The 72089-nt window shown below is 26.9% G+C and overlaps 4 protein-coding genes across 6 annotated transcripts in view; 2 read left to right on the forward strand and 2 right to left on the reverse strand.

Moving 5' to 3' along the window:
- Positions 1-7053: 7053 nt before the first annotated feature.
- LOC135928017 (uncharacterized) lies at positions 7054-17750 on the forward strand. The gene is made up of 14 exons (XM_065464337.1): positions 7054-7141; positions 7185-7267; positions 7310-7452; positions 7927-7988; positions 8734-8817; positions 9057-9302; positions 9716-9943; positions 10076-10161; positions 10447-10577; positions 10810-11147; positions 15118-15200; positions 15410-15637; positions 16566-16707; positions 17212-17750. The coding sequence occupies exons 1-14, from the start codon at positions 7057-7059 to the stop codon at positions 17370-17372; spliced, it is 2100 nt and encodes a 699-aa protein (XP_065320409.1). The 5' UTR covers positions 7054-7056; the 3' UTR covers positions 17373-17750.
- A 170-nt stretch (positions 17751-17920) lies between these two features.
- Positions 17921-29787, reverse strand: LOC135928019 (phosphopentomutase-like). Its single transcript, XM_065464338.1, has 15 exons — positions 29652-29787; positions 29509-29608; positions 29293-29458; positions 29166-29250; positions 28989-29096; positions 26951-27123; positions 24887-25010; positions 24227-24387; positions 22648-22918; positions 21314-21407; positions 20726-20858; positions 20539-20644; positions 18705-18791; positions 18386-18522; positions 17921-18210 (listed from the first exon to the last, which is right to left on the reverse strand). The coding sequence occupies exons 1-15, from the start codon at positions 29703-29705 to the stop codon at positions 18099-18101; spliced, it is 1911 nt and encodes a 636-aa protein (XP_065320410.1). The 5' UTR covers positions 29706-29787; the 3' UTR covers positions 17921-18098.
- An 11326-nt stretch (positions 29788-41113) lies between these two features.
- On the reverse strand, positions 41114-43242 carry LOC135927824 (calreticulin-like). The gene is made up of 8 exons (XM_065464022.1): positions 43084-43242; positions 42930-43037; positions 42687-42890; positions 42536-42645; positions 42166-42489; positions 41876-42019; positions 41716-41805; positions 41114-41661 (listed from the first exon to the last, which is right to left on the reverse strand). Exons 1-8 carry the CDS (start codon positions 43163-43165, stop codon positions 41485-41487), a joined length of 1239 nt encoding a protein of 412 aa, XP_065320094.1. The 5' UTR covers positions 43166-43242; the 3' UTR covers positions 41114-41484.
- A 17784-nt stretch (positions 43243-61026) lies between these two features.
- LOC135928045 (pleckstrin homology domain-containing family G member 7-like) overlaps positions 61027-72089 on the forward strand; it is a 23528-nt gene continuing 12465 nt past the window's right edge. Inside the window, exons 1-5 of one of the 3 annotated variants that reach the window (XM_065464368.1) lie at positions 61027-61794; positions 67713-67777; positions 69523-69617; positions 70847-70899; positions 70952-71062. In XM_065464368.1, coding sequence (XP_065320440.1) covers positions 61420-61794; positions 67713-67777; positions 69523-69617; positions 70847-70899; positions 70952-71062 — 699 coding nt within the window. In that variant the 5' untranslated portion in view covers positions 61027-61419. The remainder of the gene's footprint in view (positions 61795-67712; positions 67778-69522; positions 69618-70846; positions 70900-70951; positions 71063-72089) is intronic. The other 2 variants (XM_065464367.1, XM_065464369.1) reach the window with 2 other exon arrangements.

Consider the following 72089-nt stretch of genomic DNA (forward strand, 5'->3'; position numbering starts at 1 on the left):
AAAGAAATTGCAAACTTGTCCTACGAGATAGAGTCTCCGTCATCAAGCAGTAACAGGTTTTATGGAGTTAGAAGAGCCGATTATTTGCTATTACTGACATATCACAATGGCCTGAAAGAAATTTTTCTTTAGAAGCAAGAAAATTATTGTATTCAATGCTTATTCCAAATTTTTTTTCTCATTAGAATGTACAACTATTTTATGTATTACTTTTCAAAAACATGATGACTTGATTAAGAAGATGAGAATAGCGGAGAGCATTTTATTAGAATTCAAGGAAATAAGGGCTAATGTTTATGAAGAATTTCATGTTTTTATGTTATTGTTAAGTCAATAGCAGAGCTATACTTTAATATTTGTCTCACTCGACTTGCAGCAAGGCAAACTCATAGAAAACATTAATATAGGATCAGTAGAAGAGTATATCTTAGATACAAATACATTTATAAACCAAATAAATGAATGGTTTTTAATTCATTATGCAGCACTTACCAATCTGCAAATATTATTTCCATAAAAGCATTTCCAACCTTTTTCAGATGGTGATAGAAAAAAAATATTTGTTGGATTTTTATCAAGAAGATGTTAAAGTATCTTATGATGCCTTATTACCTGAATAACTATGGTTGATACAGTCCCAAAAAATGCTATGGATGCTCTGCATTATTTCAAACACATTTTAGATTATATTCCCAATGTATTAAAAGGGTATATATATTAGCAACTCTTCCCACTAGTAAACTAATGAGAGAACATTCTCTTTTTTAAGAAGAATAACAGAGCCCTGCAGAGGTACCATTTGCAGGGCACGACCCGGATTTTTTTAAAGATTTTTACGGCTAAACTCAATTTTCAGGCCCGGCCCGTTTAAAACAAAATTTTCAGGCCCGACCCGGATTTTTTTAAAATAAATTATATTTATTTTTGATTTTTATAGCTAATAATAACGATTTCAAATATAGGCTGTTTTAAAATATACTATCCGGCCCTGATATTTTTTTAAAAAAAATTTTCAGGCCCGGCCTAGATGTTTTTTTTTAAAAATTCAGGCTCAGCCCGGGTGTTTTTTTTAAAAATTTTGGGCCAGGCCATACGGTCCGGCCCGGGGGCTGGGCCTGCAGGTCTCTGAGAAACATACCAAGAAGTACAACTTTTGAAAGTAGATTGAAAGGTTTGGATCTTTTGAATATTCATAGGCATTTGACAACAAGCAAATCCCAACGAAGATTGGATTTTACATTGTAAATATATAACATACAAAATACAATTATTCCCTAAGCTTTTTGTGTATTAATTTATATTTCAAACATTTAAATTTTTTATACTTTATATATGAATTTTAAAGCTCAAAAAATTCAAATTTCTATTTTGGGTCATTTAAGTGATTCTTTACATATAATTTTTTTATAATTCACATTAATTTAAAATTGTGTATTAGAAATAGTTATTAGTCCTAATAAATTTATGCTTGATATTTTGAAAAAACAATAATATTTCTTAAAAAATTTAATTATCCCCCCCCCCCCAGACCAAATTCCTGCGTACGCGTATGATTGAAGCTAATGGTTCCTTGTAGGGCATATAACTTAAACAATGGTGAATCAATCTATACCAAACAGGTTTTAACAACTGGAAAAAATTTCCTGAAAAAAGGGGCCTTGAAAAATATGATAATTACAAAATACATAAAAGAAGAGGATTCTAAAGACAAGAGATTTTTCAATTTTTTCCCATAAACTAATTATCAATTTGAATAATTTTTCAAAGAGGGATTAATAAATGAAATTGAGATTTTTAAAAATTATTTTTTAAAGGTTTATAGATTTATTTGTTTAATTAAATGGTTTAAAAAATCAAAAATCATAGAGATTATGTTACATAGATTGTTAAATTTCTATACCCATACAAAAATACATTTACAAAAAATATTCTGTATTAGTTTAGATCATCCATATCGAGTTGTTAGCCAAATTTTTTATCATAAGAAAATTATTTAATCAGATAAAATTTCGAGTTTAATGGCTAAATTTCAGCTAATTCGGCTCAATCTACAAGCGCGTATAGTAAAAAATCTGTTAATATCCAGGCGTTTTAATTGATATCAGTTTCTTTCAAATTTGAGCTGCTATATTATTAAGGATAATTCCAAGGCAAAATTGACAGTTTTCGGTTAAAAACTCTGTTTTGCCACTTTTTTAGCTGGCTAAAAATTGACTTAAATAAATGGCTAAAAGCCAAGTAATTACCCAACTATAATAGTTATATAAGAAAGTTAGGACATGAAAAACTGAAACGATTAACTTTTGAATTGTTTTTAAGGCATTTAAAATTACATCTCAACCAAAATTATATTGTTAATGCTTTATTTTTATTGGTTTGCACTGCTCAATCATTGATCATGTAATATAGTTATACATATTTCTCTAATCACATATATTTTATAATTGAATCCCTAACAAGTATTTACAAGTAAAATTAAACTATATCAACCTTATTAAATAATATTTGTAAAATCATTAAATCAACTTATTTTTTTCAGTATTGGTTATAAGTCAATTCCCATCTTCTATTTATTTTTATAAACAAATTTGATCATAGTTATATTTTTGTATATTTTTATATGTGCATTTTTCAAATAAAATAATTTCATATTTCAATTATGTGTTCAAATAACTCAATCTATAGTGCTAAAAAAATGCGTTTATGAACAATAAAATTCCCAATGGTGGGGAGGGGCTGGGGAGATTTTATACTTTTCCACCCATCGCGCCTAGATTGATAGGTTAGCAAGATATGACAAATCATTAAACTTTATTTAAAAAAATACTAATAATTATGCTGAATAATTTGATTCGTATAAAACTAATTATTCAAATAATAACCTAATAAATAAGTTAAAATAATTTGTCGAAAAAAACGAATAAGTTACTATTTATATTCTTTTATATTCCATTTAATTCGAATATAAATGAATGAGCATATTCTAAATACATGCTTCCTTAAACTAAAGAAATGATAGTAATTTTGGTGAGACTTTATATTTAACAAAAAGTATTATAGATAATAGATATATATATTTTCTAAATGTTTTTAAAAGTAACTAGAAAGATTAGTTACCTTTGTAGTTACATTCCAAAAAATAACTAGTTACATCTTTTATTATAACGAGTTACATTATTTATTTGCAAAAATGTAATTAGTTACTTTCATCACTGTAAAATTATATACAATAAAAAACTCTACCAGTACAACGCAATTTATTAACTCACACAATTTTCAAACACAACTCTAAAACTAAAAGTAATAAATTTTCAACTCCAAATTTTATTCATCAACTAAATATATAATTACAAAAAAAAGTCATAATAATTATAAAATTTAGTCTAATTTTTAAAAATAAATAATTTTATATTTTTTATTTTTACAATTATTTAGAATATGACACACCCTCCATAAATGCTCACATTCGACCCAGGTATTGTTGGCTCCGTTGTAACTTTAGAATATGCATACTTTTAAATCTAATTCATCATGGGTTCTTTCAATCGTGTCAAATATTCAGTTTTATATTGAGTCTATTACTAATTATTATTAATTCCAAATTATTTTATTTAAACCATCAAATATGATTCAAAATTTTCTAGAATATATATTTTTTCTTTAACTTACCCCATTCGATTCCTTATTCTGAATAATATAGAATTCCATAATATTTCACAAGAACCAACATGAATTTATCTTCCTTCCCATATCTTTGATAGTATAATGGTTTTATTTTCAAAATCCATATAGTTTCGCTGAAGTAGGCATTGGCTTCATCGTTTATGATCGAATATTAGTTATTTTGAACCAACTTTAATGTAGAACGAATATTGTTACCTGGACCCAACGTTAAATTTGTCTCCGTAGCATCGAGCGAGTTTGAACGAATATTAGTTATCTTAACCTAACGTTAATGATTTCCCTTCGTAATCTTCATCGAGTTTAAACGAATATTGTTATCTGGACCCAAAGTTAACGATATGTCTCCGTAGTATCGAGTTTGAACGAATATTAGTTATCATGGACCCAACGTTAATGACTTCTCTCTATAGTATTCATCGAGTTTCCATTTCCATAATATCTTTTATCACAAGTTGATAATCTATATCCATTAGCACAATCAATTCTTGATTATTATTTTTAAAAAATACCTCTTCTTTTCTTTTTCTTGGTAATACAAAATAATTCATTGCATTTGACCGTCGATCTTCTCCCATCACTCTATTTGGTTTAATCAACTTGTTCTCTTTCTTTTTTACTTCACCGCGTTACTGTCTAATAATTCGCCGATATATTAAAACATTTTCAAGTACTTTACACATATTTTAAGGTCAAAATTTCCTATATTAATACTATTAACATTTTTAACCAAATTTTAAAAACCACTTTTGTACCCTTCCTCTTTTAAAATTCATCCCAATATATTGAACTTTTAGGCAAATTTCGAAAATCTCTTTTGTATCTCTCCTTTTAAAATTCATCTCAATATATTAAACTATTATGGAAATTTCAAACACCTCTTTTCCATCTCTCCTTTTAAAATTCAACCCACATATACATATTTCAGTCCCAAGTCCTCTCGAATACTCCCCAATGAGTCTTCCCGAATACTCCTCAATAATTCCCCAGAAAACTCCCCAATGAGTATCCCCGAATACTCCCCAATAGGTCCCCCCCCCCGAATACTCCCCTAAAATTTTCTCTATTTTTCTATTCCTAAAATTCCCACCGCTCACATTTGTTAATTCATTTAAATCGAAAAAATAAATAATTCCTCTTCTTTTAATAGTCTCATAAATCAATTTCTAGATTTATTTTTCTTTCATTTCAAAAATCTACATATTCGTCAACTCATTTAAATAAAATTCTCATCATTATAAATTAAAACATCAACTTTTTATTTTTTATTTCCTCAATTTTTATACCAAGAAAAATATGTAACCTTGAATTCATTATATATTTAAAAAAAAAAATTTATCCAACCCGCTGATATTCTACTCAATTGACCAAAAATACGATCCAAATTAATTTTTTTTTGTTCTCACTAACAATTATCTTTTATTAACCATTTCAATTCTCTAATACATCACGTTTTTATTCCTAATTAAAGGTAAAAAATAATTCAATATCTTTCTCCTTTAAAAAAAAATATTTTAGCATCTTCCTTTATCCTAAATATAATAGTAAATCATCACCCTTTTTAGGAAACCTCCCCCCCCCCCTCCCACCTCTTTTACAAAGAAAATTTTCTTCGCATAATATTTATTGTCAATCTTATTTTCGTGAATATTTTTCCTATTTGGAACCAATCCTATTATTTAAATTATTTTCTCCTTCGCCTTGTTATTTTAACTCTTTAGTACTCACCTCACTCCTTTTTCCTTTTTTTAAAAAAATGTTATCTCTTGTGAACTCGAATGCTTTGTTATTTTGAAAATTTTTTAAGCTTAGCTCCACAGCTACATACTAAAATATATTTTCTCCATTTTCTTTTTTTTATTTATATTCAACGCTATTTTATCTCGCTATATTATTTTACACCTTCACCCCTACATTAGCTTTGGCACTTGTTAATTTACAATGCCCACCTCTTTAATTTATAATTTTGGCTCCTACACAAATTAATTCACCATAGTGCATTATTATAAAAACACTAACTTTCGGCACTACTCTAAATTTCTTCACTTTTCACTCTCACATTTGTATATTTCTCTATTAATATAAATTTCGCCCAAAATTTTATTTTACTATCGCGTTTTGCGCTCTGTATAATTTATTTCGTTCTCTTCAATTTAATTCAACACAGCATTCGTATACTTTATTTTCAAAAATTAATATACATCAACCATTAAAGATTTCAACAATACTTAATTTAAAGCCATACATATTTTTTTTTTAAATTAGCATCACATTTTTGTCAATGCCTTTACAACTGTTAACTAACCACATTATAATTTTCCCCAAATGTTTATGTCACATTAATCGCTTTAAATATAATCTATTAATGCAACACTATCACATTCCCCTGTAAGTTTCGGTCACGGCACCATTGTGAAAATTATATACTATAAAAAACTCTACCAGTAAAACGCAATTTGATAACTCACACAATTTACCAACACAACTCTAAAACTATTTCAACTCCAAATTTCATTCGGCAACTAAATATATAATTACAAATCTAGTCCCTTTTATACTTTTTTGGGACAAAGTGATCACGAGTTACTTGATATAAAAAATCAGGCGACTATTTATAAATTTGATAAATATTAAACAAAATAAGTTTTAAAAATAAATAATTTTAAATAATAATATGACAATCACATTAGTAGAGATAGTTATAGATAGATAATTTTATTATAATATAACGATAACATATGAATTAATATTTACAAAGAAATAATAACAAGTGATGTAATATTTATTTAGATATCAAAATTTTATTTAAGTTTAATCAGATAGAAAGGACAGAATTTAGTGCAAACGTAAAACATTGAGCGATAAAATTCCCATGCCGGTCAGCGCTAGGAAGTCTGGGGGACAAACTCCCAGCCTTAGGTACAAGAATAAAATCGTGGATAAGACCCTGCCTAGTTATTCCTATCCAACTTTCTATCTATTCACGAATTTTTTTTTAGTTTTTCTTTTCATATATTTTATATATTATTTTCACAAAAATTTTTATTCATTTATATCTCATTTCTTTCACCTTCTTACATAATATTTTTAACAAAAATAAGAATTTGATTATTAAACTGAGAAATAAATCGTTTGATAGCTTAATTTTATTTTTTGGAGTGCAAATTTGTCAATCATTGAATGTAATTATAGCAGAATTTGAATGATTTTAGAAACATAGGAGATCTCATAATAGGCAATAAATTAAATATAACTTTGGATTATATTAATAAATACAATTATATAAATTATATATATAAATGTATTTTTTTTAAAGATTTTGAATTAAGATTAACCATTTAAATTATACCTTATTCTTGCATTCATTTCAGTTTCATGCATCCAAATTTACCTGAAGTTCACCTGTGCTATTTGAAAATACTTGTACTTATAATATTTGTTAATCTTTGCCCCTTATGCCGTAAATATTAATTTTTCAGATTAATTTAATTTTATTATTTAAGATTTTCAAGCTATACAGTATCCTGAGATTCCTTGGTCTAAAAATGATGATGGAACTGCATGCATTATACCTGAAACCATGAGAGTTTTTTTTTCTTATATAGTCTAATTGAATATTATTATTAAGGGTTCATGGTATTTAGAAGAACGTGGATCTGGTACATCCATGAAAATAACACATGACTATATTCAAGATTTGGGAAAATGCGTAAAGATGAGATTTAATGATGGATATTCAGTTTATAGAAACACATTTTTGTTTAAATCAGAGTAAGATGATAGCATGTTAATTATGTCACAATGCTTATATTAATTATAGGATAATACATATATTAATTTTTACTTCATTAAAATAAGTAGTAACTCAAGGAGGTAAACTATTTATATTAATTTATTTTATCAATTTTTTTAAATATTAATTAAGGTATAAGTTTCATAGTTAAATTCATATATTTTGATTAAAAATTATATTCATTAATGATATGATTTATATTTTTTATTATTTGATTTAATTAATTTTCATCATAACAATGTGCTGAATGAAATTCATTACCAGTTTTACAATGTTTGTTTAATAAGAACTTACAAAAATAGTTTTAGAGAGAAATATTATTATTTATTATAAATAAAGGTTAATTTATTCAAATTTTGATCAATTTTAATTATTAAATTATGAAATTAAAACAATCTTTGATTATAATTAAATATTTTATTGCTATATATATTTAAAAAATATTTTATTAGAAAATGCAAAACATGTGTTTCAATTGTTTATAGAACTCAAAATGTTTTGGAATATAAAAAATGTAAAAAAACTATTATGAATATGATATATTTCACCTTACAAAAATGACAATGAAACCCAATTGTGAGTAAAATTGGTAGTTATGCCATCGATGGTGTGACAACTTTTCTCGACTCTTCTGAAAAAAGGGACTCTTAAATTAAAATTTTTTTATTATGAAGTATTTTAAATAAGAGTTTGGGAGATTACATGCTACTTATTATGGCTAAATCATTTAATTCATCTGTGCAAACACAGAATTCTCAGAAAGATTAGCTAATTTTATGAACAAATATTATGTCCTGAGATCAAGCACTTTTGCCATGGATGGGGGGGGGGGTGGGTTGATGCAAGATCATTATTGAAATTGAAGTGGAGGGGATGGATTTGTATTTCCGCTTTTGCCATTTTTGATATGGATTTCATTTTTTTGCTAATTTTGATACGAATTTCCTTTTTTTATTGTTAATTTTTTTTAGGAGAAAGTATGTGGTAATACTGTTATTGACTTTGAGCCTTAAATAATTTTAAATGATTCTTAGGATTAAAAAAAATTAGAAATGTTGTCAATATATTTTATACTTTCTAAATTGGGGCACCTCTGATATAATGACTAAATTTTTTAGAATAAATTAAAGAATAGGTCTATATAAGTTAATATTTAAAAAAAAACTAGATTAAAAGCTCAATTAAGCATCCTCTTAAAAAATTTTAGATTCTATTTATTTATTATATGAGTTAAAATTTTTGATAATTTATATATAAAGTGGAATGCATTGATGATGATACATCTAGAACCATGGTTGATATATGTGCCGGAGTCGATGTGCTTGAATTAATTACCATGTTCGGTATCTTATCTTATTTTATTTAATAAATATAATATAAAAAATAAAGAATTATAACCACGTTTATAGTGATTTCATGGTGATATAAAATTTCGATTAGTATAGTGGTGTTTTTATCTATATTCTATAAAATGTTATTATTATATAAAATGGCCCTTTGATAAAGTTTAAAATTAATGGAACATGCTACTTTTACTATACCATATATTTTCCTTTATCTTAAACATGTTTATCGCAATAAGCCTTGACTCCTACTCCAGTGAATTGTCGATCTAGCATGGAGGGAGTTTTCAAATTCGAGTATCGATATTCTTCTCAGACCGGCTACTGTAGAAGCCCGGACAATAAGATAAGGGCCTGTCAAAGGCCTGGTACCCATTTTTCAGCTCAAAATGAAAGATTTTACATGAATTATTCCCGTTGTGATAGCGTCGTTGATAGGATAGAGGACGACCCCTACGCCACCAGCAATAAACAAGGAAGCGACAGTTTAATTGATTAATATTTAATTTCTTATTATCGTCGACCTTTAAACTACTTTCATTAATTACTATGCTATGATCTATTAGCCAAAGTTACGATATTATTTCCTTGTAGAACGTTTAACTTGGTATAAAATGAATCACATTGATTAAGATAAATATTCATTATTTTTAATATGATTGTATACTATGGGTTATAAATAAGGAATTTATTTGGCAGAAACCTATACCACCTATTATAAGGATACCATTACGGTATCAGCAGATACCATCGACACCGAATACAAATTTTTTAAATTGATATATATTTAATCCAAGAAAATACTTAAGTTTATTTGCTCAAAAAATATTTTAAGCATGCTTAATTCAAATTTAAGCCTATTGAGCATCCTCTAAAATAACAAAAATAATTTTAAAAGGGTATAAGAGCGCCAACATAATATACTCATGCCTGGGCCAATGGGAACTAACGAACGGCAACGTCTACTTTGCCGTAGCAAATCTAGGCGAATCTCAACTACATCTCAAATATCGTTGCTTTTTAACGCGTAGGGATCAGCCTTTACACATGACCAAATCGAGCAGAGCCTCGTGTAGCGAACTGAGAAATGCCAGGGAAGGACCTGAAATGCTTAGACTCACTCAAAGTATTATTTTATATTTTAAAAAATTAACAATTCTTAATTTTTTGGGGTAGATTTTTTAATTTCATTAAAATTAAATATTTTTAATATTGTATTTAAACTGTATTAAAAAATGTTTATTTGACATATTTAAAGTGGAATTTTCTCGCGTTTTACCCACTTGTCATTTTCCGAAAAATTTTAGCGGCAATTGGATTAACACTGCTAATTACGATTCTAGAGTATATTTTAAAATATTCAATTATTATTTCTCATTTATTTATAAAAATATAAGGTATATTTTATTTAATCCAATTTATTGGTCTATTATCTGTATCTACCACAATGAAAACTTCAACGATGATACATTTAGATCAGGACCAATTAAATTAATTACATGGGCATAAGTAACAAAATTAACTATATGTGAGTTGTCACATAGAAGCTTTCATCTCTATACTCAATATTGACCATAATACCATATTCAAAATATGGAAATTATTTTTTTAATCAACCTGATTTTATAGGTAGTCATAAATTCCACTCATATTTATGAAGAAAATTTACAAAACCAAATGTTGCTCAGGAAAACATATTATGTGTGCAAAGAATCTATGGGTAATTACTACCTAACTGCCCGCCTAAGTTATTCTGGATGGTAAAAAAAAAATTATATTTCCATAAAGTAAATTATATGAATAAGCAGTTTATTTAATTAAATTCTATTTCTCTAAGTGGAAAAAAATATATAGAAGAAATTTAACTATTTTAATATCAACCTAATATCTTAGATACAAACTTCACTTGATTAACAAAAACTAGAAAAACACATAATATTCGAGGAATAGCTGGAAAACTTTTTATTACACATTTTTTTAACGATCGAAAAGCCAAATCGATTACGTGTGCTGGGACTTTCAAAACCTTCTTCCGTCCTACTCCTCTTTTTCCCCTCCCACATCTCGTTCTGACCACCACCAGTCTTCGTTTTCCAACTCAATCGATAATAATAATCCATTTAATTCCAATCCACAATCTACCTCCTTTAAGCACAACAATATTTTGAGGTACAGGGTTAGTTCCGCCATTGTTGATAATAGGTTTGATCAAGTGTGCCAACTCAACAACTTTCAACAGGTAGCATTGAGCAATATCGGGGGAAACGGAATTTGGAAGTATTCCACGCTATTAGCAGAATCTCGAGCACATACACCTTGCCCTATACAAGGTTATTTATATTTTTTTAAAAAATCAATCAGATTTTTAAATGTCAATTAAAAAAATTTTTTTTAAGGGGATTATAATATATTAAGCCAAACTATACGATGCTCACAAAATACAGGAGCCAGACCTATTATTTCCTCTCATGCTGATTGCATAATCTTATAATTTATAAATATCTGCTTTTATATGGTTTAGAAAATTTTGACAAGAAGTCACTACATTATCAATCACAATAAAAAAAATCAATACTTCATATGCTCAAAAAAATATTTGATTAACAGTGGCCTTAAAAAAATTAATTACGAATATTTGCAAATAATTTCAAAATTTGAGAATAATCCATACGCAATCATGTAAAATTATTATCTGAAATTTACTAATACAAATAATATTAATATATCAAATTTTAGGTTGGTGCGTCAAAATATATGCCAAAGAATATATATTTATGATTTTTTTCCTTTGAAAATTTTTTTTGCGGTCAAGGGAACACTTGCATAATTTTTTAACGGGTTGAACAAAAAATTCAGGCCAGTTCAGGCCCGGCCACTCATCTCTAATAGGAATATTTTCTCAGAAACATAAACATAAGAGCCTTTTGAAAGCTTTTAAAAATAATTATAATACAGTGGAAAACGAATATTATATAAAAAGAATATTATGTATATAAAATCTGACACAAGGCCCATATATTATGGAACATATTTTTATCTAATCTAGCTAAAACCTAATATATATTTTTTTTAATAATCCACTATTTTATGAGTGCTGTTCCAGAGCCAGTTCATCCGAACTGGTTGTTAAATTTTTGCATGCTTTTGAAAATTGATTAATAATTATCAACAAATTAGTTCTTTACAAAATATAACAATAAAAAATATATTTAATTATTAACCATATGTCATATTTTTTACCAGAACATTTTTAAAATCTATTATTTATTTCAAATATTCGTAATTCTCATCTTCCTAACCTCTAATATAATAATTTGGTTCTGTCTCAACCCCAGACTTCATTTATTACTGGGTTATTCTATCAATACTATGAAATATAATAATTTAAGGACATTTTTGATAAAATGTATACCATCTTTAATCAATCTAATGAGAACTAGACATAATTTTTCTATGCAAAAATTGGACGAGTACCTTTATTGTTGCAAAAATTAATCTATTCCCAAAGAATGCATTTAAAAATTATGTATATAATGGTGAACATATAACTATGACCACCTTTATATTATTCAACGCCTTACAATCGAGATAAATTGATTTCTTAAAAACTGACAATTTAAGATGATCTTTTAAAGCTTTGCAAAATTTAAAGAACGATTTAGAGATAATACAGAAAATGGTGTCAAATTTAATAAAGCGATACGAGTCCTCCTCGTTTAATTCAAGTAATGAATTTTCATCATTACCGTGAAGTAAGTTGTTAAAAGTTATTGAACACATGGAGCTCAAACTATTTACTACTAAACTCTTAAATTTTGATAATTCAAAATATGATCTTTCTGAAAAGAAGGGGTAAAAGATTTTGAAATCTTATCAAAACAATTGAGCTTGAAAATAGTGCTAATAATTTTCGGAATTATTAAAACTTTATTGACTTAACTGGAAGCCAACTTTCCTAAGCTGTTAAAATGGCCAAAATTAGTGCGTGAAACGGGGCAAGACTTCAGCTAAATGAATGAAATTGTAATTGATGACGCATTTGACATATTTGGAATTCTATATCATTTATGAAATCATGGATAAATTATCATACCTTGTGACAGATACAAAGGTCCGTGAATCAAGCAAAACTAAACATTTTCTATATATGGAAAATATATGGTAACTTACATATTATACAATATTTGATTTAAATAAATTGAATAAAATATTTTTAATTTTTTTTTTTAGAATCGAATATATAAATGAGTAATATTTTATATATATTAATAATTTATGTAGATAAATGAATTAAATTTTATTCATAAAAATTTAATCTATAAAAAACTAGTTTGTAAAGCAGTTGCTAAGGAAAGGCGCTGATTGAGTAATTATAGACCTGACTCATATCTAGCAAGGAAATTAGTGAACTGGTTGTTAAAATTTTAGAGTCACAACTGATAAGATAAGAATATCTTCTACCTTTATAGTTATAAATTTAAATTATGCTCCTTCTTACTCACCCAAAGTTAGTAGGTTACCTAAAATAAAGGACCTAACCTCTATTCCTTATGTTTTTTATTCTAATATATATCCGAAAAATTTTTGATATTATACTATTCTGCCATTTATATTTTATTTAGAAAGAGTTCTTATACTAAAAAAGTTTTCGGATATATATATTATATTAAACCTATTTTTATTAATTGATTTAATAAAGCGACGAGTACAAAAGCCATAAAGGCCAATGTACTCACCTAAATCTACCCTCAACTTTCTTATATGATTGAGTGTAAGTAGATTTCAGCCGCAACACAATATAAAATCATATTTTTTTTATCTATATAATTATATTCAAAGAAAATGGTACATCAAAAAAAATCTATTTCTTTTATTTGTATTTAACAGTAGCAAGTTCTAAATTTGAATCAAATAAGCTCCCCTAAAACCTGTTTAGCAATATTGAAGAAGCGCTCATTAGGTGCACTAGAGGGAAGAGGGGTATTTTATTTTATAAAAATATTTTTTAAATCATTATAATTATCGAATAAATTAATTTTTTTATTATTTGTTAAGAAATGTATGTCTAATATATTTTCCTATTGAATCTTCCAAAAAATCTTCTAAATCATTGAAAGGCATTTTTGGTGCGATAGTAGGTATATTTGTGCTTGGAATTTGTTTCCCTGCAAAATTAATTAATTAATTTTTTAGTTCTCTATTTTAATCCCCTTATATTAATTCCCAATTTAATTTAAATGCAGGATGGATATTTGCAGCAATCATATCATTATTAACACTTGAAAATAGTTATTTAAAAAAAAATATATTTTTATGAAATTATAAACCTTTTATTAATGACTATAGTTTTCTCACATCAACTGTGGCCACTAAATTAATATTGGTGCATTTATATTTGAATGCTCTGGTAGAAGATCATACAATTCTACTCTGTTAGTCAGGATAGTTATTCACACATTGGAAATCTTCATCCATTTCAGAACTTTTCTCCTCAATCATTCTAAAAATTAAAAGAGAGTTCTATATAATTTTAAAATGATTAATTTAGAATAACATGGAAGCCTTCACATAGTTCTACCAATATCAGTAATGGTTTTTATCTTATTTTTATTTTAAAACTTCTATGCACATCAATTATAATCTTGGCCAAGTCAAGTGTGCTCATCCTCAACACATTTTGGGGCTAAGGCTGCAGTCATTGCAATGATTTCGAGCCAATTCAGTGAGCTGTTTACGTCCAATAAAGTTGTTTCATTAAGATCATAAAAATCCATTTTTGAGGAAAAATATTTAGATGGAAATAGAAATTTTATTTAATTTAATTCAGTTATTTTTACATTTGATAACAAAACTATATGTTTTATTATTTGAAAAAGTGAATAAAAAAATTTATTATAATAACTCTTAATATATAAATAGCTTCATGCATTTAAAAATAAATATGTGTTTAAGTCATAATGTAAAATCCTATAAACTTAAAAATATAAAGATAACTATTGTATATATATAATATTCTAAATAATTGTATATTACAGAATTTGTTAATTCATTCAACAAAATATATTTAATATTGAAATTATTTTTTGTTCAATAAAATTAACCACTCCATGCTAAAAAGGAGCTAGCTCCCATTCGACTTTTAAAATATAAGGGTGCCCTAATTGTTTTAGTAAAAAATGTAGAGACGTTCCAGCAATTCTGATTCTTAATATATATATTTCATTTATTTATATTGGCGTGGCATCGATTAATTTTCTCATATAAATTACTAAATAGCAATTGAAATTTAAAATATAATAGGTCGGTATAGGTTCGAACAAAAGGGTCAAACACAGTTAGACGATAGGATTATTGGAGGAATTACAGCGGTTCCAGAAGTCAGGGTATATAAAATTTATTATAAACTGCAAAATTTATTTAGGCGTTTATTGATCATAGCTGTTGACATATATTTTAAAATTTTAAAGCTAAAAAATTATTAATAAATTGCAACATTATTGTTGCCCTCAAAAAACTTAATCCATTTCAAATCCCCCAAAATCGCTTTAATTTTTAATTTAGCTACTTGTTTTTTTACACCAAAAAAATGTAGGTTACATGCAATAATGTAGAATCAGAACTGAGGGTATGTTCTAAGGACGCCTCCAAAATGCTAATTGACGTCCACAAATGTGTGAGCCTTGATTCCCGGGGTAAACCGTTAGGGGAATTCGATAAAGTAGATTACGAAATGTCCTGCATAGGTTATTGGCGGGAAGATTCTCTTTCCTACCTGATAACGTACGATGAAAATGATTCTGCTAGTCGCTACCGATGCTGGGTTTGTATATTTATGTTTTCTTGATTCTGTCCAGGGACTCACTTTTTGAAATTGATTATAAGATTACAATTTTTTGTCCTCTTACAAAGTGTTTTTTTTCTTCAATTTTTAATGTACCCTCAATTATAAATGTATTTTTATTTTAATAAGTTGAGATACATTCCTTATCAAGTTTTTATAGTATGATGCGAGTATTCTTTTTAGTTTTTTTAACCATCGAGATTTAATTTTTGATAACAATTGATTTTAGCCTTGGTAAATTGTTCTGTTAGGGGCGTTCTAAATATTTATTATTACATAAGGAAAAATAATTTAAAAAAATTTGATCGCATCTATAATTAATAACTTATAATAAAAAGCTCTAATTTTTCACCGAGGTCTGGTTAAATTTGGGCATTGCATGTAAGCCTAAAACTACAAAATTTTATGATATCATAATAGGATTTAAGGATAGAGCTTGTTGTAACATAATAAAATAGAGGTTCTACCCATGGCTCGAAATAATAATGTTATAAATTCCTTCCTATTATTTCATTTTTGCCGAATCGAATATCACAATTACAAAATTAATTATGGAAATAAAAGAAAAGTAATCAGATGAGAAATATATCATATCGTATTTTATAACAAGTTATTTCTGGATATTTATATTTAATCATTACATTAAAATAGATAATAAATATTTTAAACTTGAGATATTTATTAATTCCATTCATAAAAGGTTTGGATGGGCCAAGACCTAAAAAATTTACCGCCAGGCTCGGTCCAATTAAATATGATTATCAGGTCTATAACATATATCTATTTCATGTTAAGAAAATGAACTTTTAAGAACTGGATATAAAACAAAAATTTAATCCTTGGTTATATAAGCTTGTATTAAAAAATACTGATGAAATTTTTCATAATCATATCTATTATATTCAAGGTATATTTAAGGACACATTTCAATACAATAATTATGTCACGTTCAATACAATCATATTGTGGAGTAAATCAATTACCCAATAGCTGGAATGCTTCTGAAGGAGCAAGCTTATACCTGAAGCTCATCGAAAGCGAAAGACAATGTTATTTTATTTTTTAGCCTCATATATTCTTTTCGAATTATATCATAATATAAATCAGAGAACTGCCAGAAGTACCATTTGCACAACCCAGCGCGTATTTTTTTAAAAATATTTATTAATTTTTATAGCTAATAATGGCAATTTAAAATATACGGCCCTTCCTGGATATATTTAAAAAAATACAGCTCGGCCCATGTACTTAGTGCAGGTCTCTGATTTAAAAACAAATTGGTGATTTTTAGCAAAAATCTATTCAACATTTAAGCCTAGAGATGTACCAGATCTAATTTATTCCCTAATAAAAATTTAATTACTCAGTCGGTTCAGAACATTCAATAAAAATATACTTTAATTTATTCAACAATGGAATAATATGGTGATTTTTTGTAAGTACTTTGTTTATCAATTTCACAATTTAAACTAAAAATTTTAAAAAAAAAATGAATGTTATTTTATAAATTTTCTATTATAACTTTACATTTATTACTTTTTAAAATGGAATAGTTGATAATTGTCCCATGCGATTTAATCCTGGAGACACACCTAACAAAATTAGTGCAGATCAAATAATTTTGCTCAATTCAGCCCTCACGATATTCAAAATGCATTTAACCCTTTATGGCATTCTTCTGTCGATATTTTATGGTTTTTTTATTTATTTATAACCCTTTTTTATAAGATAATTCATACCATATTTTACTTTCAAAACTCAAGTAGGCTTTTGATAAAAATTACTATCTGTTGAAAATAGAATATTAGTGTTTTAATTGTCTTTAATTAATATTTCAAGGAATATATATAATTATTTTTTTTTAAATTAACTAGCAAAATTTAGAATAGAATTATACAAATATCATGTTATTTACACAGATAATAATTGTTTATTGATTTCTATACATATTTTATTATATATAAAACCACTCATCTAATTTTATATGATATTTATTTTTTAAACATTTTTATAAATATTTTATTATCTATAAAACCACTCATCTAATTTAATATGAAATGTATTTTTTAAACATTTATAAATCAAAAAAACATCCACCAAATATTTTATAATACAATATATATTTTTATACACACGTTGTGTGATGTCAAATATTTTATAAATAATTTTGAGGAATTCAAAATACTCCAATGAGATAAGATAATTGATTAGAATAAAAAATTAATTATACAATATATTTATTTCAATTGGCTAAGTAAAATATATAATAAATTAAAAAATATTTTACATGAATAAATTTAAAGAGTCAGCAATAAATTAATATTCAATAGGTTGTTTAAAAAAATCGATTCACAGTAATTTTCTAAAATTTATCAGATTTTAAATAAAACCAGAAAATAAATAATGTTAAAAAAAACACCTGTATGAAATATTCTTTTGATTATTCAGGGAGCATATCTGGGTAGGATATATTATTTACACCAGGTTTAAGAAATTCTTCAACAACTTTGCCTACGATTGACTTTAGCTCATCCTTTATTTTATCTTTATCCCTTTTTATTAAAAAACATTAAAAAATTAATTTCCGTAAATTTTAGGCACAGGCCTGACTTTAAGAAACAAATTTTTTTAACATAAGGGGATAGCTTTGTAGTCCCCAGTTATATAATTAGAGTCTTAAAATCTCATATAATATAAAATTAAATATTTGTATTTAAAATAACTAACTTGTAACCCACGGGAGCCAAAATTTCGGAATAGTATTTTATTTTGGGCTCAGTTCCACTTGCTCTAAGAGTTAATTTGATATCGAGATGCTCGAATGTAAACGTGATCATCTGATTGGATTTGCTAAATGGCAAAACCTGATGTTTTTGAACAAAATGAAATAATTCATTTAATAATTTTTAAGAGTCATTAATTTCTTAAATTTGAGGGGGATCATCCCAATGCGCCATAAATACTGATGTAATTTAAACGAGAGATGATATTCTAAATATTATTTTTTTTCCTATCAATATAGAATATGTGAGACAAAATTAAATACCGCTTTGTTATCAGGTTTTGAATTGTCGTACCCAGTCGTCAAATCTCTGATATATTTGATGACATATGGACCACATGTTTTGGGATACTTTATTTAAAATAATAAAGGTGATAAAATTGCAAAAAACTGAATATTCATTTTATTTGTAATTCTTAATTTTTAGGATCATTTTATTAAATACCTTCTTAAATTTTTTTAAACAAATATAATTTCGAACAAAATAATAATATTCAATTATATTTTTCTATTTATTAAAATTAATATAACAACGATAAAAAAATAATATATCAATAAAATTAAAATACTAAAAAAATTTTATAAACCTGGCAAATTGCCATTAATCGTGAAGTGCATAAAATGTTATCAATTTAAGTAGCAATTCTAGTGCTTCTTTGAAACACTGCTTAATCTTAGCCTCTCCTTCCCATAATTACAAATGCATTTTTCTTTATCTTTTTAAATATTATATTTAGTTATCTACGTAATTATTTTATGAGTTTCCTACTAGATTGCAATCTCATATATTAGTATAACCATACATATATAATTTATTTTATAATATTATCGACATCAGATTAGATTTATTACAGCCAGCGAACAAAATTACCTATATTTATTTTTATTTAGTTCGGATTTGATAGTATATATACGGTTATATTATAATATCGAATTAATGACTAATATTTTAGACTATTTCTTAGCAATTATATTTAAGTATCACAAAATTTAAATTTTATGAACCCAATATTCCTACACCTATACATATCCAAACCTCATATAATAATATCCCCTAAGGACTCATTTGATGTATATTTCAGTAAGTAAAAACAATCTCCCATCCTTTTTAATATTTTGATTAAAAATGTAAAAAGTCTCAATCTTAGTCTGCTAATATCAGACGAGGAACCGAGAGTGATCATAGGGTATAAATTAGGCTGCGACCTATGTCTACCTCATAAATGTAAAAGGTGCCAGAAAGAAATCGATCCTAAAAGTAGACATGATCTAGTTTTTTAACAATGAGTAGTTCAGTCGCCAATCTCGAATAAATTAAGTTTGGCCAACTAACCAAATCTCCTGAAACCCGTTCACTCATCCATGTCTGATGGGAGAAGACCAGATTGCTTTACAAATATTCTGTTTAGAGGAAAATACCTAAGTTTAGATTTCATCTGTCTACAAATTCTGCTCTAACCAAACATTGATGTGATTAATATAGCCGGATGGTTAAAGTTATCTATACAGGGCCCTTAGATTTAGATAAAAAGATCGCAATGGGGATCGTAGATCCTTATAAATTTTTACAATTAATACAAATTGATGTGTTCTTTCTGAGATGCAACTATCTTAGTTTCCTCGGATCTCGACGAGAGCTTTCTTTTACTTTGTTTTTTTTAATTCTTACTTTTTTTCCTGCCTTATAAAAATTTAATATGGGTTTTTTTAGGATGTTTTAAATAGTTTACATGTTTTTTATAAGTTATAATATAGATATATTATTGTTTTTTAAAATAAATAAAAAATTACAATATTCTTTTTTAGAAAAAAAGTGATTATTCATAACACAATGTTGTTTACAATAAAATGATATTATATTTTGTCAAACAGCTTATTGCAGACCTATAGTTATATTATCCTCATCCTCCGTAGTAATGCAACAACATTAAAAAAATTTTAGGATTATATAAGTAAAGTCGCCCAATAAGGAAGAAATTCAGATATTTCTTTTCTGGGTTTGAGCCACAAGCGTAATTTCATGAAAGTAATTCCGTTTTTTAATTGTGAACTTTTAAAAATATTGAATTTGCATTAATTCATAAATGAAATGTTGTACTGTATTTTGATGACCCTGCCAATTTCTGATTGAATCGAATATTGAGGCAATGATCTTCGGATCATAACAACTCAGATATGAATTTTTGAATTCATTGTAACCATATCTATTTGTATAAAGCAAAAGGCAAATTTAATAGGTAACTTAAACATAAAACTTATGATATTCTATAAAAGGAATATTAAACTTTTCATAAATCTCCATAAGTTTTTGGTATAAGGTCATATTTTTTTGTATCTTTAAATAACTTGCCATCTCCGCCAAAAGTAAGGAGGCAGATATCCCGTCCTTGTCTAAAATTCTGGAATCGCACATGTAACCTTGATATTGTTATAATATATAAAAGCGATATTCATTAGGGACTTGTTAGAAACCAAGATTTTTGCCTAAATTAAACAAATGCCCGATTTTCTGTTTCAAAGTTTAATAAGTTGACAAGCTTTCTGTATTTTATTTGTGAAATATAAGATGCAATGATACCCTCGATTTTAACAGATACCAGTCCAATACCCTAAAATGATGGTTCCTATTCTAAGTCACTAAAAATAAAATTGATAATCTAGCTTATATCTCGAAAATTTTTGAAGTAAATTTAAAATAAACACTTGTATTCAGATGAGTTTTTTAAAATCACTAAAAAATGAGGGAAATATCAATATGCTCAAATATTGTTCTTAATTCTGTGAAAATGATATTTCCTCCTTCTAGATTTTTTGGATCTAAAGAACTTGTTCGACTTGACCAGTTATGTAGTTCATATATCTAATAAAATAACCTATTGCCTCCTCATAAGCGAAAATAACCTCGTGTCCACTTTCAATAAGTTCGTCGGCTTTGTTACCTATCCACTTGAATCCTGTTAAAGTTTCCTTTAATAAAAAAAATTGGTTCATTATTTTAAAAGAATAAAATTAAAAATACTAATCTATAGGGCTGGAAAATTTCAAAACTAAACAGTTAATTTTTTTCCTACAATTTCAAACTTAAAATTACTATTCAAAAACAAAAGACATATTTTAAATTTTAAAAAATAATTGGCATCAGAATATATCCAATATTTGTTTAATGATTAAATATATATAGAATCAGCATTTAAAATAGATCCATTATTGGCCAATATTAAAAGCGAAAATTATATAATACGTTTTAAGGTGTAGTTATTAAATGTATAATTGTTAGTTTTGTAAACGAAGGCGTTCCTTTTTTATGACGAACGCTTTCGAATTTAACGTTCGTTCAATTTTAAAAATACTTTTTATTTTTATTTATTAGAAAAATTTAATATTAATCCTAATATTTAAAGAAAAAAGTCCTATATTTTATAATCAAATTTTTTATTAATTATATTTCAAAATAAAACTATATTATTTTTTAACATGTCTAATTTATTGTGTTAAAAAATATAATACATTTATATATATTAAATAAAAATTTAAAAAAAATTTATCATAAAATTTTGAACGAACGTGAAAGCGTTCCTTTTTGTCAAGAACGTTCAACGCGTTCGAATTTTTTAGAAATGTTTACAGCATTAATAATTGTATTACTTTATTAAATATAAAATCTACATAAGGTATTATTTTATTAAACTTTTTTTTTTACTAAACTCTTTATTGAAAATATTTTTATAAAAACTAAATAAAACCAAAATAATAAATGATTAATAGAATATAAGAATTAAAATACATATAAAAATAAATTTTAAAGAATGTTAATAAAAGAGGGAATCTATAATGATTATCTTGAAGGGACTTTAAAAATATATGCTTGATATGCAGGTAAACTTAATATTTTAATTTTAAAAAATTTGTGGGCCAGGGATTTTAAATGATAAACGCGGCAACACTAAATTAGATTTCTTTGTAATTATTCAAGTTTTGATATAAATTCCATGGCATCAACAATCATGCACATTGAGGTCGATATGCAATATATGATTTATTGGGTGATGCTGAAATTGCTCATTACTATTATCATGGAATTCACATGAATATGCAAGTTTTAAGGTTAGTTATTTCGAATAAAGTAAATTCGAGTCAAATTAGGTACTCCTTAAAAGATTGAAAAACATTTACATATAAAAAGGCATTCTAAAATTGAACTAATTACTTCAAACCCAAACCCTTCGATCTCCGCCATTTTCTGTAACAAATGACCAGATACTGTACTGGCTACCATGTATAATTTCTTGATTCGATTCTTTAAATCATCAGTTAAAATTACATCCTGATCGCAAATTTTTTGAGTATTATTAGTTTGAGGCTCGTGATGTTCATTATGAGGTATTTTAGAATTATAAAGATTTAGCCAACAATGATAGGCCCACCACCCTAGCAAAGTACCTTGTTCATTACCTGTGAAGTAATGCCAATTATCTTCGCTATAATAGAAAATAAATAAATAAATATTTTATTTAAAAAAATTTTTAAGCAATTACCCAGATTTTATATAACTCATTTTGAGATAACCTTTCTCACCTCCTCCGTCCTTTGTCAAATTCATATTCCATTCTTCTATCCATCAAACTCTCAATCTTTGTATATTCCTTCTTTTAAAAAAAACTAAAACATTATTCTAATTCTACTTTATTATTAGAGATATATGTATTGTAATTAGTGCTGTGAAGTAACGTCAAAAAAGAAAGTCATTCGTTACCTTAATCTAAAGGTAACGAGTAACGGTAACGCGTTTAAATTTTTGAGTAACGGTAACGCAAAATGTTACTTTACTCGGAAAAATAATATTATATTGTATTACAAAATTACTTTTATTTATTTATTATTTTTTAATTCTTAATATTAATAATTTAAGCCTAGTTTTAATTCATATCAACCACTTCCAACTTTTTTTTTAAATTCTCGTTGTTAAATTATCAGTCGAAATTAATATTCAATCAAAATTCAAAGTAAATATAATGATATTATTAATTAATTTATAATTTATTTTAAAAGAATATTATGTCCATAGTACTTAACTTCTTAAGATGAAGAAAATTTAACCCTTCCCTGGCCCCAATTTGAAAAAGAAAGAAAAGGCTTGATTACTTTATCCAACACACACAATATTTTCAAATAATGTTAATTTTTTTTTGATGAGGAAATGAATGAAGATCTCTGTGAAGATGATCTTTCAAGCTTTTTTCAAAATAAAGATATTTCCTTAAATATTTTTGATAAATTCCCCGAATTGAAATTTTTGTTTATTAAATATAACACCATTCTCCCATGTTCTGCGCCAATTGAACGTGTGTTTAGCACAGCGAAAGCTGTGTTGAGTACTAAGCGCTCATGTTTATCTGATCAAAATTTTGAAAATCAATTGTTGTTAAAAATAAATAAAAAATTGTTACATAAAGATGTTATCTTATAATGTATTATTTTTGTATAATTTTATTCATATTATAATTATGAAAATTTTATTATATAAAAAGATCTTATTTTATATGTTCTTTTTGTAGTTTTATTTTATTATATATTGTCCGATAAAAAAAAAATATTTTTTTGCATTATATATAACATTTAATTTTTTTAAGTAACGAGTAGCCCGTTATTTTTTTGAGAAGTCGGTAACGCGAGTTCCTTTTGTAAAATGTAACGAGTAACGGTAACGCGTTTCATTTTTCAGATGTAACGGTAATGCGTTTCTTTTTTGTAGTAACGTTTACAGCACTAATTGTAATACAAAAAACCTTTGTTTTTCCACGGCTGCCATTCGATCAGCATCGGGGTCGGTGGCTAAAACAAGAGAACATTGATTGTTTAAAGCGGTTTCCATGGCTAATTTCATGACAAATTTACCTTCTTCAGGGTTCGGAAAATCTAAAGTAGGAAAATTCGCATCCGGATCTTGCTAAGAAAATATATTATTTGTATTTATAAAAGGTTATTTATTTTTTTGAAATTTTAACTAGTATAAAAACCCATAATATTTGATTAAGGATGTTCTGAGTTTTTTCTAAGCATGTAATTCATCCTTTATGGGTCAATGGCATATGGTTTATTAATTATCCAGCATGTATATAGTTTATAAATGTTTCAAAAAAAGACCTGACATCATGTCAGTATTAGGATTTTACTAAACCAGAAAACTCTCAAGACTGTGATTACTTGGGAGAAAAAATATATTAAGCAGAAAACTTATCCTGAAAATGCCCTAATAATCTTCTCTCCTCGAGGATAAATAAAAAAACTAAGTGTACTTAAAGAACAGAATTAAACATCTCTATGTTAATCATTTTGAAATGGGTTTCAAAAAATTCCTTTTATATATAATTTAGCAAGGCTTTTATTTTTATCTTTTAAAAAAAACTATAAACTATTACAAAATTATAACATTACTGTCAGTTAACCTGCTTTATGACAGGATAAACGGAGGAGAATCCACCAGCCTCAAAAGCTTTCTTAATATACACCCATCCAACTCCATGAAGCGGTGTGAAAGCTATTTTGATATTAGCTGAAACGTTCAAATTCCTTTGTTTTGAGTTTTAAAAAAAATTTGAATTAAAAATTGATGAATAACTTTAACTCTCATATCATTTTGTTTGTTATGGTGTTTTTTTAAAAAAATTCTCATCTGTAGAATAGCTTAAAGCATAGTTATTATAAATTGCAAAATTTTCTCTATTAGAGTTCGTCCTGTCTCATTTTTTAACGCTACATTTGAAACGCAAGAAAAATTTACAATGTTAAAAGATAGGGAACAAATTGACGCAGTTTTTAAACGCTGCGTTATTCCTACGAATATTATTTTTATTAGTAGAAGCAAATTATCATATAAAAAAGTGTTAGAACTTTAAATTATTCTAATTATTAAATTTATAAATATCTGCATCATCCAAATTAACATTAATTGAGATTTATTAAAAGGCTTCTATTTAATCGTATAATTAAAACGGAAATTTTCAGTAAAGAAAACTTTAAATGTTCACAACAAATACTTAATTCTCAGAAAAAATACTAAATGCTTAAAATATTTATTAATTTAAGATAAAAAAACTAAATGGCCCATAAAAAAATTAATAATTTCTCAAAAAGATCAAAACTAGTCACTTTATTTTTAGCACTATTGATTTTAAGAATCTTTTATGATTAAAATTATAAAAAAATTATTGGCCCTTTAGGTTTTTTCCAAAAAAATCTTACTGGTTACTAGCGCTTATTTTAAAAAACGGAATCTTTTGTTTTATTAATATAGTAATGGTTAACATTCGAAATATTATAATCCTTCAAATATGTGAATCTTCTCTCTTTCTTTCTTAGGAGTTATGATTAATTTTAATAGCATTCTAAAAATCTTTTCATTTGATACCATTATCGAGACATTTCTTTAGGTTTCTAACTCGACTCCCCATGACTTAGAATGATTAATTCTAAGAGTAATGATACATAGGATTGAACATTAATGATTTTTTTATGTGTTTTTTTAAAAAAATATTAGATAGCATTGTAATTTTATCCTTATATACAAATTATTTTTTATGATTTTAAAAAGCGTATGTGGCCTAGCCAGTTCAGTACATGTATTCTACTTTGATGGTTCTGGGATCGAATCCAGCAAGAGTCATGTTTTCTTCTTAAACCAAATTGGCCATTCTGGCATCGGGGCGATGATATATTAAAAAAATATGTGTCTTATTGCATTTTAATAAAGGTTGTTGTTTAGCAAGTGATATAACATCATATATCATTGCTCTTATATCGAATAGCACTCAATTTTTAATTAGCTTTCATTTGATATTTTTAGAAACTTATAGAGAACCCCATGACCTAAAATAGCACTCAAAAAATATGTCTATTACCTTTTATTTGATACCTGGAATAGCATTTCTGATAAATTTAAATAAAAAAATCAAAATTTTATTTAGAAAATTAATAAATATTCCTTAAAGTATTTTTAATTATGAATTATATTAAGGAAGAAATTAAAATTCTGAGCGTTTCAATTTTTATCCCGCGCAAAATAATAAGTCTCTATCTGCAATAACCTATTATATTTATATTTGTATGCCAAACAATAGAAACACATCTAAAGGATAGAAACAAAGACCAGCTGTTCAAAATTAAAGTCCAAAAAAATAGTGTTTTGAGTTTTAAACACATCATTAAGGAAGTGAACGGCGTTCTTAAAATAATTTTATTTTAAATGCCGACAGAAAATAATCATGTCAGTTGTCATTGTGAATTTTATAAGTAAAAAAAACAAGGTATATTTTGTATTTAGAATTTGTGAAGGTCAACCTGACAGGTGCACAGTTGGAAAACTTTTTCTTAAAATAAAATGGAGGGGCACATTTTGATCGAATCTAAAAAAACTTAATGTCTCTTATTTTGTTGATAAAATCGGTCCGGTTGTGTTGATGTCTAAAAGGGTCCTGTTTGGCCTTTATTATTTGTAAGGGAGGAGGTAAAACTTGTATAGTAATCTATCGGTGACGAATTTCATGTAAGAGTTGGTAATTTCCATCAAAGGATCTTGTTGCAAAGGGCTATTTTGGTGTTCACTAAAATCGATCCACGATGATTTCCATGGCTCCTTGTATTTATCTATGTTATCTGCTATATGTTTGTCGTGAGGAGATGTCAACTTTAAGTTTATAAAGAAAAAATTCATATAACATGGATATAAAAGGGCTTGTTTTTATTTTTATAAAAAAAATCTTTAAGAATAATCAATATAAAATAAACTGGATATGAATCTTCTTAAAAATTTATAGGAAATACAATCTAAAAAAAATGTGATGCTCATTATGCTAATCGTAAGCACAGCTGCAAGATTTATCCATATGCATTTTTGTAATTTAAGCATTGTTGCATTTTTTAAAATCTCCTTAGAATTGCTGGCCTAACATGATGTCCCATTAAAAAAAATTTTTTTAATGTTCGCTAAGAATACATAGAATTATTATTGTTTTATAAATATGATTGAATTCAAATAAATTTTTAAAAATATGTTTGTAGTTTTAGTTGTATTAGACTGGATTCATAATGTGATCCTATCCAACATTATATAACAGCTGATCAATTTTTAAATTTAACACAATTAATTTATTTTTTATACTCCATATAAATAAAATCCTTAATTGCTTAGAATTAAAAAATATTTAAGGCTCAGAATTTCAGTGAATTTAATGGATAATCTTTTTTAAATCTTAGGCGAATTTTTAAGCGTTTGATATATTTTTCAGCAATCCATCTGAGCGTTTCGATTTTATACATGAGCTATTAGTATTTTTATGGGAAATTTTTGTTATCTGACCATTAAGAAATAATTCTGAGCATTCAGTATTTTTTGTGAACTGATTTTTTAAATTAGCATTTCATTTTTAATTCTAAAGATTGAATAGAAACAATATGTTAAACATAAGGAAACTTTAATAATATGTATAAGAAATATGAAAACTAGTTGAAACAAATATTTTTGGCCAATTCATTTTAATTTTTTTTAGAAAGATAAAAACTTAATTTTCATTCATTGAGTGTGCAGAAAAGTAACTAAGAAGCTTTAAAAAATAAGTTTAGTACCAGAGAATACATCCTAAGATATATGTCAATGGAGTAATTATAAACTAAACTTATTTTTAAATATGTCTAACCCAAAGACTTAAAAAAATTACAAATATAACAAGAGCTATAAAACTATTTAGCATAGATTCAAACTCAAAGATCACTTCCTCCAACTTAATATAAATTGGAGGCATGGCTTAAACTGGCTTATATAAATTATTTCCTTTTTGGCCATACCTGTAATTAATTTTATCTGACCTGTAAAATATATTTTGTACAAGCTCCAACCCAATCTGTAAAAATTTCTTTATAGGAAAATGATTTAAATATGCCTAATTATCAATTTAAAACATAAACTCCAGCCCACCTGTAAAAATAATTTGCATAATTTATCCAGGCCAACCTAAAAATATTTTTACCCTATGGGTGGGCTATGTCAATTTCTAAGATATTATAACTAAAATAAATTTTGTAAAATAAAAATTTTAAATTATAGGATATTTTTTTATTCTTAAGGATTAAAATATTATTTGTCATGAGTAATTCTTTAGATCTATTGTGATTAATGCTTATATCACAATCTATTTGAAATAATTTAGAAATCAATATACAAAAAATAAGTCAATTGCAGTGGGCTGAGCATAGTGTTGTTAAACAACTCATTTTGAGCCGATTTTAAATAACGGCTAATTCGCAAGCCTGAAGATTTTGATCATAAGGAACAAAATTCTAGACATATATAATCCAAATCTCAAGGCTAAGGCAATATTTTTCTGGCTAAAATATTGAGTTAGCCATTTTAAATAACCAGCTCAAAATGAGCCATTTAACAACACTGGCTGGGCATAAGCATGGTTAATATAGTATTACAAATGCATTGTAAATAATATCAATAAATATTATTTGAGATATAAATGAAATTAAAAAAATCCACTTAAAACATACTTGAACACCATTTGTCCAATATAATTTATATCCATTATATTCTCTGGGGTTATGGGAAGCGGTTACCATAACACCTGCCACACAAGAGTAATATTTAAGTGCAAATGGCTTAAAAAATTGTTTAATAAAATAAAATATTAGTTTTATTTTAAAATTATATATATAATATAATATTACCACAAATGGGGTAGGGCATAAATGAGAAAACAAATAAACTTTGACACCAGCATTTATAAAAATATTTGCGCTCATTTTAGCCCATCTTTAAAATATATTTGGTATATAAATGTTAATCAGTATGTACCTATGACTATTATATCTCCCATCAAATCCTATTACAATTCCTTTTTCCTTAAGCTTATCCTTTGTTTCAGCACATTCTTCTAAATATTTTAATAAACCTTGATTTGTTTGAATAATAGTAACATCATTGATAAAAGAAAATCCAGCATTCATCTTGGCTCTTAGCCCTGTTATAAGTGATTTATACAAACTGATGCTTAATATTGTTATAATAAACCTGCTGTCCCAAAAACCAAAGGATTCAACATCATACCTTTCAATGCTTTGACGTCGTTTGCTTTAATTAAACGTAAAACAGTTTGTCTTGTTAATTCATTCTGTATATAAATTAATATAATTTAAAAACTAGTAAAAATTTACAAAATCATATTTAAGCCATTCTTCTATCTTATTTTTTAACTCTTCGTCTTCCATCGTCTTCTAAATTTTTAGGGTTTGCTAAACTTGATTATTTATAAATCGCCCTTAGCATACGAAATATTTATAAAGATCACTATTATGTCAGTCAATCACTTTTAGGAAAAATGTCAATAAACATAATTAGAGTTGTTAAAAGTAACTCAGTAATAATATATTCTTGTTTTTAAAATACAATGTCAATATATACCAATGTAAAAGCAAATAAGTATTGATTCTATAGCAAATATAAATACCAATTAACTATTATAAAGTTTTGAAGTATTTCATTTAAAAACAATATAAATTAACAAACAACCAACATTTAAGAAAATAGATAAATATTAGTTATTATTCAGATCAATATGTTGTTATATATTTTTTTATTTTCTCCTTTTATAATTCTGCCTACACTTATTATATGTAATATCTTAATTTTACCATTAGTACAAGTACACTCTCTAAAATTCAGGATTTTGCGATGGGGAGGGAATGCACCAATATTTGAAATTTACGCCATTAATATTATTAAAGGTCTTTATAACCATTTGCTATAAACCTTTGGTTATGTTAAATTTTTATAAAAATAATTTTTTCACATTTATTCATAAAAATGTTTTTTTTTTAAAAAAATATTGATTGTTGTTATTTAAAAAAAAATATTTTCCTTATTTATTTTTCTCTCAAATTATTTTATACAGTAATATTTTATATACAACGGGGAGGGGCAATTTTTTATGTGCTTAAAATGATATTTAAGAGAACAGGTATATATATCTGGTGCGAAATTTCCCACTTTCTTACTCATTGGTTAGGCACCAAATATGTTATTATGAAAGTAAATTTAAATGATATGATGTCAATTTTTATCTATTCATTTAGGATATTATAATTGAAGATATACACATAATAGAGCATATAGAAGCACATATAATTATTTTTCCTTATACTAAATTCCTATCAATCATTAGTACATATTTTTCGCAAATAGACAGTTTTATATTTTTATATACAATCCTCATAATTCAGAAAATCTCAAGGGTTAATTTTCAGCCATATTTTTTTTAAATAATAATGTTTAGTGTTTTTTATATCTAATTGTTTATTTAAGTCACTATATTTATTCTTTGCATTTATTAATAATTGAATTTTAACTAGTGCCAATATACACCAATATAAAAATGCCAATACCACAACAAAAAATAGAAAATACTATTTAAACCAATACCAATATTTTACAACACATTATTTCGTTTATTTTGGATTTTTATTATTTGTTTCCAGCCCTAGGTGAAAGCTGTTTAAACTGGAAGGGGGGGGCATGCAGACTAATTAGCCGTTTTATTTTTGATTTTAACCCTTATAAAAATTTAGGCTAAGATTTTATATATACTGAGCACCCATACCAAATGTTCAAAAAAAATTGTAGATTTATATAATATTAATTTTTTGAAGAAATTATTAAATATTGATCAAAAATATTTTATTATATAAATCTATTCTTAAAATAGACTAACATTATATTATAATTAAACTAATTAGCATATTATTCCAGACAGTATCTACATGAACGAGGGAGGGGGGGGGTAGTTTGCATCCTTTTTTTGAGGAGTTAGGGGGTAGCTTTAATGGGGGTAGGATTTTTTTTTAAAAAATGGGGGGGGGGGGAAGGGGAGGGGTTAATTTTGAGATCCAATAGGACAAAATTTATTGCTGTAAAAATTAATATTTTTATTATAGACCTATTATAATACAATTCATCAACAAAATCTATATATTCCAAACAATCATAAACATTCTTATCCTAATAAAACATTGTGCTATGATATAATTTAAAAGGTTTTGACATTTTCAGCAAGCTCATAATGCTATAATAATGAATTCATTGTAAATGATGGGGGTTTTAATTGAATTTTTTATCTAAAAATAATTCCTTTATATTCACAAAATGTTGATAGTTAGTAACAGATATAAAATAATTTAAGTTATTCTCTTTAAATTTTATGAAAAAATATCATTATAATTAAAAAGGTGAAATATATGGAAACATCGCCACCTTCGGCGGTAAATATTTCCTAGGGGGGTTGGCATAGGTTTCTGAAGGGGGTTTGCATCCAGTGATTTGTCATGTATACGATGATTCCAGCAATTTATAATTTTAAATATATCAATTTTATTTAAAAAATCGAATGAATTTTGCCTTCATGAATACTTGTTTTTGTTTATCAAAACAAAGATCAAACATAAAATAGGCATTAACCTGATATCAGTGTCTTCATCACAATCGAAGAAAATCCCCCTCCCCCCACCCAACTTATACTACCTCTCTAAAAAAATTGCTACCTACGATGGCGATATCCCTAAGGTATTAATTATATTTTTTAAATATAATGGTACTTCCTTCATCATGCCTTTTAAAACGAATAACTTATATTATTAATACTTTAATACCAACTATCAGTGTGACTATAAAAGGGTTATTATTTACATAGCAGAAAATTATCCACATAGAAGTTTTATATAAATAATAATGACTAAATATTAGGATTTAGTCACGATCCAATATACGAATACTATAATAGGTTTATAGTATTAAATAAATTTTCCAGGAATAAATTATGGCATATTTTATCTTAAAAATTAATTGATAAACCCTCAATAAAATTAATCTATCCTTACACTACCCTTCTAGCATACCTCCCTTAGATGCCTACCCTCCCTTCTCCCCTTCAAATTGGGGCCAAAATTCTCCTACACCCCCCCCCCCCCTCCACCAGCTCATGTATATTGATATATTGAACTGGAATCAAGTACTATATTTTAAGAAAAAAAGCTACTACTAATTGTTTAAATTCAACGTTCAGCTGTGTCCGTTTGCACCGAAAATTCTTAAATTTTTACAGCAACTTACAGTTATCAGACCAGTTTACTCCAGCCGGTTGGTAAAATGGGAATTTGAAAATATAAATTAAAAATGATAAATATAAATTTCGATATTCACAAGCATATGATAATAAAACATTACAATATTCTTGTAAACAAAAACATTTTTGAAAGCTTGTTATGCTATATTTAATCAATTATCTGAAATATTAAGAAATCATTAAACGTTTAGTAATAACAATACTATATATAGGAATTATGTATAATGCTAAATATTACAATTGAGATCGAATTATTAAGATGATATTTCAAGACTTTGCAAAATAGAAAGAATGATTTTGGGATTATAAAAAAAGATATCAAATTTAATTAGAAGTGAACAATAAGTCTATTCCTTGATGATCCATTTTCGCATTTCCCATATAATCTTGAGAAATATTTTAACAGAAAACTAACATTTTTACCGTCCGTAGAATTGATATTTCCCTGGTAAGAAAAGAAAGAAGATTAATGTTGCCAAAACTATTACATTTTTACATAAATGTGAAGATTTTCGAGAATATATCAAAATATTTATCGCGTCTAAAGAGAACACACTCGCTTATTGAATGGGCCAATATTGTAAAATAGCAGAAGTTGAGCTGGGGTTTAGCCTACAAAATAAAGTAATCAGGAATAGAAATAGCTTATGTGTCGATTCTTTTTCTAACTTTATAATAATTCGCATAATCAAAAAATCAAATCCAAATAAATTGAATATTATAGAAGTATGTATGTTGTATTAGGATATGAAATCCGTGAAGATTCGGGATCTCTTGATTTTTAATCCTTTAACGAGGGCTGTTTAAAAAAATTTAAAATTAACCGGAAATGTATTCTAGCATGTGTAGAGTATTGACCCCTTAAATTTCAGCTAATTTCCGCCATAGATATTTTAGTAATTTTTTAATTTATATGAATACTCCATATAAAAATTGAGATAAATATGAATCCCTACTTCAATAATTATGCGTTATTTTTAAAAAAATAATGCAAAATCATGTTTAGTTTTCTAAGATTCAGAAAATGTTAATATTAATTTAATTTAATGTAGGTAGTAAATTAAACGCCGGTATAAAGAGTGATTTTATTGTAGTGAATTATAATTTTGCAGTAAAAATAACATTTTGTTAACGAATTTGCAAAATAAATATTATTAGCGAATAAAAAATAGTAAAAGTGAAACATTAGCTTGTATATAAATAATATATAGCATGTCATGTTAAATAAAAATCAACCCAATTAACAAAATAAAAATAATAAAAAATAAACAATTTAAATATAGTATTATAAATTTGCGAACTATATTTCAACAATTTATTGATAAGGTATTACTACAAGGTAACCTATTTGGTCCACCGTTATTTTACCTTCATGTTTAACAGATTAGATCCCAGTAAAGCCTTTATTAAATATCTGATATTTAGTAGATGGCCCGGTGACATCTAAAACCATTCTGGACAATATTATTAATCTTATGTCCATTATAGTTTAATCTCTTAACATGTCAAAATCGTAATTTTCTCTCACAAATTCTATTATATCAATCCTCTCTTTTAGATATATATCCATCCAGTAACTTACTTATCTTGGTTATCCAGTTGCTGGTGTCAGCAGTGCAATGACCTTTTTGACAAAACCTATTCTAATCGAATAGAAATACAATCAATTTTAAATGAATTACCAGCTCATCAGGCGTTTCTATTTAAAAATTATTTCTACATATCTAAGATCATATATGCTATGAGATTAGCCCCAATCTTTCATTACAAAGATCTCCAGTTCAGACATTGGGGGCTATCGTCAATAAAAAAATCAGACAAATCGTGGCTCCAGGCCTCAGTTCCTTGTAAAAATGGCTGGATTTGTTTTTGTCCTCAATCTCACCTCTCTCTTGCTGCTTTTATATCTTCATACCTGTAGATTAAGAATTTCAAGTTTAATCCCTATTGGTCATGATTGACCTAGAAAGCTCGAGAGCTTGTCAACATTAGCAGATCCACTTCCACCCTTCAAAAAGCATGGGATATTTTTTTAATGTCTCACTCCATTGATGATCTCTTATCCAATGATTCACAAGTATAATGTCGCAGCTAAGCTATTGAATTCTAAATCGAGTTATGAATGGCTGTCGGCTATTCCAAACAAAAATCTCGGGCTTATCTCACGGATAAAGAACTCCATATAGTTATTTTGCTTTGTCACTGCGATATTTCGCTTCCTAAAATGTATTATTTACCATCTGATTCTAAAAGACACCATCCATTACATTGTAGATATTCCATAGGCTGCCTCCCACACCATATAAACAAATAATTTAATCTCAAAACCTCTTAAAAGGGCCAGCATCTCAAATCTGAGCCTAACCATTTATGCTCAATCAACAACAGAAGACCCAATGATACCAAAATATAATATATTTACACCAAAATAAAATATTAGATTTACGCTGATTATTTTTCCCAAAAATTAGGGTTTAATAAATATTCTAAAAGATGCACTCGTTTCTCGCCATAAATAAGCTTCCTTAGACTGAATAAACGCTCTACGGGAGCACTTGATTAAAATGTAATTATAGCTTTCTTATAACTATCACTCTTTAAGAGGATCGTTGGCATCTTTTGTTACCATTAAGTTTAATGTATGCCATGAACATATTCTCTGCCTCGGAAGGCAGTCATTGTCATTTTATATCACATAAGTTATTTGTTTGCAAACAAAATTGTACTATAATCATCTTTTTCTCATAATATCTTTCATTTCAATAACATATCAAGATATTCTTGAAGTTAAGGTTTGTCTAAATATTACTATATTAGGTTGCAGATGATAGCTCAATAAATTCTTCATAATCACAGTTGTAGGGATTAGCTTGGGGTGAGTTAGAATTGATTGGGAAAGTTTAGAATTGATATGTAGAGGGATGCTAACCCGTCAAAATTTTAGTCCGGGTTCGGTTCAGGTTCGGTGTAAAGTAAAAAAAATAGGTGGGTTCGGTTAGGGTAGTTCAGGTAAATATTTTTGAACCCAGGTTTGGTTCCGGGTTCAGCTCGGGTTCAAGAATTTTTGAATTTATAAAAAAAAAATTCTATATTTAAATCATAATTAAAAAACTTGACATAAATTTGGTATAAAAATAAATTTTTTATTTTATTTATAGGCTAAATATAGTTTAAACAAAAGTTTAAAAAAACTGCCCTATATCTTTGGTTAACGATTTTTAAGTTAGATTTTTTTAAATTAACAATATCTAATATAATAATTTTAGCTTTGACATGTTCATTTGCTAATCTCTGAGAATAAGTAAAAATTAAAAATAAATGGCATAAATGTATTTAATTGTTTAAAATTTATTAACATACCAATAAGAAACTTTGAAAATAAACTAAAAAAAATTTAAAAATATCGTAAATGAATTAAGTTGTTTAAAATATATTAACACTTCACTTTATTGGAAATTTGAAAATATAATAAAATCTCAATTAAATTATTAATATTTGTATTTACAATTATACAAATATCTTAACATATGATTTTAAGTAGTGTTGTTAAACGGCTCTTTAAGCCAATTTCTAAAAACGGCTAACTCAATATTTTAGTAAGAAAAATATTGTCTAAGCCTCGAGATTTCGTTAGTGATATTCAAACCTATGTGCCACCTATGAGCAAAATGTTAAGACTTGTATAACATTTTCCCTAATGAAATATTGAGTTAACCGTTTTTAAAAATCGGCTCAAAATGAGCCGTTTAACAACACTAATTTTAAGTAATACACTGAACCCGGTTGAACCCTTGTTCAAATAAACCCCGGGTTCGAGGTTGTGAAAATTTTATAATAAAGTTCAGGTTCAGAATATTTTTTCAAAAACCAGGGTTTTTTTTTATCCGGGTTAGGGTTCGGTTCGAATCCCTGGATATGTAAGAATAAAACTAGTTGAATGAGAATTTTATTTTTTAAAAGGAATTTGTTAATATTTAATAACATCGATTTTTGTATATCTTAATATATCATCAGACAATCAAATAAATATTTTTAAATCAATTGAACATAATAATATCATGATATGAATTTAACGCCTTAAACAGAAAAATATAAACTTTTAAAATCAATTGAATATAATATAATGTAAAATTAACACTTCACACAGTAAAATGTAAACATTTAAATATTATTTTACAATCATGTAACTTAGAGGTCTGCTTGGACCATAAGCCCGCCCACACAATGTTTTAAAAAATTTAGCCCGCCTACCCAGCCCGCTCATAGTTTTCAAAAAAAATATACCCCGCCATAATTTAAAATTATTTATCCGCCCGCCCACCCATTATTCTAAAAATTTTAAAGTTTTTAACCCAAGCCTGCTATTATAAAATTTAATTGTGCCCATTCTTTCAATTTTTTAAGCATCTAGTAAAAAAATATTTCAGCATTACACCTCTACAAAAAGTTTTTAGGAAATTATTATATTTAGCATAAAAAAAATATTCAATTTTAATTATGGATAATTTATTTGATCAAATAAAATATTTATGAAAATAATATAATTATAAAATTGATATAATAAGTAATTAATAATGCAGAAATAATAATGAATCGACATTTCCTGGATACAAACACGTTCTTCTTGGTTCTAAAAACCTTCCAGCAATGCTAAATCCTCGTTCAGAAGAAGCACTGGTTGTAGGAATTGCCAATATATTTCTTGCCAATCTTGATAGCTTTGGCAAATCTCTTTCTTGTCGTTTCCACCAAAGTAGTTTTAAATGTATAAAAAAGTTAATTTATTTTAAGAAAACGGTTTTTATGATACCAAAAATGGACATTTTTTTTTAATATCCAAAAAATTTCATAGGAACAATTTTTTATTAATATTTACTTAAATGATTTAAATTTTTTAACCTGCCCGCCCATTGTTTAATTTTTTAACTTGCCCACCCACCTTCCCACTTAGATGGGCGAGCATGGGCGGGCAGGCCGAAACCCCACCCAATGCAGACCTCTAATATAAATACAAAAGGCAGTTAATTTTAGTTTGTTTTAATTTATTTGATGTTGTGAATTATTTATCTTATTATCTCTATCTATAGTTTTTTTTATTTTCTAGGATTGGTTATGTTATGTGTTCTCTAAAAAGATATATTTAATTTATATTAAATAATAAAAAGTTAGTTTAATTAATAATTCTATAAAATTTGTTACATATACATCTAACTAAAACTTAGTAGAATTATTAAATGTTGTGAGTATTCTGTATCTGTCTGATTCATTGGTTTGATCAAGTATCGATTCAATATTAAATTAAATATTAAAAAAGGACCAAATATAAAGGAGATCAAAATTAACTTAAATTTAATTTAATATAACATAAAATAATTATTTGAATATATTATTTAAGATATATGCATATATAAATATTTTAAAAAAGTATAGTTACTTTTGTAAGTTACATTCCAAAAAAAATAACTAGTTACTATTTTTCTTTTGCAAAAATGCAATTAGTGACATTAACATAAATTTTATTCTTTTTTTAAATATTCAAATTTTATGAATTCTCTCGAAGGAAGAGCTAAACATGATTTTATATTTTTTTTTTAAATTATAGAGCTTATACCCCACTAGCTAAACACAGGCGCGCAGCCAGGAGAGAGGGGATTCCCACCCCCGTAGCAAAATTTTTTGGAAAAATTTATAAGGTTTTCATGATTTATGAATTGCAAAGTAATCTATTTCATATAAGTTATATACTATTTTATAACAAAAAATTAAAAATTTTATTCCTTGTAATAGGCTTTTATGATTTGCATATTGCAAAGTAATCTATTTCTTATAAGTTATATTCTATTTTATATTAGCAAAAAATTAAATTAAATTTAAATATTTTTCCTTCTATATTAATATTTTATCTCATGATAATTTAATTATTTTCCTATATTTAAACGTAAACATTGATGGATATAAAACATTTATCAACCAAATTCTTTTAATTTATCTTTACTAATAACTAAAATTAGGTAAATTTCTAGAGTGTATGAAATATTCAGATATCCTAATAGACACAATTTATTGACTATAAATTCTGAGACTTCTTGTCCTACAAGAAGGAAAAAACTGCAAAAAGCATACCGAAGATATCCTGATACAGCGTTTTTGGATCTAAAGAGCCTATTTTGCGTAACATTAGGGAAATATCAAAATAAGATGAACCAAATATTTATGTGAAAAAGATACATTATATTCAATTTTTCAAAAAATGTATTTGGCTAAGTTTTGAGAAATAAGAATATTATTCTATTACAACTTAGGAAACTAAAAAATAATTTCAATCAAGAATTTCACGAGATTTATGTGATTGTTGAGGCGAAAGCGCAATTATATGATTTTTAGATTCGCAAGCTTTGACTATCACATAGTCAAAGAATCATTCCAACATTAAAGTGTTCAATTAATGATTATAAATAACCGTTTTTATTCCATTGATACATTTGGCTCTATCCAATTTACAAATACTAATATAATTCCATCTGTTTGAAGATCTATTAAATTATATATTGAAATAATTAAATATTTAGTTATATTTTATTCAGGATATAAATGCATCTGAAGGCCAATTAATTTCAGAATTTAAATTTTGGTTTGAAAGATTAATTTTAGTATATAATCCTCCAAGAAATGAAATAAAAGCATTGTATACTTTAAAATATATTTTAATTTTTTCCAATTACATTGCACTTATATTATATTTTGGGATTAGTACAAGTACAAATTGAGAGGACCTTTTCTTCATTACAAGGAATAAATACCTATCTTAAAAGTACGGCATCTTAAAATTGATTGAATGGACAGTTTAACTTAATATATATCTAGATCAAATCCCTGACAAAAAATCATGGAGAAATTGGCGCAATCGCAAAGAAGATTATATCACTGTAATTTACACAAGAGGTCTACATTGGGCGGGTTTTAGCCCGCCTGCCCATCTAAATGGGAGGCCAGGTTAGCGGGTTAAATCTTTTGAAAAACGGGCAGGCGGGGGTGAGTTAAGAAAATCAAACTATGGGAGGAAGGGTGGGCGGGTTAAAAAATTTACAACTTTTATTTATTAATTTATGTAAATATAAAAAAAAATGTCCCGTGAAATTTCAATAATTTTAATAAGGAAGTGTTGATATCGAAAACAATTTGCATGGAAGTGTATAACATCAACTTGGATAAAAATCTGATTTACCCGTTTCTCCAAAAGCAAAGAGAATTCAATTGAATGTTTTAAATTATAAATGCAATGTTTGATATAGATAGTATGCACGTCAAAATTAAATAACAGATGGGAAAATGTGGCTGTTATGGAGGAGAGCATTTTACCTAATGACATAACAAAATATTTAAATCTTAAAGTAGCGAGTTTTTAACGGATATCCTACTTTGGTGGAAACAACAAAAAAAGATTTATCGAAGCTATCAAGATTAACCAATGCTTCTTCTGAACGGAAACATTGCTCTAAGGTTTATATAACAAGGAACATGCGTGCTAGAAAATATAGATTCATTATTATTTTTTCATTATAATTAGAAATAATATCAATAAAATTTTTTATATAAATATTTTATTAAATCAAATAAATTCCTCATCCGTAATATAAATTGAATTTTCTTTGTAATATAGCAATTTCCTAAATTATAAAACTTTTTTGTAGGGGTTGTAGCGCTGAAACTGAATCATTATTTTAAATTAGATTTTTAAAAAAATGAAAGAATAAGCTTTTAAATTTTATGGGTGGCATGGGTTAATTTTTATTATATAATGAGTGGACGGGTAAAAAATTTTAGACTAAAGGGCGGGCGGGTAAAGAATTTTAGACTCATGGACTGGCGGGTATTTTTTTTAAAACTATGGGGGTGGGGGTCAAAATTTTTTAAAAATATTGGCGGGCAGACTTGTGGGCTAAAAACCCGCCCATTGCAGACTTTTAATATTAATAGCTATATCTTTTAACAATACATATGCTCTTAAATATTTTGTTTCCAATATTTTACTATTTATGTTCGAAATTATCTATTTATATATGATTGTCCAATAAGTTTTATGATTAATTCTAATAAATTTATGATTAGTTCTAAAGATTTTATATTAGTTCTAATAAATTTTTAATGCTTCAGAAAATATCATTTCAATATTAAAAAGATTATCCCCTGGTAGAAAATTCCTGGTAAACATGATTCTAAATCAAATTTTTAATTAACTGAATATTAATTTTAAAAATAGCCCAAATCTATTATTTCTTTACAATAAAATTATTAGTACACAAAATTTTACAAATACTGCCCTTTTTAGATCCACCCCAAAAATCGCCATTATAATTACTAATCAAATGTATGGATTTTGATAGTAAAAGATAACAGGCCTAAATTTTGGGTTCATTATTTGTAGCCTAGATCTACATCCTTTATTAAATACTCTTAATTCTCAAATACAAAAAAGGGCATACCATGTTAAATCTTGTGAGATTTAAACAATATTATTTTTTGTTATATTTATTATATCCATCACCTTTTATATAAAAAAATATTGTGTTCAAATATACAAAATCCAAGATTTTACAATATATCATAATTAATTGAATAGAAAAATTTGGAGACATTATATTAAGTACAAATAATATACTATAAAATTGGAAATATTTATAATAGTAATATAAAATCATCTGTACACAAATTTATCAGAATCACATTGCTATAAACTTTATAAAAATATATTAATATCATATAATAACATAATTATAAAAGCGTTCAGGTCTCATATATAAATTAAGTCACAACCCAAATAGAAAAATTTTGAAAAAGTAACAACCCAATTTGTTAACAAAATTTTTTCAAATCTACAATTCATCATGAGGTCCTTCTTCTGGCTCTTCACTTTTATCTTCTGCATCCTTGTCCTCTGTCTCATCATCTTCTTCTTCCATGTTATCTTTATCATCTGTTTCAGGCTTCTTGCTTGCTTCTTTGTCAGCCTTTTCCTTATCAAGTTCTTCCTTAGCTTTCTTTTCACCATCCTAAAAATGATTACAAAGTTGTATCTCTTAGAGAACATTAATTATTAATTTTACTTTGATGGCTTCCCATTTTTTCATAAAATCTTCAGCTTCTTTTTCATCATCGGTTATAATAAAATTATCAAAGATGGTTCCAGATTTGACCTATGTAAAGGAAAAACTTATAAATATTTGCCTTAATTTGAAATAATGGCAATATTTTTATTCAGCAAACCTGCCATAAATCTAAGCCAATTGCGCCAATATCACTATAACGATAAAGTAATGGATTACTTTTGTATTCAGGATTAGGAATTATTTTAGGTGTCCAAGGTCCTTTATAATCTGGATTTGGAATTTGTTTAGGCTTCCATTCTCCCTTAATTAATGTAAATATTCATAAACATAATAATAAAATAGTTTATTAATGTTTATATAAATAATTTATTTACAATATAGCCAAGCTTTGACACCTCAGAATTATAAAATAATAGGTAACATTACAAGGCATAATTACAATAATACTTTATATTCAGGATTATCAATCATAGGAGCTTCCCATTCACCATCCATTTCATCATCCCAGGTGTCTGGCTTTATTCCTTTGGGATCAGGTATTTTTTCAGGCTTCTCCCAGTTTTCAGGTTTCATGTCAGTAGGGTCATCCATTTCTTTTTTATCCACCCAATTATCTGGCTTTATAGAAGTAGGATCATTAATTGTCTTTGGTGGCAATATTCCAAAATCATCTTCTATAGAACCAGAACTTACCTCTTTCCCATCAATTTTAACAATGTAAGTATTGTCAGGTTTAACAATTAGAGTGTAAACATGAGACAATTCATCATCCTTTATATTAAAATTATTCTGATATTAATAGATAATAAATATTTACTTCACATTTAATATCCTTATTTGTAAGGTGATTTATTAATTTTTTCTCTTTATCATCATAGTGACTAAATATAACATGAACTTTTTTGGTTGCACCACAAATATCAGGACCTAAATTTTGATAATTAAAACGTAACAATATAGATGCTTACCAAACATGATATTATATTCAGATGTGCCATCAAAAGATTCAGGGTCCACTGTAGATGGCATTAATTTAATATAACCACCACCACAATCTATATTTTGCTCGTGTTTAACTTGATATTGTATTATTAATGATTTATCTTCGTTTGAAAATTTAGGGAAATTGGTAGAATAGGCGTAGAATCTGGCATCATTAGAAGTTTGCAGTCCTAAATAAGATATTAATCGATCATATATAAATTATCTACCTATTGCTTCATCTTTGTGATCTTTTCCAAAATATTTTCCGGCGGACATTACCATTTTACCATATTCCTTGTCGGTCTTTTTTGTAGGTTTCCATCCTAATGATTCTCCTGTTTGAATATAAATATATATAGAAAATGATACAATTTACAATACCTGGAAATGTATCACTGAAATAGGTTTCCGCATTTATATAAATGAAGAGAGAAAAAATTAAAGAAAGCTTAACGGAAATCATGCTTTTTAAATATTAGAATGATAAATCTTGAATGATACTTCGAAATTTTTCTATATAAATTATTGTATTAATTGCATGGAGTAATATTATTGGCTAAATTTATCCAATAAAATGACAACACGATATTTTGCGTAGTGATAAAAAAATTTAATTACTTTCAAATATTTAAAATCTATTTAATATTAAATAATCAAATAGATAGTTAAAATATTGTAAAAAATAAAGGAATTTATTAAGCTGAAATATAAAATTAATTATGTAACGGGTATTTTAAATAAGTATAAAAAGAATACATTATATTTATATATAGTATATATATAGTTCTATTTTAAATATTTAATAAAAAATAAATCTAACAGCTAATTAATAGACAATGAAAATCTCTTAGATAAATTAAAAAATCTTGACAAGCGTTTTACCCCTCTGTTCTTTATATAAGAATGTCTTACTAGAAACATCTATATATTTTTTTTAATATTTTTATTATGTTTTCTTGAATTACCTCTTGTAATATAGTGATATATTATTTATTATTATATAAATATAGAACGTAAAATTCTAAATATGTAATTGTTATTATGTTATTATTTAATATTGGATTTGAAAAATAAATACTATTAGTTTAACCGTTATCTTATTGACAATTAAGGGAGATCATGTAAGTAGTAAAAGAGTGATAAAGCCAAAAAATTCAGAACTTGCTAAAATATTTTTCAAAAATATTACTGCTTTATCATTATTAATTTAAATCTATAATAAAATCTTTATCTCTTATAGCATATATATTCAATTTACATTTATTTCTCACATTCTCAGTAGAAATAAATATGCTGCTGTTGTGTTATCGTTGAAGATTTTGAATTTGCATAATTAAGGTGAGTATAACTCAGATTAGTGTAGTTTATTAAATCTAGATATTAATAAATATGAATGTTATTATATTCGAAAAATTGTCGAATGGCTATTATACCAAGAAGATCAGGAGATATTTTTCCATAAATTTGATTATGTAAATTAGACAAAATTTTCTTCGCGATAGGGTTATTATGAATATAAATCACTTTTTTAAATTTATACTTTTTATTTTTTTTTCTGCTTTTACTTTATATCGTTCTTATTTATGATTATACGTTGCTTTTAAATTTGTTACTTTATGAAATAAATGTTGAAATTTAATATATAATTATTTTTATTATGGGTTTTAATTATATTTAGCCCAATGGATCCTTGCAATTGGGGCCGAATAATGGAGCAAATTAACAAAATCAATTTATATGAATACATTACATTTCTCCCCACTATAAATTGTATTCATCATAATAACGTAATAGGGGTTTCGAAACTCTTTTTCTATAGTTGTATTCCCATTATGTTCTGCAATGTCCAAATCCTTAGTCATTGTTATGGGTATTTCCTTAGCTTGCACATGTGCGTCCCTCAGTTGGTAGGCATGCTTGTTCTTTACAATGCCCTTAGACTCAACATCATACAATTTCGCACTTTTCAGTTGAACCACTGTCCCTTCATACCATCCCGCAGTCCTTTCGTTTTCTACCCAAACCTTTTGCTTCTCTTCAAATTTACGGGGCTCAACGTTCCTATCTTCATAATATTTTTGTTTCCATGTTTTCAGTCCTTTCTCTCGTAGAAAATTTCCATTGATCTAACGTCGTCCTGAGCGGCATCCAAACATCATTTCGGCAGGGGACCTACCTGTAGTTGCATTTGGAGTATTGAGTAATTAAAACATTAGCTAAATTTAACTGGTTTGGAGTCCCACCTCTCCTTCCAGCATAGAAACTAGTCTTTATCGTACGTATATAACGCTCAGCCAAACCATTCGATTTGGGAATAGATCTAAAATGTTTTATATTGTTTTTAAAAAGAATGTTTTGAATTCAGATCCAGTAAACTGAATACCGTTATCTGAAACAATGTAACGAGGAAACCAAATCTAGGAAAATAATTAAGCAGATTAATTATTACACTCGTCGAATTAATATGTGTTAAAATTGCAACTTCAACCCGTGAAAGCGTCTATGCAAATTAACCAATACTTTAAAGATACGGGCCTGTCAAATCAAAGTGTATTCGTTCCCAAGGTCGGATAGGAATGTTCCTGTTGTATAACGGTATTTCTCTGGCTCCCGGTCTTCCTTCCTGCCAACTCTTGCAGCTTTTGACGAACTCCCCAACATCACGATCAAGATTCGTCCAGAAGACATAGTATCTGCATAGAGATTTCATCCCCACTAACTATCCCAGGATGTCCTTGATGGATAATATTTAAAACCTCTTTTTTTAGATTATCAGGAATAATGATTCTATTATTATAAAATAATAATCCTTCTTCGAAAGAAATATTATCTTTAATTAAGATGAATATTTTTAAACTTTACGAATAATTATTAATATTATCAATATGCCAATGATTTTTTATTAATTTAATGATCTCTTTTAGATTGCTATCATTGATAGTTTCTAACAAATTTAAGGCTACCAAGGGGTTGTAGGATCGGTAGATAGATCGGTTCCACGTTTTTATTTTCCTTTTTTTACAAACCTTGTTCAGAGTTTATTTCTTTTCTTTTTACAAATCCTTTCTTGTCAATAAAAATATAATATTACTATAGTAACTAAATATATGAAACATCTTTACATAATAATAATAATAATATAATAACATAAAATATCAATTATCACAATTTCATTTATAACTTTACTTCGAATGAACGATAAATCATCTATTAAATTTGTCACAATGAGGAGTTTTTGTCATTGTGAATCAAAACCTAAATATAAAAAGAAATATATATATAAAAAAGAAATTAATAATAATTAGAAATCACGAAATCATGAAATCAATTTAATCCTTTATTCAAAATTATAACATTATCAAATTAACAAAATTATAAAAGTAAAAATAATAAAAAAGATTAATAAAAATAAAAAATAAAATACAAAAAGGTTAATAATTATCAAAGATATATTTAAATGGTAAAAATTGGAGTTTTTATACTTTTTTCTTCTTTATAAATAATATTCATAACTTAAATTATTTTCAGTTCTCACTATTCAAATATAATATTTTTATCACGCGTTATAATAATAAATCCAAAAGAACTCTTTATGCAAATTAAATATAAAGTACAAATTTAACGAATTTACATATTACAACACCTCCCCACAAATTAGACCCAACATTCTGCGAATAATCAATCTTCTTTCGATTTCGACTTTACTGACCTCGTATATACACCATATCTATTCTTCTTAATTTTTGCTGTCTTCTAAGTTCTAACGAAGGCTGCCTCTTGTCTAGTATTCTTGGTTTCGAACGACCGTTTGTATCCGATCATCGCTTGAAATTTTTGAATTTTCTGTCGCTTGTCACCCTGGGAAACGATCAGCTTTTTATCTCTGTAGACGATTGACGAACTTGATAAACGCCTGTTTTCCACGATCCACGCTTGATGAACGATTATCGATGACATCCAGTTTCTTTTTCCACTTTTGTTTTTTCTAGTCTGTTTTAATTTTTTTTACAATTTATCGTAGCTTGTTTTCTATCATTCTCTTGTAATCCACGATTAGCTCTTTATCTCGATAAACAATTGATTGGTCTGCGATAACCGATGGTTTTCACGAATTCTTGTTCCTATGATTGTCGATTTCCGTATCTTAGACTAAAGTCTCGGTAATAATTGGCTATTATTTGCAGCGATTAACGATTGCAGCATAACGTCCGCTTGTTTTCTACTTTCTCTTGTAATCGATTGGTTGTTGCCTCTAATTCTTGTAATCGTATCTATCTTTTAGACTTCCGGGTCTTCTACGACAGTCTGCCTTTGCTGAGATATCGACTTTATCTTAAGGTTTCAGGTAATCACATCTAATTTTTTATATTTATTCTCCAAAATAAACTATCTAATTCAAATATACTAATAAAATTTATAAATATACCAACTTTATCCTAATGTCTACATTTATCTCCTCTAAACTAATTCTGCCTTTAATAAATGGCGTAAATTATACTAAATCTTACATTTATAATACGTAACAAAAATATATATAATAAATTATAAAAATATATCAAATTCTATCACCCCTCTCCCCTTAATGAAGCCTAGCTCCATATTTTCATTGAAAAATTTACTTGTACTCATCCTTTAGCTATTGATCCTCATCTTCTTTTCAGCCATGTCTATACTAAATTTATATCTAAAAATCCTATTCCAAAATATATATCAAAACCTATCTTTTAACAAAATTATCATTGTGTATTTATTTCCTCATGTACTCTTTGACACTCAAGTCTTTAAAAAAAAAACTGCTGAAATATATAAATCTCTTTTCTTACATACGTTCAGTAGCGTAGCTAGGAATTTTCCTTAGAGGGGGTCCATACATATAAAAGCCTGGGGGCTTCGCCCCCAGACCCCCTTTAACGGGACTTCGGCCGGGTTTATCTTACAAATCATAATCATATCTTCGATAATATATAATAAATATATTTTTTAAATGCATCAATAATTTGTTTTATAATTTAGTAGATTATTTTCAATGACTTTATAATAATACTATCCAGATGATTTCAATAGTAATATAATATCCTTCCACAAACATCAAAACCAGAAAAATATAAATTTTATTGGTATTTATTTGATATAAAGTCACCACTTATAAGTCTTTTGAACGTATAATCTAAAAATAAATTTTTACTCTGGGAGGGGTCCAAACCCGAAAACCACCCCCATAGCTACGCCACTGCATACGTTGTTGAATAAAAGTTTTCATACTAATGTTTATGAACAACCCTTTAACTCTAATCACTATGGTTTTCACCCCACGTCTTTGAAGAACTTATGAACTCTAATCATTATAATTTTTCGCACAATCGTTGTTGAAAACTGATATGTATATTTCTAAAGCATGTTTTTCTTTCTGTTATTATTAGAATAATGTTGCATAATTGATCTCAAATCTTATTTATGATTCACAAAAATAAAAATCCGATCTCTAATTGAGCTCGATTGCGACATAAATTTTCTAATGACGAAAGCCGTTTCTCTTTATGAAGATTTTTGGTTAATCTACAACCTAATATACTACATTCACATTAATCCTTGTGTTTTATCTCTCGCAGCCAGGGTTGCCAGATATTATTCACTTGAAAACGTGAGTTTTTCTTTTAATGGGGGGCTTTGCCCCCCATACCCCCTAATTTGCGGGCCTTCGGCCCGCTTTTTGCCCGGCCTTCGGCCGGGGATGTTGATATAACATACTAATCTATGTAAATATGTTATATTTAAAAATTTTTTAAGACAATGAAAATTTAAATTCTTTATTGATTTATTAATCTAATGTATAATTTTCCATGTTATAAATATCGCATAATATTAATTATTATATTTTATAGATGATTTTAAAAGAGGTAATAAAGATTTCCCATCAGCACTGTGGAGATAGGCTGAGAACTCTTTACATGAATAATTAAAATTTTGTTTCACCATAAGTTCCGCTTCCAATGTTGATAAATGTAATCGATTGCGTTCTTTTCTCCAAGCAGTATTCATTAAACTGAATATTCTCTCGGATGAAGCATTTGAATGTGGAATAGAAAATATAAAATCACATATTTTCTCTATCAAGGGTGAATTTTTATTAGAGAGGAAATCCATCCATTTTTCTTGAGCATTCATATGATTGTTTTTTGATAATTTTTCTTCATAATATGAATAAAATTGTGAATATTCCTCAAAGAGACTATCTATATCTATATCTGGTTAACTAAAGTGCCAACATTAAGGACAACACCTAAATAGGCCTCTGCAAAATCATCTTCAAAAAATATTTTCAAAATTGGTGGGGTTACTGATAGTGATAAAAAATATTCTTTAAGAGGTTGAAAATACTTAAGCATCCTCTCAATCGCTGGGATTAATGTAAGCCAGCATGTTGGAACATGGCGAAGTAATTCTGACCATTCTAAATTGCACCATTCTACCAATTCTTTTAAAATTGTAACTCTTTTTGTCGAGTTGCTAAATTCATTATAGCATTTTATTACTATACTCTCAATATCATATTTGAGAAAAATTACAGCCTTTTTGAACGAATTGTGGAGAATATAGCATATACAGCCTATTGGTATAATATTATTATGACTTTTCAATTCTGTCCAAATACTTTGATTTTTCCCAAAGTGTACAGATGTGTTATCTGCACAATAGGCTGTTACATTATAAATATCAAGTCCAGCGATTTTTAAATTTTCTAGCAAACATCTAGATATGTCTTTAGAGGTTTCACTGTCAGACGAAAAAAATTTAAATAATTTAACATTTATTCCATTATTTTTGTTGAAGTATCTAAGTAATAAGGGAAATGTTTTTATATTACCTTTATTCGATGCATCCGTTATTGAAAATGGATGATTGTTTTTTAGATCTTTTATAATATTTGCCTTTGTTTCAGGTGCCAAAATATTTTTTATTATTTTCGAGCCTTTTGTTCTGCCACATGAAAATATTGATGCAATTTTAGAGTCAGGAAAAAGTGTGGAAAATAGCTTGCCTGAACAATCAGCCGACATATAGCTATGAGAATGTTTTATGGAATGATATATGAATGTTGTTTCAGCAATAACACACAAGGTCTCATTCTTAGAATATTTGGTTACGTATGATGATATAGTAGTATTGGTTCTAGATTGTTCATTTGCCAGCTTATGTTTGTTAGAGTTCATGTGTTTGATTATATCATACTCTCCACTATGGCTTATTGAAAAGCATGATGCACATATACTACATTTTAAAGTCGACCCTGAATGCTGCTTTATCCATTCATATTTTTGTTCCCAACTTTTATTATAACCTACCTTATATATTTTCCTCTTTTTGGTTTGTTTATATTTCAATTTTTCATCTTAAGAATTATAACTTGAGGTTGAGGATGAGCTTCCTGAAATATTTTGAATTTGAAAATCCATTCTGTAAATAATGAGGTTTTTAAGAAGATACTACAAAATCATAAATTAGCATTGACCTACTGAATATAAATTACCTTTATTATAAATTTTATTTATTTATTTTATAAAAATGTTCCTGTCCTGAATCTAATTAATCAACTCTAGAAATTAATGTTTTTAGTTATATCTTAATTTGATTGTATATTTAGCAATAACTAAGTTAAATTAAACTGATTATAATATGTGAGAGTTTCCTTAAATATTTTGAATTTGCAAATCCATTCAGTAACAAGTTCAAGAAATAGATATTATATTAAATGTTTAGATAATGAGGTTTAGATACAGAATAAATCAAATTATATATTTTCTTTTAAACCCTCATTTTTCTATTTGTTGAACTTGTTACAGAATGGATTAGCAAATCCAAAATACAGGAAGCTCTCACAAATTATAATTAGCTTAATTTAACTTAGATGCTAAATTAACAATCAAATTATGAAATATCTAAAAACATTTTGTTAGAGTTGATTAATTAGATTCAGGATCATTTTCATAAAATAATTTAGCAATACCTAAATTAAATTGAACTAATAATTTGTGAGTGTATGTATAAGTAATTTATTTCATTTAAAACATTACTAGTTTTAATATATGATTTATAATATCCATAAGAGTTATTATTTAAATTCATATTATACTTGTACTATCCAAAAATTGAACTTGTAGGTAGGTAATTATTAAATGAATATGAATTTGATATGTTAATTTTAATATTATCAACTATGTTAAAAAAATTTAAAAATGAATATAAATTTAAAAATATATGATTGGTTAGTTGAACCATTAACAAATACTACAATTTTTTAAATATTTTAAAATAAAATTAATTTAAAATTTTATATTTGTTTTTAAAAATATTTAAAAATATTTTGAAAAATTTAAAAACGTGAGAAAAAGTGTGAGACTAAGCGTGATTATTTTAATTTACTCAAAAAACGTGAGAAAAGCGTGAGGTGTGAGAAAACGTGAGTAAGTAAAAAATTAGGTAAGAAATCGTGAGAATCACGGCCAAATCGTGAGATCTGGCAACCCTGCTCGCAGCCCTTAAAATAAAAGTTAAACGTAAATCTTCAATAAGAATTTAATCAACTATTTCCTAACAATAAAGTTATATTCTAATCTTATTCACCGAATTTTTTAATTATTATATCTTAGCAAACTATTAGTTTAATATTAACTTTCGTAATTTATGTTTCTTTTTCTTTGTCATAATTATTTCTAGTGATCAATTAATAATAATTCTAAAATCTAAAATATCATAGTCTCTATTAGTTTCAAAATTCCAATGGTTTCTAGTTGACCAGTAACTTCTAAATATAAAATTCCTAATTATCACCTTTAAATAACTAAACACAACTTCCTTATATCTTATCTACTATGAATGCTACCTTTATAATTCTTTGTTTTTAATAGATTTAATATTTTACATAAACATAATCTTATCAAAATAATTTTTCTTTTTCACTTTTATTTATAAATTTTTCTTACGTTCCTCTGGAATTTTTTTTTTTTGTATTAGAATACAGTTTGACACATCTCCTTGTCCCACCGTATTTATTGATTTGCATTAGACTGAAAGTTGTAATGGCCCTGTCGCCTCCTCTCTCCAACACCATTGTCACAATGAGGTATTTGTCATTGAGAATCAATACTTAAATATAAAAAGAAATATATATATAAAAAAGAAATTAATAATAATTAGGAATCACGAAATCATGAAATCAATTTAATCCTTTATTCAAAATTAGAACATTATCAAATTAACAAAATTATAAAAGTAAAAATAATAAAAAAGATTAATAAAAATAAAAAATAAAATACAAAAAAGTTAATAATTATCAAAGATATATTTAAATGGTAAAAATTGGAGTTTTTATACTTTTTTCTTCTTTATAAATAATATTCATAACTTAAATTATTTTCAGTTCTCACTATTCAAATATAATATTTTTATCACGCGTTATAATAATAAATCCAAAAGAACTCTTTATGCAAATTAAATATAAAGTACAAATTTAACGAATTTACATATTACAACAAAATTGATTTTTACTTCTCTAATTTTATCTTCAAATTTTTTTCAAACTTCATAGATTTTTTCTCTCTCTACTCCCATGGGACAGAGCGTCGATGCATCTGTTTTGATTACCCGGCCTATGAATTATCTCATAGTGGTAATTTAATTCGTTACCCACCGTAAAACGGTTTGTCATTTTATTTAAGTCTCTTTTATCACCTAAGATATATTTTAAAGGTTTATGATCTGTAACCATAATAAAATGTCTTCCATAAATATATTGATGAAACTTCTCGATAGCGAACATGATTGCCGAAGCCTTCCGTCAAGGGTGGCGTAATTCTTTTCAGCTGCCGAAAGTGTCCTCAAAGCCTAAGCAATAGGTTTCTCCTGGCTAGTAAGAAATCGGTGTGCAATAACAGCTCCTAGACCATCTTCAGAAGCGTCACTAGAAATCACGACAGGAATATCGGCTGAATAAGGAATTATTTATCTTCTTTTGATAATATTTTTTAACACATTGTTTTCTTTAGCTGACCAAAACCAACTAACATTTTTACTCGTTAGTCGGTGTAAAGGCTCACAAATAGAATGTAATTTTTTATAAACGACTCATGGTAATTCACCATTCCAAGAAACGAAGGTAATTCTTTAACATTAGACAGTGTGTTACTTTTTTATGGCATTTCTCTTATCTTCTGTAGGATGAATTCTAAATCGTCAATAACATAACCTAAATAAGTAACTAACCTTTCTCCAATTTTAATATTATCGGTCATCGTTGCAGTCCAACCTTATCAAATATTTTTAATTAGATTAATTATATGATCAAAATTATTCTTGCCTGCAATAATTACATCGTCTAAAAATATACTAACCATATGAATTCCCTTTAATAGGTTTTGCATAAAGCGTTGAATGGTATCGGTAATAACCGACATGAGTCGAAATTACTAAAATGTTCCTTCATTCTGGACTAACTCCGAAGTGTAAAAATGCATTTCTTAATTCAATCGTTGAAAATATTTTACCACCCGCGATCCAATTTGTCAGGTCGACGAGGGTTTGTAGTAAATCGTTATCTGTCGCTAAGTATTTGTTGATTGTTAAACGAAAATCTCCGCATATCCGCACGGCACTGGATTTCTTTAAAATTTAACCGTTGGCATAGCCCAAGTAATTATAGTTTTGTTACATCCACCTTCTCGATAACGCCTTCCTTTAAAAGTCTGTCCAGCTTTAACGGTTCTACGCAACGGAAATGGAATTCTTATAGACGGTAGCGCAATTGGACTGTGTTTGGTTGTATCTTGATTACGGCTTCCTGTATTTTATTTGTGCTAATATTTTTTAAAAAACTTGCGGAAATTTTTAAACAATCTTTCATATTTATATTATTAATTCGAACTTCTTCAGGAAGTTTTTATCAAATTCTTTAAGAGAGCAATCCAAAAATAAGACAATTCTCACCCTTAACTACCTAAATAGGTAAAGATTTTGAAATTTACTTTACTTCGAATTCCACTAAACATTTACACAATACTTCGATCTTGATATGGTTATATCCTACTAGTTTATAAGCAGGTGATAATGGGGGTTTGCCTAAGCGACTCAACCTCATCTATGACATTACACGCAGCGCCAGTATCAAATTCCATAGCAAGCTGCAGCCCATTTATCTTCGCATCGATTGTAGCTTTATTAGCAAAAGACAGCGAGGTGTCCGTGGTAAAATCATTTGTATAGCATGCGTTCTACATTCTTTCGCTATGTGGTTTGCTTTTTCGTACCTAAAGCATATTACTTTTTTTTTGGCGGAAATTAGGTTTATTGATTTATAATTATTATAATTATTGGTTGAATTTGTTAGCATTATAATTATTTTATTTTTTAATTTATTTTATACCGATATTATTGGGTGAGATAACAAAAAAAATAAAGAATTATAGATATAAATAGAAGAGATAAATTTAAAAAAATGGTGAATAATATGTAAAAATATTAAAATGTAAATTTTTTAATATATGAGAATGAATATGTATTTTTTAAACAGATAATTAATTAAATAATGAGCATCTCGAGAATTATAAAGTAAAGAGAACATAATAAACATAAAACAAGGAGAGGAAGAAGATATTTAGACAATTATATAAGAAAAATATTCGAGATCACTAAAAATTAAAATATGATTTGAGAAAAATTATATAAGAGCTATTAATTTTTTAAAAATTGGAAAAAATCTTGAAGTGACAATTATTTAACTATTTTGAAGATAAAATTATTAAAAAATATTAGAAATAGATAAATATTGTATATATAAAAAAGAAAGTAAGATTTAATGCGAATTGATAAAGATAAAAGATAGATAGCTGAAATTTTCTGTAAAAGATAAAATCTAGGTTTTAAAAAGTTAAAAAGAAATCATGCTTTAAGGCAATTTAAAAAAGATAGATGGTTAAAAAAGAAACGATTTCTAAGTCTATTTATTAAGAGTTGCGATTAAGAAGAAAACTAGCAATAAAAGGCAGAATTATCATAAAATACTTCAGTAAAAGAGGAGATTAAGATTTTGAAAATCTAGAGAGAAGACATACTTTAATGCGATTCAAAAAAGATATCGCTAAGAAAGAAAAAGATATTTCTAACCATCAGAGTTGTTAAAAGATACTTTTTAAATGGATCTAGATACAGATACATCGTCTAAAATAATATCATAGATACAGATATTTTAATCAAAAATCTATCTAGATACAGATACAGATACGATATTTTTATATCTAGATACAGGATCTAGATACCAACTCTGCTAACCATAGGATAGCAACAGTTGTGGATTTAAAGAAAAATAACCATAAAAGGTTACAGATAATTTACTAGAATATTATCTTGAAATTCTTCGGTAAAAGTTAAGTTTAAAATTTTAAAATTTAAGGCAAATTAAAAAATAAAGATGTTGTTTTTAGATGAGGTTAAAGAGAAGAAAAATAACAAAGAAATTAATAAAAGAGGAGATTATAATTGGAAGATTTAGAAAGAAAACAGTCTTTAAAGATATTTAAAAAAAATAAAGAATTTTTAAAACCATTATTTAGGTTAGGTCGACAGGGCAGGAACGTGAGTAGCCTTTACAATCTTAAGGGGCTCAAAAAAATTTATAGCTTATTTTCAAAATTACTTTTTTTAGCTATCATAATTACCTTTTTTTTGCTAACATTTTCAAAATTACATTTGGTATAATAAAAAAAATTTAAAATTTTGAGGGGCTCGACCCCCTGGAAGCCCCCTAGTAACGCTACTGCGGTGGGGCTTAATGACCCGTGAATAGATAGATATACAGATGGATTGGCAAATTACGGTCGATATTCTTTGTAGTAGGTAATAACCTTCTTTTGGATGATCTGTGATTAAACGTAATCTAGCCCTATTGTTTTGAATAATTTAAGGCAGAGTTGTTAACGCTCCTTTTTGAAAGTAGCTAGCTTTAGCTCCCGCCTTCTCAAAAGGAGCTACTTCCCACTCCCGCTACTACTATATTTTTAAAAGGAGCTAGCTTCCGTTCCAAGTAATGAAGTAAACTCCATAACCGCTACTTTGATTTTCATTTTTTTAGAAGGTATACGATACAAAATTTTATTTTTTATCAAAAAAAAATCTTCAAAATATTTATAACCTTTTATTAGCTTTTAAAAGTAATAAATTTTTTAAATTAGAATCTATCAAACATCAACGCCTATCCCCTAAGACCTCTTTTGCAATACTAAATAGGTGCTCCACAGGAGCAAGAGAGAAGCAGGGTATTTTATTTTATAAAGATATTTTTTAATTCAGGGAATTTATCAAAAATTGTAATTTTGTTGGTATCATTATTTAAAAAATATTTGTCCAATATATTATCTTCCTGATGATCAATTTCATGGAATCCAAAAAAATCTTCAAAGGTAGATTTTTTACTTTTAGATGCTGTTTTAGATTGAAGATGCTCACTTTTGAAAATTAAATAGTTTTATTTAAACACAAAAGGCATTTTGCTATTAAATTTGTTTGATCATTTGGATCAACATCATTTAGAAGTTATAATATTTTTTGTATGATGGAAATGGAAATTCAATTTCTTCATCTATGATCTCTAAATCATATCGAAAGCTATTTTTATTAATGAATATTAATATGACTTACAAGATTTTGAAAAAATTTTCAATATAAAAAGGAAAAACTTGATGTTTAATATTTAAAATAATTAGATGAAAAACCAATATAAAACTCGGCTAAACATCTAATAATGGATAAATTTAAATAAAATAAAATTTCATCTTTATTGAATTTTAATTAACAAATTATTAATATTTAAAAAATAATTTAATTTTTACATTAAATTTAAAGGAGCGGTGGAGCGGCGCTTATCCACTCCAGCCCTAAAAGGAGCTAGCTCCCGCTCCTCAATTTTAAAAAGAAAAGGCGCTCCAGGAGCTTTTAAAAAATATAGCGGCGCTCCAGGAGCGCCGATCCTTAACAACCATGATTTAAGGGCTTAGGGTTCAAATGAACCTCAGGTGTATGAAACTATTGGACTGAATTTTATGTGGCTATAATTATTTGTCTTTTTTTCTGCTTCTATGATGGAGTTGACAGAATAAGATTTGGACAAACGATCTACACAAGTATAATCCAAAGCGAGGGGTATATCTTGGTTCCAGGAGACTAGCTTAACCCATTAGGCCTGGTTTGATTGTCAGAGCTGAGGCCAGAGGGTTCTAGCGTAGAAGGAATATTCAAGAGTCTATTGATATCAAATTGATGGCATGCCTGGTTATGCCTTTTGAAAAACGCCAGTGTAGAGGGTGGTGGCTCAGGCTATCGATATGATTTTCACATAGGACACATGATATCGGCGTTACGATTTCAGAACCTAAACGAAGACTTATAACTATTCTAAGCTTAAATTAGAACTAGTTTCTAACCATTCGTACCCAATAGACATAGAGGCTGGAATTATTTAATTTGGCAAAAGAGTCGTATTGTTGTCATTATGTCGGGATTGAGTTTAGGCGAAGAAAGAGCAATGAAGATTTCCTTTGCTGGAGTATTGTATTCGACGCAATGCAGTATCAATGGTAAATTCCAGTCTCTTTATAGAATTTGGATATGAGCTGCTTGGAGCGTTTTTGATCCAGAGGTCTATTCTGCCGTATGATGTGGATCGTTAGTATCCAAGTTATCAAGTGAGTATCGAAATTTAGCAACTGAGGATAAAAAGGCTGAAATGCTAAGGATATGGGGGAATGGATACCTATACCACCCAGCTTTGGGAAGGTCAGCTTGCATTCAGGAGAGTGATGGGAATTTTATATTTAAGATAGATTCGAGAGTATTTTTTTTAAATGAACTTCGAGGTCTTAAATATAAAGCCTGATAAGCAGGTAAATGTTTTAAAATTCTATTGAATTTGTCAAGAAATTTATCTATGAAATGAAATATTGGATATGTGAACCTAGGTGGGTAATGCTAGTTTTGTCCACTACAATATAATCAGGTGATTCTAATTCAAGGTGGAAATAAAATTCGCACTTATTAGATTTAGTGATAATCCCTTTTTGGGGGCTAAACGATTTATAATGTATTTTTATGATATCATTATACGGGCCCGCTAGTGTGCTGTCACCGAGATACTAAACATTTAATCAAAGGTCACTATTTGTAGAGATTTCTTTTATAATTAATTGAATGCTTTGACAGAATAATGCAGGACCTAAAGGATCTCCTTGCTGGATACCTGTTTGGAGAGAATAATTGAATTATTAATTTTTAAAAAGTAGATTTTTTGTAACATGCTGAAATATATGTTGAATACTCTGGGAATGTTTCACAGGAAGTAGGTTTAACATGTTCCCTTCTAAATAAATTAAAAGTATTTTGAAGATCTATTTTTACATTTATCATGCGTATTATGGAGGATCATAGGCAAGGGGGGCAAGGGGAAATTCCCCCTTACCTTACCTTTCAGAAATATGTGTCTTTGTGAATATCATTATAAAAAAATAACCTCATTCGTGCCCTTCCTACCCCCTATCCCTAAAAATGACAGAAAGAATGTAAAAGTTAATAATTTTTTAAAATATAAGATATTATATTTTCCTTTTGTATTTTTCCGTGATTGGATTTTGACCATGTTATATATTGTGAATAAAACGAAAGAATCAATATAACAATTTATTTAATTGGTGACCAATTTCGTATATTTTAAATATTGATAATAAGTTGTTTGTATTAAAACTAACCTCTTATCTTATGATAATATTTTCCAAACTATATATAGGATAAGGAATCCAAAGGCTGGGAAAAGGGGGATCTGGAGGCGAGACCCCCATAAATTTATTAATCCTCCTTCTTAGGAAAATCCTGGCTAAGCCAAGGTGAAGAATGATACGTGTGTAGCGGGATGTAGCCTCACATTCTCCGGGAATATTATAACCAAGCTGTTTAGGTTATAATAGGATTGGTGTGATTTTATATGGGAGCAAATTATTTTAGATATTTTGCCCGAATACTGATCCTACCAATAAGTATGATTCCCATTTGTTTTATTTAAGATTATTAAGCGAGCTCCAAATATAATTGGCTAAATGGTGTTAGGAATATTATTATAATATGAGAGCAAAATTGAAAATTGTTGGATTATATTTTGAATAGGGGTGAGGTTGGTTTAATTAAAATTTATAGGTAAATTACTTGAAAGCTATTAATACCTCCAGAAGAATCTTTTATAAATGACTTGATTGCATCGAAGATTTCTACCTCAGTTAATGGAATGGAACAAGATTATCAGAGGGTGGAAGAATGATATGGGTAAAATATCTTATGGATGTTTAGATTGTAAAGCCCTAAGGCTTTTTCATCATTGGGGGCCATAGAATCATTGGAACAAGCTAAGTTGATAGCTGAATTTACCTTGCATAAGTTTATTTTTTTCCAATTTTTTTTTTTTTTATCTGTCAAAGTCTTATTAAAAGAATATTTAGATTGTTTGCGAAATAACTTATCACATTTTTTGATATTTTGTGTTAATTTTAGTTTTGATGTGTATTAATATACAAATTTCTGGGGTTTTTAATCCTCATATTACTCTTTGACCTCATACTGATTAGATTTTTATGATTATCAAACCAGTCCTACAATACTTTGCTAATATATTATTTCACAATCTCTGAAACTGAAAGAAACTAAGATAAAACAACCATAACTTTTCTATATCTAATTACATGATCGCCACAACAAAAATTCTTAAATTCTAATGACCAAATCAATAACTAAAAAAGGAAGGTTATCTATACCTTTATTTTAACAATAGAAGGAGAACACTCATGCCACTTCGGATTAACTGCTAAAATATACTTTCAGTACTAGACGCAATACATCATATAAATCGCCGTGGATTGGGGAGAGCCATTTGCAAATAACAAATCCATATTTTATTGGAGTGAAGCATCCAAAAACACAAAACAAATAAATGTAATTTATAAACTTCAGTAGCGCTTACGAAAGCATCAATAGAAGGGTTATATACTCATAAGCGCAGCTGGGATGTGATGGGGGGGGGGTTATTAGGTTAAATTTTTCCTAATAAATTTTAATCGGAGGACTTTAAGTCAACTTTTTGCAAGCCACTTGGTTTTATTTTATTTTTTCTGAAAATTTCAAATTATAGTCATTATTTTTGTCTCTATTATTATTTATAGTGTATTATATTATTATTTTTTTTTGGGGGGGGGGGGATGAGGAAGGAGTATAAAATACTTTTTATTACTTTAAAATAATATTCGCGAAAATAAAAAAACAAATCCACCCTTGGCTACGTATATGCATGCCACTATACTGTTTTAAGACCTTAGTAAAAACACTTATACCGATGTACAAATTAAATGATTACTCATTACGTTTAGTCTCATTTAAAAATTAACTTCCAACAAATTTAAGATCTCCTATACGGAATTATAATGGCATTTTTTTTAAATATTTATCATAGTAATCTATTATGTCATAAATTTTCAAAGTGCAGGTTTTTATTATATACATGATATTTTTTATGAAATTTAATTGGAGTTCCTATATGCTTTTCATAAGAACAAAATAAATCGATATAAAATTCATTTTAGAAAAGTTAACGTTGGATACTGGTTCTAACCAAAAACTTGTTCCCACAACTTTTATACAAACAGACTGACAGAATATCAAATTAACACCTATATCAACAATGTGACCGCACCACAAAAAAATATAGTACAATCTATCAAGCTAATAAATTTAACTACTTACCTTTGCACTTTACATTTCGCAGCTACTAACAAATTTATAATGGAAAGACTTAGAAAATAATAATGGTTTAATTTAAGGCGGAAATGTTGATTCTTTTAAACGTTAAAAATAAGATTCATGTATTTAAAATGATAATTTAGTTGATGATTTATGTCTATTTGGATTTTGATTAATTCTTCTTATGAATGTCTTTGTTTCATTTCAATATTTTTTTTTTTGATATCCAAAATTTTTGAAATTCCTAGCTATATTTAATTTCATACGTCTTTTTTTTAAAAAAAAAACGATTAAAGAAGGGAATTATTCCCGTTTTTTAAAATAATTTCATTTTAATTACCTCATTCATAAAGACTTTTTTTGCGACTTATTTAATTATTAATCTGTATTTGCACTTTTATAGGTTTAATAAAATACCATTATCATTCATTAAAACTATCGTCAAATAAACTTTTTTAAAGTTAATATTTCAATTCTCAATTTTTTTTTATTAACATTATTTATTTTTTTCAGTTAAAAAAATATCTTTTGAGTAGACATTTTGTAATTTTTTATATAAATTTTAATTATTCCTTCAAGATAATTTAACAATTTTCATGCAGCTAACGTATATTTCAAGTCCTTTTTTTGAAGCCAAAAAATCTAATAAAGGGAATTTTGTTTGCTAGTATTTTTAATTAAATAAAAGTTTTATTTTATTTTATATACAAAGATATTCGTTGTTAAGCGATTTCATCAAATCTATTTTAAACATTACTGTTTATATAAAAGAAATTTGCCACCCGAAGTGGTTAACCAATAAAACCAATAATATAAAATAATAGGATAGTATTAAAAATGTTTTGTAAAGAAGAAACCCAAATCTAATTTATATACCGACTAACTTGGAAATATTCTGATATGCAAAAATACAAGGGCATTATTAACACACAGCAATCGAATGAAAGGACTATAACAGACGACCCACTGGATTCAGAAATAATTTTTCAATCGTTTAAAGATTTAGATCAGAATACTAACGACCATATTTTACTAGAAGAAGATGATGAGTTTGATGACAAGATTACAAAGGATGAAGATATTTTTAACTTCGATTTCAAGGAAGAAAATAATAACTTAAACGAAATTCCAGACAACACTCGTCAGAATTACGTGCATAAAATTAAATCAGTGGTTGATAATCATGGAATGAATAATTATGTTAGATCTAATGCAAAGTCTCATTCATTGAGCTATCCATTCCATCGTAGATTGGCCATAGCTCCTGATGAAACGGTTTGTAAAAAAAATCTCTTTGAATCATTTTAAGATATAATAATAAAATTTACTTAATTTGAACGTTTTATTTATTTCAAATGTATATTATACACGCTCAAATCAGAGTAATATAGCATTGAATGCACGTTTTCCTTATAATGTATCCTTTAAGCTAAAATAGGATTGGTTGTTTATTTTGTTTTTTACAGGGTATATGGGTTATTTTTTTTTATAGATTTAATTTAGGGATTGGTTAATATTTTAAAATCTATTTCATGGTATATAATTTTATTTTTTTGAAGTTAAAAATAATTTTAAAAAAAAGATTTTTTGAGCACCATGAGATTGTAAAGGTAATGAGACCCCTGGTTACACTCAATTAGCATAATCAGTCAATAGTCAATTACTCGTATTACTTTGGTCAATATGTGTAATAATCTTTTAAAATTATCCAAAATTTATAGTGGAACATGTTGGAATACATTTTCCGATAAATAAAATTATTTCATTTTTTTAAAAATCCTCGTTGAAAATTAATAATTTAAAGTTGGTAACTAGAATAATCATTTTCTGTAGCGTTTTATTTTTAAATGTGAAAAATCTAATTTTGAGGAAAAAGTGTATTCTAGTATATATATATATATATATATATATAGAATATCTATCCTATATAATTCAGATAATTTGGTCATGAAGCTTTGAAATCATTTTTAATCTATATCCGCAAATTGACTAAGATATTAATATACTAACTAATATTATCTATTCATATTCTATGCCCTAATAATGGACACGTATTTAAATGTTAATTCAAATGGCTTTAAAAGTCAATATATATATATAAACTAATTTAACTAGTCATCTCTACTAAAGAATCGATAATATATCTTGTAAGTTATTTAGTAAATCCATTGTTTTTTCCCAAAAAAATACTCTAATTTATAATTATATTAATTGCTTAGAAAAAAGAAAAAATTTCTAAACAAAAAGCGAATATTTATATTCTAATATGTTATATTTAATAATATATAACAAGATTTTTAGGACAATGAAAATTCTTTTGATTTACTAATAACAATTATGATGTATAATTTTTCTATGTTTATAAATATAGCATAATAATAATTATTATATCTTATGGATGACTTTAAAAGTGGTAATAAAGATTTCCCATCAGGACTGTGGAGATAGGCTGAAAACTCTTTGCATAAATAGTTAAAATTTTGTTTAACCATAAGTTCAGCTTCCAATGATGATAACTTTAATTTATTACGTTCTTTTAGCAGTAGTCATTAGACTGAATATTCTCTCTGATGAAGCATTTAAATGCGGAATAGAAAATATAAAATTGCATATTTTCTCTATCAATGGTGAGTTTTTATTAGAAAGAAAATCCGTTCATTTTTCTTGGGTATACATATAATTGTTTTTGATAATTTTTCTTCATAATAGTAAAATTGTGAATATTCTTCAAAGAGAATATCTGTAGAGAATATCTGTATATTGGTATTTTATAATCAATAATAATTTTTTGTAATTGTTCAAATTCTGGACATTTTTCTAATGTCATAGGGCTAAGATATATCCCTATATTATCTATAATATTATAACGTTTTTCTACATATTCTATAATATTTTTTATAAATATCTTTGATTTATTTTTGAAATTTATTGCCTTTTCTACATCATTGTTATGTTGTAAAATATTTTTCGAAATGCTCCATTTGAATTTTTAAATTGAATGAATTCTTTAGTTTTAGGATAAGATCATGTATAATATTGCCAATACCATCTTCAGATTGCAATTTTAAGGACAACACCTAAATATGCCTCTGCAAAATCATCTACAAAAAAATTTTCAAAATTGGTGGGGTTGCTGATATTGATAAAAAAATATTCTTTAAGGGGTTGAAAATACTTAAGCATCCGCTCAATCGATTAATGTAAGCCAGCGTGTTGGAACATAGCGAAGTAATTCTGATTATTCTAAATTGCACCATTCTACCAATTCTTTTAAAATTGTAACTCTTTTTATCGAGTTGCTAAATTCATTATAGCATTTAATTACTATACTCTCTATATCATATTTGAGAAAAATTATGGCCTTTTTAAACGAATTGTGAAGAATGTGGCATATAAAACCTATTGGTATAATATTATTATTATGGCTTTTCAATTCTGTCCAAATACTTTGATTTTTCCCAAAGTTTACAGATGCGTTATCTGCACAATAGGCCTTTACATTAGCAATATCAAGTCCAGCGATTTTTAAATTTTCTAGCAAGCATCTAGATATGTCTTTAGAGGTTTCACTGTCAGACAAAAAAAATTTAAGTAATTTAACATTTAATTCATTCTTTTTGTTGAAGTATCTAAGTGATAAGGGAAATGTTTTTATAATACCTTTATTTGATGCATCGTTTTTTAGATCTTTTTTAATATTTGCCTTTGTTTCTGGTGCCAAAATATTTATATTATTATAAAGCCTTTTGTTCTGCCACATGAAAATATTGATGCAATTTTTGAGTCAGGAAAAGGTGTGTAAAATAGCTTGCTTAGACAATCAGCCGACATATAGCTATGGGAATGTTTTATGAAATGATATATGAATGTTGTTTCAGCAATAACAGATAAGGTTTCATTCTTAGAATATTCGATTACGTATGATGATATAGAAGTTTTGGTTCTAACTTTTTGATTTGCCAGCTTATGGTTGTTAGATTTCATATGTTTGATTATATCACACTCTCCACTATGGCTTATTAAAAAGCGTGATGCAACATATACCACATTTTACAGTCGACCCTGAATGCTGCTTTAACCATTCATATTTTTGTTCCCAACTTTTATTATAACTTACCTTATATATTTTCCTCTTTTTTGTTTGTTTATATTTCAATTTTTTATCTTGAGAATTATAACTTGAGGATGAGCTTCCTGAAATATTTTGAATTTGCAAATCCATTCTGTAACAAGTTCAAGAAATAGATATTATAATAAATTTTTAGTTTGAGTTTTAAGAAGATATAGAATAAATCAATTATAAATTAACATTTTCTAAAAATAATAATCTGATCTACTGAATATATATTACCTTTATTATAAATTAATTTTACTTAATTATTTTATAAAAATGATCGTGAAACTAATTAATCAACTCTAGCAATTAATGTTTTAAGATATTTCTTAATTTGATTGTTAATTTAGCAATATCTAAATTAAATTAAACTAATTATAATTTGTGAGTGTATGTATAATTAATTTATTTCATTTAAAATTTTACGAGTTTTAAAATAGGATTTATAAAATCCATATAAAATATATATAGTTATTTAAATTCATATTAAAATTATACTCGATAAACTTTATAAAAATTGAATTTGTATTGTGGGTAATTGATCAATGAATATGATTTGTTAGTTGGACTATTAACAAATACTTTAAATATTTTAAAATAAAATTAATTTAAAATTTTATATTTTTAAAAACGTGAGAAAAAGTGTGAGACTATGTGTGATTATTTTAATTTACTCAAAAAAGGTGAGAAAAGCGTGAAGTGTGGGAAAACGTGGATAGGTAAAAAATAAGGTATGAAATCGTGAGAATCACGGCTAAATACTGACATCTGACAACCCTGATTATACTACATATCAGATACTTGCGTATAGTGTTGTTAATTGGTTCAATTGGAGCCGATTTTTGGCGAACTAAATATTTTAGCCAGAAAAATATTGCATAAGCCTCTAGGTTTCACTAATAGTTCAAACCTTTGTGCCATCTATGAGGCCAATCTTTAGGCTTGCTTAATATTTTTCTGGATAAAATATTGAGTTAGCCATTTTAAGAATTGCCTTCAAATAGGGAAAAATTTTGTAATTTTGAATTATTTTGGCATTATTTTGCAAATTGTTTCAAAGGGAAATTGAAAACATAAATAATAAATATAAATTACAAATCTCGATTATATGATTTTCCAACTGATTATTTATATATCATTTAAATTTATTATTTAAAAATAAGCTCGTTTTGGATTTTTAATTTTTTTAGAAAAATTTTTAAGCACAGCCCTGATATTTAAAATTATGCCATTTTTGGACCAAATTCGGTGCCGGGCCTGTAGGTCTCTGCCATCTATATATTATAATATGCATAGATAGATGACAAAAGCTAATTATTTAAAGTAGGGATGTAATATAAGTGTTATTATATTATAATATAACTAGCTAATAAGTAGTTTGTGCATATGGTACTAAATATACTTTATTAATATATTTTATAAAAATATTAAAATTTAAAAAAAGAGGTAAATTTGCGAATCACACCTCATAAGATATTCTTAATTTAAAATATGATGGCCAGTCTTTCTTGATGGAAAAAATAAAAAATATATAACTAAGAGTACCAGAGCTCCCGTTAGTCAGCATTGATGAGCCCGTCAAAAATGATGATGAATGAGAATTTTCTCCTTACTCTTATAATAGTTGTTACCTGTAATTTAAAAATAATATCCAATTTTTATTCTTTATAACCCCCTCTCTCTCTTCAGGCCAGGTCCAATCCATTAAAACTAAGTGAAAATGCTATGTTAGTCAAAATATATTTAGAGCTTTTACTTGATACCCTATCAATATTATTTGTTAAAATATTACTGATGAAAAAATTCCCAAGCAAGGTTCAGGCCATAATAATTTTGAAAAAATTTCCCCAACCCCAACCAATGATCTTTTGGTAGTTGAGAACTAGAATAAAATATGGGCCTTGGTTTTTTGACCAGGCCAAGCCCAGGGCGGCAAAAAAAATTGTTTTAGTTGAATGTCTGCATAATTAATAGTAAAAAACCAAGCGTCCAAGCTGATAATAATTTGAAAAATTTCCCCAAGCCTAGCCCAATATAATTTATAAAAAAAATTTCCAAGCCCATCCTAACCCATTATAATTTTTAAAATTTTTCTCAAACCTGGCTAACCGATAATAATTTTGAAATTTATTTCCGAAGCCTGGAGCTTCCGATAAAAAAAAATAAATATTGATATAATTACTTTATCAAAATATAGTTTCATTTATAAGAAGAATTATATTACAAAATTTAAGATAAAGGGGGGCTGAGTTGGAAGGACGTTTGCCTATGGAACGTTAACTCTGGGAATCGAGTTGATGTATAAAATAAATTTAAAAAAAAAATTTGACATTAGAGGTATATAGTCTCCTTCGATTTATTAACATTAAGATGATAGAGAGTTGATAGAAAAACTAAAAATAACATTAAGATTATAGGAAAACGTTCATTTCTTGATTACGGAGATTATAAATATTAGATTATAATGATCAATTTCGGAAGAAAAAACTATTAAAATTTAAAAAAGGTTATTTTAAATGTCATAAGCATTATATATAATTATAATTAGTGCTATTTCACTCTTACAAATAAGTAAAGTATATTTTGCTTAAAGAATACTTAAGATATAGACATAAATTATAAGTTTCCTTATAAAGTTATTAAATTTAAGGTTCACAAAGCAATGTTCTCTCTTCTTTAGAGTTATTTCTTTTATAGCTGTTCATTTTCTTTCCCTGAGAGAGACTGTCTCTTAAACTTGATCAATAAACACACTTGAATGGTCATCTTATAGATATTTGGATGCTCCGATTTTGGAAATCGAATATTTCATTTATTCAAATAATATTTTGCAAATATTAAAATAAAATTAATCGAATACATTAAATCGAAATTATTTGAATATTATTCAATTATTAAATATTTAGGAGTACTAGTTTATAATATAATAAAAAGAAGTCGATATCTATGCTATATAATTTTAAATATTACAAAAAGAAAAGAAAATTATTTATGAGCTTCTTAACCTATTATTTTATCTTCAAAAAAAATTCCCCAAAATTTAACTAATTATCGTTATTTAAATATATAAATATTTTAGGAAGTATCAACAAAATTAAACACGTTCCATATCTTTTCACCCTTCTATGCTAACTGGCAAAAAAAGTTAAACACCCGAATATAATTCAATTATTATAATATCATAATTAGCATGCATATATAGAAAGAAATAGAATGTATAATTATTTTAATGAGGACTTAAAAAAATGTTACAGTATATATTTATTATATGCTAGCGGCAATGTGTTTTCCCCGGCAATGTGTTTTCCCCGGCAATGTGTTATATTTTCAACTTAAAATTATTTTTTTGAGCGCATTTTTTTTTAAATTTGAAAATCTGATTTTAAATGTATTTTATCATGTTTGGAATACCTATCCTATAAATTTCAGACAATTTTACCATGAACTTTCGAATTCAATATAATTTATATTCGTTTTTCCATAAATTTTTTATATAGATTATAAATGATTCAAAGGTTAATGGGAAAATTGTCTCTAATTCATAAGATAAATATTGTAAACATCATTTCCGGTAAAATTATGATTTTATACATCGCACTCAAAAAATGATTTAAAATCGAGAAACTAACATTGTCGGAAAAATTCTAACATATATACATATATAAAATATAGTATAGTACACTATACACAAAAAAGATATTATACTCTCTTATAAAAAATGAAAAATAAATATTTGACTCATTCATATTATACAGGCAATCGGTGTCGGTAAATAACCAACATGAATTTTTTTTAAATATGACTTTAAAACTTATTCATAAATTGTTGGATAAGTTATAGTGTTCTATATTAATTTTTTTTAGGAGGGGCATTTAAAAATATATTTATTATATTTTAAATAGAATATTACAGCAAATATAGAGGCAAAAATATGTATATAAAACACTATAATACTCATCCGACGATATATGCGTTTGCTAAAAGAATATTTTTTCTTTAAACAAATTTAAAAATTGCGTAAATTAATATTTTTTTGATATAAGCCCTAGTCAAACAATTTTTAGATTAAATCTAATATATGTGATCTCCACTATCCTAGATTAGTCTATGACCCAAATGTAAAATTAAGTCAAATATAAATAACCTTTTAATATGATTCTATTTACCGATATTGGATTTATGTAGTTTGTAATTATAAATATTTATATCAGAGTTTTATGGTCGAAAGAAAGAAGGAAGGAAGGAAGGAAGGAAGGAAGGAAGGAAGGAAGGAAGGAAGGAAGGAAGGAAGGAAGGAAGGAAGGAAGGAAGGAAGGAAGGAAGGAAGGAAGGAAGGAAGGAAGGAAGGAAGGAAGGAAGGAAGGAAGGAAGGAAGGAAGGAAGGAAGGAAGGAAGGAAGGAAGGAAGGAAGGAAGGAAGGAAGGAAGGAAGGAAGGAAGGAAGGAAGGAAGGAAGGAAGGAAGGAAGGAAGGAAGGAAGGAAGGAAGGAAGGAAGGAAGGAAGGAAGGAAGGAAGGAAGGAAGGAAAGAAAGAAAGAAAGAAAGAAAGAAAGAAAGAAAGAACGAAAGAAAGAAAGTTAGGGAAATTGTAGGGCTAGATTTAAATAAAAATTTTCCTTGATTTCTTATAAATAATAAAATAGAACAGGATAACTTATGTAAAATAGCACTCCCGCTTAAGCATCTATGTTTTAAATATTTAGTTGATTCGCCAAATTAATAGCAGTAGTTTATTTATTATAAGATATTTGTCATTCTTGTGATGGAATCCAACATTAACTCATATTGATATTTTAAATAACTTCATCACCTAAATTTTTCTTCAGACGATTGTTTGAACATGAACAAATTCTTTTTAATTTTCATCTTAAATTTTTAAAATAAAAAAAGTTGTGACGCTCTTACATATTATAAACGTCGAAATTCATTCCCACACCACGTATCTTGGGAAAGCATGGAAAGTGGTTACAACACAAATTACGCAGGTTGAAAATATTTAAATATTTATTTTCATCATAATTCAATCAATATTATTACTATAAGTTGAATCTACATGTCCCCAGCCCTAGATAAAAAAATTATAGACCGGGCATTTAAATTTTAACAGACGGGGTCGAAATAATATTTTTTAATTGCGGGCCCGTAAAACTCACATGCATAAAAATCTTAAAGTTTGTGCCCGGAAATATTTATATTTTATTCTATTAAAAATATGTACCCTTATACATAATAATCGAAAAAATAAATGTAATTAAAACCCGATATATCCAACAATTCCGGTGTTGATAACTGTGGGCATGTAGGAGTATTTGTTTTTATTTGGGGCTTCGGCGTGGACTTTGGCAAAGTGTAAATTATTTTATTTAGCTTAGAAATCAATATAAATGTAGTCCCGAACTAGGGAAGGCCGTTAGACCAATATATTTAAATAAATTTGGTGATTTGATAAGAGATAGTGAGTAAGCATTTTGTCCCAGGTGCTGAGTACTAAAGTTACGCCTTCGTCTGAGCTGTTGAGGTTTGAGGAATTCAAGGAAACATATGAAATGAAAGTCGATAATGTATTTTATAAATTTAATAAAATTCGAAAGAATACAGTTGCCTCATAACAAAAAATGCCAAATAAAAAAGTTGGTAAAAAGTGGGAAAATATTGTTTTTGATCAATATTTTTTTAATTCTAAGCTTCCTTTACTAAGCATATAATTGATAGTAGAAATTATATTTTTGAGCAAATTTGAGAAAATTAGATCTAAAGATGAAAAGTTATAAGCATTTGCCCTTTTACCCCAAATGCCATATAGCTCCGGTCTCGCCCACTAAAAAATTCACAATATTTTAGGGCTCTCAAGTATAATTAAGGGGTTGCTGATTATTATTTTGTCTTTCTTTTATGGCACTATTACCCGGCATTCACAGTTAACGTGGAAATTCGCGAAATATACAATAATACATCATATGTTGTATAATTCGCCACGAATTAGAACATATTTTATATACTTCGCAGCGAATTCGCGTTAATTTTGAATGCAGTATTGGAATATAATTCAATTGGCTTATTGACAACTGATAAAAAAGAATTGCGATTTAAGCACTATGGATCATATATAAAATAGATATTGAAATCAGTTGACTCTACATGATTTAAATTATAAGCTGTTTTTTGCTATTACATTTCATAATATATTATATAAAATATTTTAAAAATTATATAGGGGATAATGATGTCAAGACTGAAAAGTATAAACAATGGTCTATTTTCAAATTGGTAATTTAATGAAAATAATAATATAAATCATAATTATCAAATATTTATACAGTTTGACAAAAACGGCAAAAAACAAAAATCGTCAGTGTCAGAATTAGATGAGATTATGAACTCTATCAGATCAGAAGAAGGTGATTTCAAAAATAGTATGTTACATTATAAGGTAAAACAAATTCTATTCTTTTTTTTTATAATTAAAAATTAAATAGGCTTTATCTTAAATAATATACGTAAGGTAAAATTGCAAAAACTTTTTTGGCAAGCAAAATATGTTATTATCGAATTTCAAAAAAAAAATACAATATATAATCGTTGGGGTTTAGAAAATTTTCTATGCTTTATTGACTCGAGTCGCTTAAGAAAACTTTCAAACTTTAGTCATTTATAGCTATCGTTTCTTTAATTTGGAATAGATTATGATCATTTGAATTTCATATGATTTAATGCAGAAATTTTGTGTATCTTTAATTTAAGAAATATAAATTAAACATAATTCAAAATATCACGGCAAAATTTTCTATAAATTTGCCGGTGACGTACTCTATACTAGAGAGCTGCAAAGTTAGGCCCGGCCCGCCTAATTTTATTTAAAATAATTAAGTTCGGGGTTGGACCTTGGAAATTTTTTTAAATATATCTAAATTTATCAATTTTATATTGAATTTTTTATGTAAAATAAAAATTTTTGATTTTATTTATTGAAACTAAACGCCCTATAACATATGTCTTTTATTTTGAGTAATTATAAAAATTAATTTCTATATTTAATTAAATTCGGGCAGGGCTGGGCCGCTAAATTTTTTTTAAAATAATTTCGGATACGAGCCGGGCCGGCAAATCTTTTTTAAAAAATTATGGGTTCGGGCCGGGCCGGCAAAACTTTTTTTAAAAAAATTTCGGGCCGGGCCGTGCTTGAAAAATTAGGCCCGATGCAGATCACTACTCTATACGATTCCAACAAAATCAGATCTTACAAAATTAAAAGAAAAAAGTTCGCTACATAAATAGTGTTTAAAATATGTGCTAAAAACTTAGATTTAACATTATGTATATGCATGCTAGTAAATAGCTCGTAAAAAAATGGGTTAATTATGCTATCTACCTTAAGGTATTACTTATCAAATTTGTATTTTGTTTATTTTTCATTTGGATAGGACTACCAAATATATTTATAATATATATTTGAAAAA

Source organism: Gordionus sp. m RMFG-2023, chromosome 4 (genome assembly GCF_954871325.1).
Source record: "Gordionus sp. m RMFG-2023 chromosome 4, tfGorSpeb1-WG-v2, whole genome shotgun sequence".
NCBI classification, from domain to species: domain Eukaryota; kingdom Metazoa; phylum Nematomorpha; class Gordioida; order Chordodea; family Parachordodidae; genus Gordionus; species Gordionus sp. m RMFG-2023.

Coding starts and splice junctions, on each gene's coding strand:
- LOC135928019 (XM_065464338.1), bottom strand. CDS start 29,705: ATGGAAGACGAAGAGTTAAAAAATAAGATAGAAGAATGGCTTAAATAT. Junction 21,408..22,647: donor TCGAAGGGTTTGGGTTTGAA/GTAATTAGTTCA, acceptor TTTTTATTAAAG/GAAACTTTAACAGGATTCAA. Junction 20,645..20,725: donor CTTATGGAGATTTATGAAAA/GTTTAATATTCC, acceptor TTATACAAATAG/ATATGGTTACAATGAATTCA.
- LOC135928017 (XM_065464337.1), top strand. CDS start 7,057: ATGCATCCAAATTTACCTGAAGTTCACCTGTGCTATTTGAAAATACTT. Junction 7,268..7,309: donor TTATACCTGAAACCATGAGA/GTTTTTTTTTCT, acceptor ATTATTATTAAG/GGTTCATGGTATTTAGAAGA. Junction 16,708..17,211: donor CATCGAAAGCGAAAGACAAT/GTTATTTTATTT, acceptor AAAATGGAATAG/TTGATAATTGTCCCATGCGA.
- LOC135927824 (XM_065464022.1), bottom strand. CDS start 43,165: ATGATTTCCGTTAAGCTTTCTTTAATTTTTTCTCTCTTCATTTATATA. Junction 43,038..43,083: donor TTTCAGTGATACATTTCCAG/GTATTGTAAATT, acceptor ATATTCAAACAG/GAGAATCATTAGGATGGAAA. Junction 41,662..41,715: donor AAAAATGGGAAGCCATCAAA/GTAAAATTAATA, acceptor AATCATTTTTAG/GATGGTGAAAAGAAAGCTAA.